Raw genomic sequence first — 72,089 nt, forward strand, 5'->3', positions numbered from 1 at the left:
CCCTCTCTCCATCGTTGAAGTGAGTGCATTCCATCGCGATGCAGAAAGCTGTAATGTGAGCCAGAGGTCCATCTTTCCTTTGTATGATGAGATTTTTTTGGGATGGAATTATTGAAGATGTGATCCGTGAACAGCATTTTATGAGTTTCTTCAGTGACTTTATTGACTTCAGGGGCCGAGTTTGTAGCTCAATGGATCTTCAATTGCATTATCTTGAGGTCGACAGTAATTTGCGGTAGTGTTCATTTAAGGAAGCCAATTTTTTTTTTTTGGGATCATCGTTGTGTTATCTGGGATATGGTTCCAATGGCTGTTACGATCTGCTATTCGTTGAGTTCACTCCTTGTACTATGGCGGGGTTTTGAAGACTCATTGGTGACAGGTAACAAGGGAATTGATATGTGCCTGTTGCTCAGCCAGGAATTGGGAAAGTTCTTGCAAGTGTTGTAGAGCTTGATGTCCCATGGTGTTGTTGTCATGCACATTAAAATAACAAAGAGAAAAGAGTTTGTATGAAAGAAGATGTTACTGATTTTGAAGTTCCATTTAATGCGTGTTCAGCATCAACATGAAGCAACAAGCTGATTTACACACAAGTGTAAGACATTTTGAGGTGGAATATTATGTGTATGTGCAGCTTCATCCTTACATGCAACAATTAGTGTTGATTCGTTCTAATCATATAAAATTGCATGCTCCTAAATACTATGACCTCTACAAGGTCTTGGATAAACATGATTCAGTTCCATACAAACTGGAGCTGCATTCTAGTTCATATGTGCATCCGATTTTTCATGTTTCTCAGTTACAGAAATATGTGGGTTCAGTGTTGACTACAACTCAACTTCCAAAGATTCATTGTGAAACAAGTGATAAGAAACCATAATATTGTTTGGGCAAAGATTGTCCAACATCATAACAAGCCTACTACAGTGGTTCTTGTTAAATGGTTCAATCAGATGGAAAAGAAGTTATGTGGGAATCTTTATGAGTTGTAAAAGATCCAAAATTTTGTGTAAAATATTGCGGTCAAGGTTCTTAAGAAGGAGAGATTTTCCATAGATTAATAGAAGGGTGGCAGCTGGAAAAGTTAGTTAGTCTATTTGGATGTCTGTATGTTGGTTAGGACTCGACGAATAAGAAGAAGACCGTGTAGGTGACAAGCTTGATGAGTCGACTCAATAACTCATTGTCATGAAAAAATAAACATGGAAAAGAGTTCATTAGTTTTCATTCATTCAGAAATTACTACGTAATTCTCTCTTGGGTATTGTAACACTTACGTACTCGTTTTATCCTTATTGTTTGAAGATCTTTCTTCATTACGATCTTCTACATTTAGATTATATTTCATTTTTTCATGAACAGTGAACCGATTGAATAGTGAAATCATTGGATTGTCGCTATTATATACTTTTGATTATGAATAAAAAAGGGGAAAACTGATCATATGTCGTATTTTATAGTAACATAATGGAATTTAGCTCATTTCTATATTTGTCAAGAAAATTAAAATTTCTTTTTTATTAAAATTTTACTCTTTGGTGTTTTTGGTTAGATAAGGAATAAAATATATTAGTTTGTATTTTTATGTTGTTTCAATTTATCTTTTATCTTTGACCCCTTTTTATGTGGATATTATTGCCTCTTACAAGATTCTTAAGATGTTTCAGTACTAACACAGAAATCTACAAGAAATAAAAACGTGGAAGTTTTATTCAAATTCATAACAAAAAATCACGAAATTACCACAATATAAAAGGTGGCTAAAAATAGCTACAATATTGCCACATATATTTCGTGTCAAAATTTCCATGAAATAAAACATGTGGCTAATACACAAAAATATATTTTTACCACGATTTAGTCATGAATTTTTTCACGAAGATTTATAAATTAGGCACATTTTTTTGTGTGGCTATTAAACACTATATACAGTGAAACCTCTATAAATTAATAATGTTGGGACTATACCAAAACTATAATTTTTTATTAATTTATAGAGATATTAATTTATCGATATACTAATTGAACCAAAAATTCAATTTGGGACTATAAAATTATATTATTTTATAAAGATTTTTAGTGTATATTAATTTATAGAGTATTAATTTAAATAGGTTATACTGTATATATCTATTAATATAAAGTAGAGTCCAACTCTCTTCTCCTCTTGCCACCTCAGAAAATAGGGCGAGGAGACGCCAACACTACAACCTCAAATCTTATGCTTAAACTCAAATTTTAATATTTTTACAATTTAGTTTCAAATCTTAAATCTAATACCCTAACCGTAAACTCTAAATGTAAACTATACCCCAAATCATATATCCTAAATCATACTCTAAATCATATACCCTTAACTCATACCTTTGAATTCTGATTTTAAGTACAAAAATCTTATTACTATAGTATGTAAAGTCAATACCCAAACTTAAATATTTAATTTTTTTTAATTTATTTCAAAACCTTAACCTGACTCATAACATAACTTTTAAAATTTACAATTTAAGTCACTAAAATTAAATTATAAATCATAAAAATAAATATAACCAATAATTAGAATATAATTTAAAAGTACTTTAATATGTCATTTACATTAATTATATACAAAATATTTAAAAAAAATTACATATGTACTTTACATAAATGCATTTTCATAAAAATTATAAAACTGAAATCTAGTCACTTTGTTAATGTTATATACCGTTGAATTTATAAATGTAAATGATAACGTACTTTTTATATAATTAAAATTAGTTAAAATATAAAATTGTAATTTCCAAACCAACTATAAAATATAAAGCAGTTTTTGATTGATTAATCTTGTCCGTTGATTGCTTTTAATTCAATGGTTACAAATCATTCTCTTGTTAATCCCCTTCTTTCTTTATCATTAGTCCATTGATTTCTTTTTGATCCAATGACCTAAAACCAATATTTTAATCTATCATATTTTCTGCTTCAAAATAATCAATCATCTCTCACAATTCAAGCCAACAAAGATGGCGAGTGAGCAGGTCCGGCTCTGACTAGAAGCCCATGAAACATGTGCTTCCTGGTCAAAGGATAGATTTTTTTTTTTTATGGTATCAACTAAAACCAAACTATCAAGTAGTTTTACTGGTAACTCTATTATTATGTGTATGTAAACCAAGGTTCAAAACTCTACAACAGCATCTTTTGATGTTTTATGACTTAAAAATTAATAACAATCCAATTTTGTTTTTGGCTTTTGAACCAATATTTTTCAGAACCAACACTGCAAATGACAAACAGAAATTTGAGGAACAAACCGAGATGGCGGAGCAGCACTGGTGGCAAGGCGGAAGACGGAGGAGCTACGTGTAGCAGCGCTATAGGGCAGTGGCAAGGCGGAGCAATGGGGAAGACAAAGAAAGATAACGAGGTAAAGAAAATAAACAATGCGAATCCAAAAACTCAAGATATAGGTGATGGTTGTTTCATTAGCTTTTAGTTTTAGTTTTTGGTTTTTAGATTTTAGTTTTTAGATTTTAGTTTTTGTTTTTGATTTTTAGTTTTTGGTTTTAGCTTTTGATTTTTAGATTTATATTTTGGTTTTGGTTTTCCTCTATTTTTTTGTTTTTCATAAAATATTTAATACATTAGTTTAAAATAATACATCAAAATAGCAATAAAATATTTAGAATTTACCATTTAAATTTATAAAACTATTATAATTATTATTTAAAAAAAAATAAAGTAACATGTTTTTAATTATTGTTTTTATAAAAAAACTTATATTATAGTAAAATATAAATCATAAAATATTATATAAGTTACAAAAAAATAAATATTAAAAAATTGGAAACTATTTAGAAAAAATTCTTTTGTAATTTTTTTTTTTAATTTTTAAAGCTATAGAAATAGTTTTCTGCTTGTGTTGTTAGTTATTAAATCTTCATTGGATGAAAAATGGTTTTAAAAAACTAATAATTAATAAAATATGTGAAAATTATATTTTTACAATTAATGTTTTCAAACTTTATTGTAATATAATAAATAAGAAATAAAAATATGTAGAATTTTATTAAAACATATGATTTTGTTTTATCATGCCGGTTACATATTTGGTCAATTTTAAAATTTTAGTGAACTATTTAGGATTTCGGGTTCAGACTTTATTCTGGGCTTGAATTAGAGCATTATAAAGCCGACAGCGAGCCTATTAAATATAATAAGTCTTCCATAATATAATACTAGTGGGTATAGCCCCTGCGCAAGCGCGGGGTTGATGACGTAATTGAAGCTTTGTATAAATATTTGAAGGTCATGGTGTGTTTTGCTATGGTGTTTGATTTGTCAGTATTTGTGTTTTTTATAGGTGTAGCAGATTAGTCTAGTTTGTGGTGTTAATTTGAAACTACTATTCATTATCCCAAACTTTGTTTATTTTTGTTTTTTCGGTAATTTGTAGTTCTCAATTATTTATGTTTTAAGACAAGTATTTCAAAATAAAATAAAAAATAAACTCTAGTGATAATTACATGCAGGAGTTTTATTTTTATTTTATTTTTAATGGGTTTAAACTGAAGAATTTTTTTTTCCAGAATTACTTAATTGTTTGGGTGGTGGGATCGACGTTGGCTTAATACATCAATTACTCCAGCTAAGTAACATAATCAAACACGGCCAAAGCTGGAAGTTCCAGAGACTCTTTCGAGCTGCACAGAGGTTACAAAAGATGACAAGCATAACTTTTGTCTCCTTACGAAATCTCAAGAAGTGAGCAGCGACCGCATCGATTGCTAGATGAGCCAGCACATATTTCTTCTCCGGTATAGCTTTCATGAAGTAATTGCACACCCACAAACAAAAACACAGTGTAATGAAGAAGGGCACAAGATATAACATATATTAGTAACCCACATATGTACGTGTAAAGTATAGGCTGCATTTACCTTCTTGTGCGAATAAACTCCATCTCCGCCACACACATACCAAGGTGGCACTGCAGTTCATGTACATGAATAATTTTGTTTTAAGTGCTCAATAATTTGGCAAAACTATCGGAAAGACAAAGGTAAGTCCTTGTTACCTTGGTAAATTTTCAGGAATAGAAACTTTTGTATTATGCTCCCTATAATAACAGCTTCAGGGATGGTGCATGACTAACAAAAATATGCAAGTTATTTAGAAAAAAGTCATAAAAGGAAGACAAAAGAAAAGAAAAGAAAAAAAAACAAACCTTAAACAGAGGAAGTAAAATGCCATAGAACAATCCTTTGGGCTTGAAGAGTGCCTTTTTTTAAGATTGGTAGAGACTAAAAATGTAGCTTTTGTGGATTCTGATTTCCTCTCTCACCCTAGGAAGAAGAAAAATCTCATAGAAGCGTTCAACTTTGCTGCTTGAGGCAAACATGTTTGTAGCCTTGTACACTGTATTTGGGGACCAACTCTCTAGCTGAGTCAACTTCAATAAACTTTTCCAATTTTCTTGTCTAGTAAAATGGGTTTATTTACCGTGTGTGTATAGACTCATAAACTCTCCCAGCCTGTAACAGTTTATCAGATACAAAAACTAAAAATGCGGTGCAATTTGTAGAAATGATATTTTTCCAGGAGAAGGGTAAAAAGAGAGGCGTTACTTTCTATAGTAGTCAGTTGCTGAAATACAAGCTGAGCCTAGAACAGGATATTCATCTAGCCAGAGAGTAAGAGTTAAATCACACAGAAGAAAAATCAAAGACTTTCAAAACATGTATACTTATCAAGAAAAACATGTTGCTGCAATATGTTTATCTTCAAGCTTGTTGATAGAAGAAGTAATAGCCTCAGAGAGACGTTTTGCTATTGAAGCCACATCCTTGTGAAAAAATGCATTTAGTAATAACTTCTCTTCTTTCTCGCTTTAGGCCATATCCTTGAAAACAATCTTATCAGAAATAAATGCAATTAATTTAGACACAATCTCAATTACATAACCAGAGCTAATGATCCAACCTTACATGGTAATCAAGTTGGCTCAGGATCTCAATCTCATCGACATCATCAGTAACATCTTCCAACTCATGCATTGATTGCTTGAAGAAGGCGCTCATGGGGATATTCTCGGTGTTTTCTTCAGCCTCGAGTTTCTTTTGTTGCGCACACTTCCTCCATTAGCTGAACAAACAAAACTATTAGAGAAATTCATCAATCAACAAAAGAATCTGAAAATTCTCACCTTCCGGCTTTTGCAACCATCCATCGGTGACGCGGCGGCAGCAACGGAGATTTCCTTAAAGCCCCTCTCGCTCAGACCTAACCGCTCTTGTTCTGCCATTTTACCAATTCACACCACCACTTATCTGTTAGTGCACCTTCCAACTCCAAACCGATCGACTTTTACAATCGAGCCGGCTTTCAAAGATGGAGGGTAGTGATTGGCTCGACCAACGGGTATGAAGCTGTGGATCAGAGAGCTCTTCAGGTTGAAACATATCATATAATTAAACAAATGGTTATGTAAGACAGTTCTAATAGATAAGGGGTGATTGTAAAGAGAAACAGAGAGTTTGGAATTTTCTGTATATCATTGATCAACAACGAGTCTTACATTTATACAACTCAAGCTGAGAGGATCTAGGATTTAGGAGAGAATCTATGCAATTGTACAACAACTCAAACGATCTCCTAAACTATAGCAACAAACATAACCATAGTAGAATATCTCACGTATCTTATCTTATCTGAAGCTTCAGTTACTGTTACTTAGCCAAACTCCAATACCCCCCTCAAGTTGGAGCATACAGATTAAGAATGCCTAACTTGATGCGAAATGAATGAAATCCATCTTTGCCGATTGGTTTAGTCAAGATATCCGCGAGCTGCAGTGTCGTGTTAATATGATGAAGCTTGATGTTGCGTGATAGTACTTCATCCCAAACAAAATGCAGATCAAGCTCTATGTGCTTCGTTCTTTCGTGGAAAACCGGGTTTGTAGCTATGTAAATAGCTGATTTACTGTCACAAAAGACAGCCATTGGTGTCGTGTGCTCGACGCCCAAATTCGCTAACAGTCTCTTCAACCAAATTAACTCATGTGTCACAGCTGCTATGGATCTATATTCAGCCTCAGCTGAAGAACGACTCACGGTAGGTTGTTTTCTTGTTTTCCACGAGATAGGTGATCCTCCTAGCTGTACAAAGTAGCCTGTTACTGATCGTCGTGTTAGTGGACAACTTTCCCAATCAGCGTCACACCATCCAGTGATCTGAAAATCTCCATCTGCTCGTAACAAAATCCCTTGACCCGGATCAGATTTAAGATATCATAGAACCTGTAATGCGGCCTCCCAATGATCAGTTCTCGGATTCTTCATAAATTGAGACAGAACGTGACTGCAAAAGCCAAGTCAGGCCGGGTTACCACTAGATATATTAATCGGCCTAGAAGGCGCCTATATGGTATCGGATCAACCAGTCGAGGTGACTCAGAGGTGGAAAGATGATGATGATGCTCAAGTGGGAAGCTAGTCGGTTTTGCTCCTAGAAGACCAGCCTCATTTAGTATATCCAAGACATACTTCCTTTGACAGAAGTAGATTCCTTTTTTGTTTCTTGCTACCTCAATCCCCAAAAAATATTTCAATGGAACCAAATCTTTCATGTGGAAACATTCAGAAAGGTAGTCTTTGAACGCTTGTGTCGTAGAGTCACAGCTTCCCGTGATGATCAAGTCATCGACATAAATCAATATCTGCAGGCGAACCCCTCCTTTTGTGTATGTGAACAAAGAGCAATCTGTCCTGGACTGTTGAAAACCGTAATCCTTCAAAGCAGTTGAAAGCTTTGCGAACCAGCACCGAGGCGCCTGTTTTAAACCATAAAGAGACTTACGAAGTCGAGATACCTTATTCTTGTCTTTCAATTCAAATCCGGGGGGCAGTTTCATGTAGACTTCTTCTTCCAAGTCTCCATGTAGAAACGCGTTGTGAACATCCATCTGATGCACAACCCAATTCTTTTTCGCTGCCACATCCAAAAATAGACGCACTGTACTCATCTTGGCGACCGGAGCATACGTTTCTGTGTATTCTTCCCCTGCGATTTGCTTATTACCCAAAGCCACCAATCTTGACTTAAATCTTTCAACACTCCCAGCAGAATTAAACTTAACCTTGAAGACCCACTGACACCCGATTGCTTTCTTCCCCGGTGGCAAATCCTCAATGGTCCATGTATAATTCTCTTCCAGAGCCACAACTTCTTTAGAGACTGATTTACGCCACTGTTTGTCTCTCATAGCGGCCTTAAACGATTTCAGTTAGTGAGTGTTAAGAATTGCAGTAACATAATCCCCATGTGTTTCGGAAAACCGATGACAATCATCTTGAGCCGACAAGGGATAGCGTACCTCATTCGTTGTGCTCTCTGCGTCTACAACCATGGCAGCGTTGACAACGTAATTACACAAACTGGCTGGAGCCTTCGTAGTTCATTGTCCTTTTCCCAGTTGTGGTTCCTGAACTTCTTCAAATGCATTCGTTGGAGGAGGTGTCGGCACCAGCGGATTTGTTATCGGTTCCACCGTCGTCTGCGAAGAAGACAATGTAGGCTGATCCAAATTTGATGAGTTTTGAGGCCCAGTAGGTTCTGTTGAAGGCCGAGCTGAACAATTAATTGGATTTTGATATTTGTGGCCCATATCATCTTCAAACACAAGTCCATTCGATATTTTATCCCACAATCCTGTCGTGTTTTCTTTAATCCTCGACGGCGAAGAACACCGGTATGGAAATTGAGTCTCTGAAAACACAACGTTACGTGAAACAAATAACTCCAACTTGTCTAAATCATACAACCTCCATCCCTTCTTGCCGTGTGGATAACCGACGAAAACACATCTCCTGCTTCGTTCAGCAAATTTGTCACCAGCTCGATTCTGGTTGTGAGCAAAACAAAGACTCCCAAGAACTCGGAGATGGTCATACCCTGGTTTTTGCTTGTATACTCGTTCATAGGACGTTTGAAACTCCAAAACTGAGCTAGGTGTACGATTTATCAGATAACCAGTAGTTAATATACACTCACCCCAAAACTCAATGGGAAGATTGGCTTGAAATCGCAGTGCTCTTGCCACATTAAGAACATGTCTATGTTTCCTCTCGACCCTTCCGTTCTGTTGTGGCGTGTTAACATATGACGTCTCATGTATCACGCCTTGCTGTTGGAAGAACTCAGTCAAACCCAAAAACTCGGATCCATTATCACCGCGGATCGTTCTTATTGGCGCCTTCAACTGTTTCTCAGCCAGCGCAAAGATTTTTTTCAAGTGTTTTGAAGCTTCCCTCTTCTCGTTAAGCAGATATAACCATACTCCACGAGAATAGTCATCGACAATCGTTAAATATATCTAGCTCCTGAGTGTGAAGGACTTCGATACGGTCCCCATAGATCGACATGAATCAATTCGAAAATCGCAGTTGTTTTTTTCAAACTTATTGGAAAACAATCTCTTGTTTGTTTGGCGCGGAGAGATACTTCACACGCTTTATTCAAATCCGAGACAGAAACAGAAGATGAAACAACAGGGAGCAACTGAACCACTTTCGCAGAAGCATGACCCATCCTGCAGTGCCATAACTCCAATAACTTCTCCTCTTTTGTTGTGACTGCTGCAACAGACTCCATGCTTCGAAAGTGAAAGGTTCCGCCTACTCGCCTACCCGCTCCAATCACCATCCTCGAAATGCGGTCCTGAACAACAAGAAAGCTATCAGCCATCTGAAGAATACATTTTTTTTCATCCATCAATTGTCCGAGCGAAATCAAATCAGACTTCAACTCTTCCACATAATACACAGATTTCATAACCAGGTTGTTACCCAAACGTATGGACCCTTGTTTCACTAATACATGTTCTCTCCCATCAGCCATTATAAAAAGAACAAGTGCCATTTTTCTAACATCAATCAATGCATCATATCTCCCAGTAAGGTGATGGGAAGCTCCAGTATCCAAAATCCAAGTAAGGGAAGTAGATGTCTTACCAGACAGCTTGTCGACTTCTTTGTCGGTTTTTATGTTGCCATTGTGGATACTCTTGATCGATTTCCACTGCTGCTTCGTAAGTCCGCTAACTCCATCACGATCCTTGTCTGTGAGAACAAAGTTGGCGTGTGCACTGCTCTGTCCATCGGTGCGAGGAACATTGACACAATTTGCATAGGCTTGTCCTCGTCCTCTTCTTCCGTTCGAACTCGAGGAACCTCCATGGTTTATGCCTTGAACAGAACGACTATTTGGCCTATCACCCGACCATTCAGGTAATCCAATTACAGCATAACAGTTCTCGGAAGAGTGGTCACTACGATTGCAGTGTTTGCACAACACGTTACCATCACTTTGATATCTCGGTTTCGTCTGAGTTGCAAACGAAGTCACTTCTGGACGTTCTTCTCCTGCAACATGAAGATCCTCCTCCTGCCTCACGATTTTGTACACTTCCTCAAGAGGTTGAACTGGAGATTGCGCCACCAAACTTGATCAGACTGCTCGGAACTGATCATCAAGACCAAAAAGAAATTGGTGCACCTAATCTTCCTCACGATCAGCTTCCTGTGCAGTTCCCAGATTGCACACATGATATCACTCAAATTACCCTAAGGAGTGATTTATACTCTCTCAAATAAGAGGTCGAGTTGTAGTACTTAGGGATCGAATTCACCGGGAGCTAGGGAACCTAATGGATCTAATATGATTTGTTAAGTAGGAAGTTTATAAGATTTAATATGTAAATTTGCAGTTTTGGTTGAGCAAGTAATTGCTCGATCGATTGGTTGAGGTTTTGGTGTTTAAAAGGAAATAGCTAGACTTAGGGTTTCTATTCAGAAAACTTGGAATTATAATCTTACAGATGCCTAATGAGTTGCATGCATGATAATGTAAAGCTCAACTGTCAATTCAACAAGCCCATCAGCTATCGCATGTTTGAACTCGTCTATTAACTAGATCTAATGACCCAAACAAATGTGTTCGATCAATAGCATTGTCGATCGATAATCCTATAGGGATATCGGTCGATACACCTTTGGATCCGTCGATCGATTATCCAATATGAATATTGATCGACGCGCTCCTAGTTAAGCTTTATGCGCGGGGTGAATGAAGCTTACTAGGCTCACTAGATCAGCTATCGCCTTACTCTTAGCAAGAAACTTAGCTCAGTTAGAATGTTTTCAGGATGAGAATGAAGCTCTCGCTTTTATCTATCAATCCTAGGGCAAGTTCTAGGTAGCTAGTCTAGAAACATACATTAATGAACAATCATAATGACAATTAACACAACTCAACAATCTATAGTTTGGGCTAATCTCTTATAACCTATTTAAACCCTAAATCTAACAGTGGAACTACTCAGACATGGCCAAGCAATTCATGAAAGCAATTAGGTTAGAAAACTTCATAGAATAGTAAAATAGATATTAATGGAGTTCCAATCACAAATTATAACTTTGGATCTTCTCTCCAATCTATCACAATCCTAAAAACTTTTGCTGAAAGTAATTAAACTAAAAACACAGAAAAACACACTTTGCCTCTAACATGGTGGAAAAGCTTATATAATTACGTTAAAACTCGTCAGGGGTAATCTTGTAAATTGGTGAAGACTTGGGCTTCAAATTGGCTGTGACCAAACGGGATTTCTCCGCGCTTCACTGTCGATCGATGTTCAAGTGTGAACATCGATCGATATTCCTCCTCCAATATTGACCGATGGTCGAGCTCGATGGTCATCTCGGGTGCTTGCTCAAAATATCTCCAAAATGCTCCAAAATCATCACTTATCTCCAAATCACTCATGATCTTATAAATATAATAAATAGACTCTATAATATAATAATAGATAGTAAAAACACCTATAAACCATGGATGAAAATGTGTCAAATCCATGGTCTATCAACTCCCCCAGACTTACCCTTTTACTTGTCCTCAAGCAAAACAAACATGCAGTCTCTCTGAAAGAGGTTTGAAAACAGCAGGGACTCACATGATTTAAAACTTAGAATCATCATCTCTACAATATTGCAATCCACATCTAAAAGGTCCTAATCACAAAATCACTTCATACCATATCCTAGCTTAGCAACCAAATTCATCTAGCCAACAACTTAGCAATTCTTGTCTGACATTCCCCTCTACCAACCTCATTTCTTTGCATAAATAAAAGTGTAGGCTTTACCTTGAGAGTTTTGATCACATGATGCAAGGAATTTCAAACAAGTATCTGGACCTGCAAGTAAACATTAGTTTCTATCCTCTCTCTCTACTAATTTCTCTCCTAGTCAAAGTCTGCTTATATTTGCAAGATCATTGACCAATATTGGACAGGCTTCCATGAATCAAGCCTTAATGGTGGTTGCCACCAAGTCCTGTTCACTTCTTTTTGACCTATATCCTAGGATTATTTGTGAAGCAAGCCTTAATGGTTGTAGCCACCAAGTCTTGTTCTAATCCTTGACCTATAGAATTCATATGAAGCAAGCCTTAATGGTTGTAGCCACCAAGTCATGTTTGCATTCCTTCCTAAATAAATCTCTAATATATAAATAATAACATTTTTTTATATATATATCTATATTTTGAAAATAGAGAGAGAGGGTGATAAATCTATCTACACAAGTCTTTACCTTCCAGACTTGTTTGAAGAATCCAATCTCATGTATACCAAGCCCCAAGACAAGTAGTTGTGTCAAGTTTAGTATTGGAGGTCAACTTTGGTTCCTTAAAACAATCTCAGCAAGTGTAACATAGTTGACAGGTTGATCCACTTTAGTATCTTTAGTACTATCTGCAATCAGTAAGTCTAGAATGGTGCTAAAGAATGGTTAGATAACAAGCAAAAATCTAATAAGTTCATTATCCCCTTCTTGACTCAATAAAAACTTTATATTTGAAAATATATTTTTATAATTCATAAATAAACTAATATCAGTAAACCTCCCCCAGACTTAAACTACATTGTCCCCAGTGTAAATTCAGTCGGAGTTATGGTGATAATAAATCATAAGTATTCAATGTAACGAGTTAGAACGATATACCAGACCGGAATGGATGTCGACTGATGTAAGGATGTTGATATCGGTCGATACAGGTGATGTCCTGTCGATCGATGTCGACAGTGTCTCATCGGTCGATACTAAAGGCAATCGTCTACTCGGATCTGTTTTTCTTCTTTTTTTTTTATATGACCTGCAATAAATAAAAGGCAACATAAATAATATATTAGTAAAAACTAAATAATTATTACCTAATAGTGGGTTGTTTCCCACTCAGCGCTTTGTTATAGTCATTTAGCTTGACTTTGGAGGTGATTGGGCTAGTGATGTTGAAAGTTGACACTTGTTGGGAAACAATTCTCCATATCTTCTTTGCGCTTCTTGAACCATGTACCAGTGATTGATGAATATTGGTCGATTTTCTGTTGCGTCTGTCGATCGATGGTGATGCTTCTGGTCGACGGGCAATGTAACTCTGAATCTCCACAAATTCCCCCTGAATAGCTTCTATCTTTGAGGTCAAAGCACTAATGCTAAGATCCATTGGGAAATAGATGTCATCACATCTCCCATCAAGCTTCTCTTCTCTAGATTCCAGAGCTCTGTAGATCCCTTTTACTATCTGATCTATCTCTGCCCTGGTGTAAAAATTTGGTTGAGACTTTATCGAATGTGCGTGTGGTGGGTTGGCGTCGACCGATGCTGGTATGCGGTTGTCGATCGATGTGCGGAGGCGACTGTCGATCGATGTGTGGAAGTGGTTGTCGATCGATGTAAGTCAAGCAACGTCGGTCGCGTTCTGAATTCTGGCTATGTCTTGCTTCATATCTTCCATGCAAGTCATCAGCCAACTGATACTATCATTCAGTGGATAGTAGACACCATCAAGTTTCATCTGGAAAGCTTATTTGTTCTTCTCGTGTTCTCCACAGAATCCATAGAACATCTCATTGATCTCGTCCTTGGTGTAGATCTCTCGTACCAGCTTCGTCTGTGTGAATGAGCTAGCATGTTCAGGAAGACATATGTAGCTTGGCTCATCTCTTGAAGCTCTTTCCAGAAGTCTTCTGATATATCTGTTGTGAACATGAATGGTGTGTCCATCTAGATCTCTGGTGTATCCCTGATCATCTCTGTAGATTCCATACTCATCCTTCTCTTCCCAGTAGAATCTCCTGGTACCCAAAAGATCGAAAGCTCTTCTGCCAAATTCTGGCATTCTGTCGACCGATGTTGGGGCGTCAACGTCGATCGATGGTTGAGTTGGATGGTGAGTCCTCTGTTTGAAGCTTTTGTCTATGCCACCAGCTGTGTTATAGAACTCTTTTGTACCCTTCTGTTTGTGTTCTGGAATGTTGCATTGATGTATGAACAGGTTGTCTGCTCCATTAGCTGTCTGAAGGATGTCTGTGATGTCCTCTCGAGATACGTGCAGTGTACGTCCGTCAATTTCTCTTGCGTAGCCATCTGGGTTCCTGAAAATACCAAATTCGCCTGGAGTTAGATACTGGTTATCATATTTATCTTTTTCGCTTACAGTGGTTTTTGGTTTTGGACGGATGTCGATCGATGTTGTATTGTTGATGTCGATCGATGGACGGCTCTCCATGTCGATCAGATGGATGAAACGTGTTCTTTCCCAAGCAGATGCTGCTTGATTCTGATCTGTTTCATCGCGTCTTTGCATGTTGAGAAGCTCCTCGTATGTGAAATCCTTAATAAGTTCATCATCTCCTTGATCACGGTATGTTGTCTCTACTGCGTAGCTCTCGTGATAGTGATTATATGCCCAACTACCAATTGAGTAATCTCTGTCTCTGGTAGCGTCGATGTTAGTGTTGATCGATGGAAAGTAGGCGTTGTTGGTCGATATCTGATGGTGACTGTCGATCAATATTGCAGTGTGAGTTTCGATCGACGCTGAGTATTCTGTCTCGTACTCGGCTCCACAGTGGCAAGCTGCAATGATTCCTGGATCATTGATTCTTCTGGAGGTCGTCTGTGGCTTCTTGACTGGGATGGGGTCATAGTGAGCATTAGGATCAATGAGTGTTAGACACAACTGGTTGGTTTGCAAGTTGCACACTGCTCCCACTGTTGACAAGAAGGCTCTCCCAAGTAATAGAGAAGAGTTCCAGTTCAGCTTGATCTCCAAGACATGGAAATCTACAAGAACTAGGGCATTACCAATCTGCACCTCTAGGTCTCTCACAATTCCTCCTGAGTTCCTCTGGGAACAATCCACAAAAGTGAATAATTCCTGTGAAGGCTCCACTTGCAGACCCAGATGGTCTGCCATAACCCTAGGTAGGATGCTGACTGATGCTCCTGCGTCGCACAAGGCATGTGAGAATTCAATACCCTTCACCGTGCAAGGTATTGCAAATTGCCCAGGATCACTCTTCTTCTTCAATGTAATCCTCATCCTCATATTTTCTCTAGCTTCACAGAACATTTTCCTAATGTCTTATTCTGTCTCTCTAGTTTCTCTGAAGAACATCCATAATCTGTGGGTATAATAAGCTTCATCGAATGGCTTATCTAGAGGAATCCTGAAGACTCTTTTCCGGAAACTTTCCTTTTCCTTTTCATTAGCCCCCATCTTCAGATGTTTCGCCACTTTTTCCTTTCTTTTCCTTAGGTTCTTCCCTTAGGTACCATATCAACTTCCATAGGATCCACTCCATCATCTGAAGGTGTCCTGACGGTCTCTGATGGGTCTTCTGAAGGTTTGGGTTTGAGCCTGAGTGCATTAAGACGTGCAACATCTATCTTTGGCATCTGCACTCGGTACGTAATAGGTGCCATCAATCGATAGGCGCTTGAGGTTTTCGATCGATGACGGTCTCCTGATGTCGATCGATGTTTACGTAGACAGGACTGGGCGGATGTGGGTGTTTTGCTGCGAACTCCTCGTGAGTCATGATCCTCACGGCTTTGCAAGATGCGGTTGATTCCGTAGGTGTTGTCAAGCGATGTCCAGGAGAGGACATCGATCGATTTTGGATGACCTCTGTCGATCGACGTTCTTGGCTTGGCGTCGATCGACACCAATGTGATCCGCCGAAACTCATCAGACTTTCTACTTCGAAATCTCCTTCTTGCAGCTTCTCTTCCTTCACCACTTGCCAGAAATCATCCCCAATGATGGCATTCACATGGTGTCTCTTCACACCATTTTATACCCCTTTTGTTAAGGCTCCCTGCCTCTTTACAGCTTCTCATGTCTGAACAACCTACATCTCTAGCTTCTTCACATGAGTGCTCAAAGTTTCAAACTTTGTGTTCAGGTTGGTGTAGAGAGAATCAATCTTCCCATTGAAGTCCACCGTCATGCGTTGCTGTCCCTCTAGGACTCTATCATGCTTCTCCTCAATCTTGCTCTCTTGAGTTGGCGGTGGTGGCTTCTGGTAGTAGGAGCTTTCATAACCCATGTTGTTGCTGTAGGGTTTCTGGTGCTGCGAAGTCTGGTTGAAGTTACCCCTATTTCCATAGGAGTTTATGTTTCCTCCCTGGTTCCCCCAAACCTTGGAATTCAGTTCCACTGATGAAGTTCACATCAGCTTCCTCTGCTCTACCCTCTGTGCCTACAACCTCTGCTTCTTCAACCAAGCAGACCTTCTTCCTGAGAAGCCTGTGAACACTATCCAGCTTTGCCTTCACCTCATCCATCTGATCATTCCCAAGGATGGTGGCAGATGTCTTCCTCTCAAAGTTCAGTGTTCTTGGTGCTGCTGCTAGATGCTAGGTTCTCAATAACCTTCACTGCCTCCTCTGGATTCCTGGTGTTGAAGTTTCCATTGCTGGAAGCATCAAGAGCCATCTGGTACTGCACCGCGATTCCTCTGTAGAAAGTACTGAGCAGCTGTACTTCATTGAATCCATGGTGTGGACAGTCTCTCTGATAAGACTTGAATCTAATCCAGGAGCTTTTGAATGACTCTGCAGGCTCCTGAGTGAATGTAGCAATCTTGCTCCTCAAGTCTTCAGCACACGCTTCATCGAAAAAGTTGCATAAGAATGCATTCTTGATGGCGCCCCAGGATGTCAGAGATCCTGGTGGTAACTGCTTAAGCCAATGCGAAGCATCTCCAGCAAGTGAGTACTTGAAGAGCTTACATAGGAGGTAGTCTTCAGAGACTCCCTCGACTTTAATAGCAGATATAAGATCCTCGAACCTCTCCAGATGGTCCATAGGATGCTCGTGAGATAACCCATAGTAGGGTGTCTGTCCCACGAGTGTGTAGTATTGTGGCTTCAACTCGAAATCTCTCTGAATAGTGGGAGGACGAATGGCTGATCAGTTGGTGTAGAGCTGATTTGAACGGTTGTAGTCAGCCAACGTTCTGGTTCGAGCAGCCTTATCTACAGGTAGAGTGGCTCCTGTAGCATCAGTATCGGACTCAGGGATTGCAGCCCCCTGAGAATCTATCCTCTGACCTGCTGCGTTACGCAGATGACCCTCCTGGTCATATAGGTTTCCTCTGTCATCTCGTACAAGTATCAAAGTAGCAACCATGTCTCGCGGGTCAGCATTGATCGATGTTCGGGTTGAAGTATCGATCGATGTCGGATGGAAGATGTCGGTCGACGGAAGATGAGTGTCTTCGGTCGATAGTGGTGAGTGAGTATCGGTCGATGGGACTAGTGTCTGGGTCGACGGTGGTTGACAGAAATCGATCGATGAACAAGTGGTGTTATCGATCGATGAGGAGCGTGCTTCTTTACGGATTGAATGCTCTAAGCTTGCAGGATCTGGTGAGAACAGTAGTTGAGTTTCCTTGTTGCTTCTAGTATTGCTGAACATGTACCTGAAAATCCAAGCAAAAAATTTATGTCAGAAACTTAACAGAAATATTAAATCAATAGGCGATCAAAGCTCCCCGGCAACGGCGCCAAATTTGATATCACTCAAATTACCCTAAGGAGTGATTTATACTCTCTCAAATAAGAGGTCGAGTTGTAGTACTTAGGGATCGAATTCACAGGGAGCTAGGGAACCCAATGGATCTAATATGATTTGTTAAGTAGGAAGTTTTTAAAATTTATAATGTAAATTTGCAGTTTTGGTTGAGCAAGTAATTGCTCGATTCATTGGTTGAGGTTTTGGTGCTTAAAAGGAAATAGCTAGACTTAGGGTTTCTATTCAGGAAACTTGGAATTATAATCCTACAGATGCCTAATGAGTTGCATGCATGATAATGTAAAGCTCAACTGTCAATTCAACAAGCCCATCAGCTATCGCATGTTTGAACTCGTCTATTAACTAGATCTAATAACCCAAATAAATGTGTTCGATCAATAGCAGTGTTGATCGATAATCCTATAGGGATATTGGTCGATACACCTTTGGCTCCGTCGATCGATTATCCAATATGAATATCGATCGACGCGCTTCTAGTTAAGCTTTATGCGCGGGTTGAATGAAGCTTACTAAGCTCACTAGATCAGCTCTCGCCTTACTCCTAGCAAGAAACTTAGCTCAGTTAGAATGTTTTCAGGATGAGAATGAAGCTCTCGCTTTTATCTATCAATCCTAGGGCAAGTTCTAGGTAGCTAATCTAGAAACAAGCATTAATGAACAATCCTAATGACAATTACCACAACTCAGCAATCTATAGTTGGGGCTAATCCCTCATAACCTATTTAAACCCTAAATCTAACAGTGGAACTACTCAGACATGGCCAAGCAATTCATGTAAGCAATTAGGTTAGAAAACTTCATAGAATAGTAAAATAGATATTAATGGAGTTTCAATCACAAATTATAACTTTGAATCTTCTCTCCAATCTATCACAATCCTAAAACCTTTTGCTGAAAGTAATTAAACTAAAAACACAGAAAAGCACACTTTGCCTCTAACATGGTGGCAAAGCTTATATAATTACGTTAAAACTCGTCACGGGTAATCTTGTAAATTGGTGAAGACTTGGGCTTCAAATTGGCTGTGACCAAACGGGCTTTCTCCACGCTTCGCTGTCGATCGATGTTCAAGTGTGAACATCAATCGATATTCCTCCTCCCATATCGACCAATGGTCGAGCTCGATGGTCGAGCTCGATGGTCATCTCTGGTGCTTGCTCCAAATATCTCCAAAATGCTCCAAAATCATCGCTTATCTCCAAATCACTCATGATCTTATAAATATAATAAATAGACTCTATAATATAATAATAGATAGTAAAAACACCTATAAACCATGGACGAAAATGGGTCAAATCCATGGTCTATCAACACTCATTGACCGCACTTGCAAGTTCTCAGCGGTCGATAGGTTGCCAAGCTATCCCAGATTTTGTTCAGTTTCCCATAATATGACTCAATCGCAAGGCCCCTCTGTTTGCAGCAAGCAAGCTCGGCCTTGATCTGCTGGATCTTCGGTCCATTCATGATTGAGAAGCGCCTTTTCAGATGATCCCACAAGTCTTTAGCCACATCTCTATGTGAGACGTTTGAGCGCAGCACAAGATCAATCGTCATCTTGATCCATGACACGAGCAATGCCTGAATAGTCCACCAATCCTCCAAATCTGGAGATCCATCGTTTGGGTTGGGAATAGTCCCATCAATAAAGCCAAATTTCTTTCGCGACGTCAGTGCCGTCTTCATTCTACAGGCCCACTCGTCGTAGTTCGTCCCTTTTAATATCGGATGCGAGATCACTGCACTCGGGTTATCGGCCGAGTGCAAGTCGTAAGGTGAGATTGCCCTCCTCACCTATGTTGTTTCTGCTGCTCCAGCAGCTGTGGTCGGGTTCGTCGTGATCGTTGGGGTCGTCATGATCCGATTCAAAGTTTTTCGAAAAATTAAATTTCACGCTCTGATACCATAAAGAGAAACATAGGGTTTGGGAATTTTCTGTATATCATTGATCAACAACGAGTCTTACATTTATACAACTCAAGCTAAGAGGATCTAGGATCTAGGAGAGAATCTATGCACTTGTACAACAACTCAAACAATCTCCTAAACTCTAGCAACAAACATAACCACAGTAGAATATCTCACGTATCTTATCTTATCCGAAGCTTCAGTTACCGTTACTTAGCCAAACTCCAATAGATTGATCTAATAGATAGGTGGTGATGGATCAAAGATGTCTTTACCTTTTCCTTGCAGAGTGATTCCCATAAATTCACGTTTTCTTGAATCCCCTGTTCAAGGTAAAGTATATATAAAGAGATATTACATAAGGGTTACGATTAGAAACCATTAATGATGAACATAGTAAAGAAGAGGAGATGTAAAGGTAGAGAACACAAAGAGTCAATTTGTGTTTTTCAGATGAGTCGGAACCGATGAAAACTTTATATCCCATTGAAGAGAGAGCTTCTGAACCAAAGAAGAATATTGGGCCTTTTCTTTAATTTATGTTACGAAGCCCATCACATATAAAATAACAAGTTGTTACAAATCAAAAGAAAAAATTGTACGCGAAAAACAAATCAGGGACTTTTTCAGTGGGGCCCACAACATGCTGACGTGGATAGGTTTATGAGAGAATAAAAACTCAATCATTATAATATAGATTCCCACCCTAGTTCAGCTCCTAGGGATGGGCGTTTGGGTACCCATTTGGGTTCTGTTCGGATCTATTCGGGTTTCGGATTTTCAGGGTTAAAGATTTCAGCCTCATTCGGGTATTTCTATATTTTGGTTCGAGTTAGGTTCAGATCTTTGCGGGTTCGGATAACCCATTTAAATAATTTTTAAAATTGTAAAATTCATTATATATTTTAAATTTCTCAAAATATTTAAATAAATAATATATTACATATAAATTTGAATAACATACGTCAAAACACCTAAAATTAACATATAAATTAGTTTGGTTTGAATATTTTGATAGAGAAGATATTTCGAGTATTTTTTGGTGTTTTCAATAAATTTTAGTTATTTTAGACATTTAATTTTGACTATTTTTTTATATGTTCAAATATATTAGACAGCTTAAAAGTATCTTATATATTTTGGATGTTTTTAATATACATTAAATCTAGAAATAATTATTATATTTAGGTATATAAATCTATTTCAGGTATATTCGGGTACCCGAAATACTTCGGTTCGGATCGGACTCGGTTTCGGTTCTCTAAATACCAAAATTTTGAACCCGTTCGAATATTTAATCAATTTCGGTTTGGGTTTGGTACTACTTTTTTGGATTGGGTTCGTTTTGGTTCTTCGGATTCGGTTGTTTTGCCCACCCCTACCAGCTCCATATCATGTCTTGGGTCTTGGCTGTTTGGTAGTGTCAAGTGACGCAACATTAATTGACTTCCAAGTTCGAACTACTTTTGTTGAATTCTTTTCCTTCGTCCTTTGTTAGTCAGCACTTTTGTTGAACTTTAGTAATTGATTTATTTATTTGTTATTGTATATGTTAGATTTGGCATTTGAGTTTACATTGTTGAGTTAAAACCTGCTTTCGAGAAGATAAAGACTTTTCTTTTATTTTTATACCACTCAGGACAATTTCAAACTATGCGTTTGAGTTTACATTGTTGAGTTAAAACCTGCTTTCGAGAAGATAAAGGCTTTTCTTTTATTTATATACCACTCAGGACAATTTCAAACTATTTTAGAAAATGTATTCTACACATATTTGTTTTGCAAAAAATGAAATAAATTGCAATTTATTTAAAAATACTTTCCAAAATTTGATGGATATTAAAATCCATGATCTTAACAACTTCATTATAGATTGATTGATATCAATATGAATAATAATAGAGGCTGATTTTAATGTTATAGAAAATAATAAACCAACAAGAAGACGACCATATATATTTAAAGGAATTATATTTGAAATTTCTCGCGGGTTGGGTTCGTGTTCGGATAACCCGTTTAAATTATTTTAAATTTTTTAAAATTCATATATATATTAAAAATTTTAAAATAAAAAATTAAAATAATATATTATATAAGTTTGAATAATGTATGCCAGAATACCTAAAGTTTACATATAAATTTGTTTGGTATGAATATTTGGATAAAAACAATGATATTTCAAGTATTTTTGGTGTTTTGAGTATTGTTCAGCTAATTTGAACATTTACTTTTGGAAAATTTCAAAATATAATTCATATTGTGGATACTTTTTATATATTAAATTTAAAATAATTAATATATTTAATTATATAAATCTATTTCAGATACATTCGGGTATCTGAAACACTTTGGTTCGGATCGTATTTAGTTTCGGTTCTCTGAATACAAAATTTTTGAACCCATTCGGATATTTAATCTATTTCGGTTTGGTACTACTTTCGGATTGGATTTTGTTTGGTTCTTCATATTTGATTTTTTTGCCCAACCCTAACCAAAATAGTCAAACTTAAACCAAATACAAATTCATAAATAACCAAACGGTTTCTATATCTTGGCTTTAAAAAAACAAAAATTGAACCAGAACCAATTTTTTTTTTTTTTTAATTAAGCCGAAAATACTCCTGCGCTTTTAAAGCGCAGATCAAAATCTAGTATACATTTAAAAAAAATTCTTTAACCGTTTTTATGATTAATTGAGATTTTGCTTTATTTTTCTATTTGCACATATTTAAAAGGTAACACAAACTTAAAAAAAAAAATACAAGAAGTACCACGACGAATTTCGTAATTTGTTTGAACTATAGCAAGGATTGGTTGCTAAATCTCTTCTCCACAACTGCTGAGATTTGAACTTAGCATCTCCAATCTTAGGATAGAAGACTTTATCACTAGAAACAGTAAAAAACATTATAAGATATTATCACCATTTAAATGAATATATATAAAAATATATAAAGTTTAACCGATTAGTATTACACAAATCCATTACCAATATATAAAGTCAAACCGATTGTCTTCATATTTGGCTCAAAGAGTAAATTTGTTCCCTATTCACCACTTATATAAATAATAGGACATGTTTTTGAAATAATTGTCGTTATACAACATATATATATACTCATATATATTGAAATGTAAAGAATTTATCAAAAGAAAATTACGTAAAAATATCAAAATTCTAAAAGTCAATTATCTAACTACTTTATGTAGCTCAACATTCTCGAAGAAGAAACGAAAACAATACACATTCTGGAATAAGCAGTCTGTTTCAAAAACCAAAACTCAGCAAGATATTGGAATAATCAAGCTAAAAGTCCGGTTCAAGAAAATCAACAGGCTAATCTGGTGGAGACATGCAATAAATGTACTTTAGCACTTATTTTCATTAGGTAAAGAAAATTTCAAGGTCAAAAGTAATACAGAGTGTATGTTAATTATCAAACAAAGATCCAGCTAATCTCTAGCGGTATCTTGAATATTGCGTGAAACACTGAAACTATAACCATCATTTGCTTTTCTGCCTATCACCATACTACACAAGTTTCAAATACTTTTTGATTATGATATCAAAAATTAATTTTATAATGTTCAGAACACATTATCTTCACACGTGGCACCTAACTCAACCAATGACGGTGCTTTCACCAACCCCATTCTTCTCACTCCTTTTTTTTTCTTTTGACAACGAAACCCTATCGTCCTCTATCTGTTGTCATAATAATTCCTTCGCCTTTTTGATTTTTATTTTTATTTTGGTTTTATGATTTACACTCAATTTTAGAACGATTGTATAAAGTAACTTTTAGTCCACAAGGCCGCTTCGATAAAAAGGCACGTAAACCACTTCCTCTCATTCACAATTTCAGTTGGTTCCAAATAATTTTACTTCTTAAAAGTGAGGATTTAACATCACTAGTTCAGTTTCAATTTTTTTTGGGAGGAATAATTTACATTTCTGGCACTGTATTATTAACAGTTGATCATAGTTATAAAAAAGGTTAATGACCAATAATTTAAAACTTCTACGATTTATTGCAAAAGAAAATGATGAATAATTTTTGCCATTATTAAAATTTTAACCATAAGATCATAAATCGTTATGCATTGTTTTGATAAGAATTTGTGGGTTTTTGGCATCATTTGTGGTTTATAGTATATGTTATTATAATTAGTTGTTTTATGTAATGTTTGTATTTGGTGCATGAATTATAAGAACAACATTTTCTAGTTCTTTTTTTGACAAAAAAATTCTAGTATTAAGAAAACAATGTGAATTCTTTCGTACATTTTTAATATAATGTATAATCAAATGTCCCTGAAAATAAACTGTAGTATAAATTAATAAAATTTTATTATCTAACTGAAATTCAAATTTGCAAAAACTCGTTCATCGTCTTAATGCTTTTTCTCTTGTTTTTTAAAATGAATTTGATATCTGGTGAAGTTTCATGATAAACTAAATAGCAGTACGTATTCTTTGAAAATTGTATTTAAACTATATAAAAAGGGTTAACATGCTACGAACTCAATTATTTGGTTTTGTTTGTGTTTGTTCTTAAGCTTTTGCAAGTACTACTTTACGGAAATTGAAGACCGCCCCATATAGGATTGTTGATGATTTTTATTTTCTTCAAAATAAATCATAATATGTATTGTAGAAAACTAGAAATTATAATATTGTTGTTCGTACAATTGAAAAAGCCCACAAAGGATAAAATTTATATGTTGCAGAATCGAGTGGTATTGGGACGAGACAATATTTATGCTTTGAATTTGGCTTTGAAAGACCTCAGCTCTAAATTTGACCCAAAAAAAGGACATCAGCTCCAATTTCATAAATATAATATATATATCGTTAAAATTAGTTTCTATATACTTTTAAATTTATATTGTACAAAATTGTGTAAGTCATATATTTAATAATGCTCATTTTAAAATAAATAAAAAAGTTATTGTACGCTAGAATTGTATGCAAGATAATTTAGGTTTAAATTATATCAGACGATCATGCACATCTTAGTGAATATATGAATAAATAAATTTAGTTAAGTTAATTAAAATATTGTTCTCTTGTTTCACGTAATGGTTTTGAGAATATGTAACTTTCGGTTATTAATTTCTTACTCTGGGTAGTACAGGACCAGTAGGTAAAAGATCAAATCTGAAGAAACTGTGTCAGAAAAAGACGAAACTGAACAAAATTGGTTGACAATTGTAAAGAGTGCGCCGTGTGGGACATAAAATCCACCCTTCAACGCCTTTTAGACATAGAAAGTTTGTTTACTTCAGAGATAATTTAGAGATATACCAGACTTATACACCTTTGGATCTATGATCATTTTAATCTATGTTAAACAAATTATCATATGTTTAGGAGTTTGCATGTCTACAGTAAATGAAGACGATCAGTGATTCTTGTTAGTGATGGGCTTAACTCACACCCAAAAACTAGCTCAAGAGTGGAAGATTACCCATACACATATATATTGCCCAAAGATCATTACATTGATCGATGTGGGACTTTAATAGCCCCTCTCGGGATGTGGGTGGAAAACGGTCCATTGAAAACAGCTCAAGCCCAACATCTCGGAAATACCACAGCAAGATAAACCATTTTTACAGGCTACATAAATAGGAAACTGTTTATACGGGAAATCATCTGATGGGCTTAACCTGGCTCTGATACCATATTAGTGATGGACCTAACTCACACCCAAAAACTAGCTCAAGAGTGGAGGATTACCAATACACATATATATTGTCCAAAGATTATTATATTGATTGATGTGGGACTTTAATAATTCTTCGTAACCATTGATATTAACTTTAAAATTATGAAAAAAAAACTTTAAAATTATGATGTAGAGGGTTGGAATACATATACAACATGAAATTTCAAACAAACGACATAATGCATGTAAATGAATGCATGTAGGAAAATCCCAAATTAATCCTTTCTCAAAAAAATCATATTTGTTTTCTATGGAGTTGGGCTAAAGATTATAAATCTTAAAAAGCAAATTTTCAAATGAATTGCTTTAAGACACTATAAAACTGCTGTCTTATATAACTAGAATAAATTTCAATGCTTTTAAGTAACCACAATGAATGTTTACAATCCAATGAAGGTATAAGTTTATATTTTTAATTTTACAACCCAATTCCACACTATATGTTACTAACTTTGGATAACATAACATTTTTTTTAACATAACATTAATTCATTGAAAACATATGATCTCTCCCAAAGAAATCGTATGTTTTGTTTACCTATCATTCATTTAAGAAAAAAAGCAGCTGAAAAATATTTATCTATTTTATAGGCGTCATATCAACCCTCAATAGCTTTACTTACAATGCATACAATAATCCATTAGGTGTACATACATATATACATATATATATACATATATATATATATATATATATATATATATATGTTTCAACCCATATATATATAGGAGCGAGCGAGACACTTCTACCAAACACAAAGATCAAGAGAGAAAAAATGGGAGGGATCAAAAGCGGCGAGAAAACGAGCGTTTTGGTGGTCGGAGCGACGGGTTACTTAGGGAAGAGAATCGTGAGGGCGTGTTTGGCTGAAGGTCACGAAACTTACGTTTTGCAGCGGCCAGAGATTGGTCTCGACATCGAGAAAGTCCAACTCCTTTTTTCATTCAAGAAACTCGGCGCTCGTCTTGTCGAAGCTTCTTTCTCTGACCACCAAAGCCTCATCGGCCGTGAAACTCGTAGACGTCGTTGTCTCCGCCATGTCGGGCGTTCACTTCCGTAGCCATAACATCCTTGTCCAGCTTAAGCTTGTTGAAGCCATCAAAGAGGCTGGTAATGTCAAGGTGAGAATGAGATTAAACGTTAAAATTGGTAGGTTGAGAAAATTTTTTAAAACTGCTGATAATTTGTTGTTTTTAACTTTTTACGTTTCTAAAGGACCCCAATAACATATGCTTATATAGAAAACTTAACCTAATATTTCAAACAAATCAAAAGTGTTTTAATTTGATAAAACATTTTATTGTAGTACTTTGGATGGGTATCTATTATATTTTATTGTTAAATGATAAGATTGATAAAATTAATTGTTTCAGCGGTTTTTACCATCTGAGTTTGGTATGGATCCACCACGTATGGGACATGCTTTACCACCAGGAAGAGAAACGTTCGACCAAAAACTGGAAGTGCGTCATGCTATTGAAGCTGCCGGAATACCTTACACTTACGTTGTTGGCGCTTGCTTTGCCGCATATTTTGCCGGAAACTTATCTCAGATGGAAACTTTACTCCCTCCAAAGAAAAAAGCTAATATATATGGAGATGGAAACGTAAAAGGTAAAAATCATTACTCCCTCCAAAGAAAAAATTTACTCTTCTAAGTGTGGTTATTATTTAGTTGTTAGATTTGAATGATTACCTCATAAGTTTCTAAAGCAGTCAATCTTTAATGGTGTTATCTTCGTAGTGGTGTTCGCCGATGAAGACGATATCGCAAAATACACCGCAAAAACACTAGACGATCCACGAACAGTGAACAAAACCGTGTACATCAGACCTCAGGACAACGTTCTCACGCAAAATGAATTGGTTAAGATTTGGGAAAAGCTAACCGGAAATGATTTGGAGAAAACCAATATTGCGGCAAAAGACTTCCTTGCCAACATTGAACGTAAGTTCACTAATAATGTAACATAGTATATAACTATATATCATTTTCAGCTACACGTGCTTAATAGACTAGGCTTTATGTCCGTTTAAAACATAAAGCCCATTAAATGTTAACTGATTTTGTTATATTAATGTAGACATGGAGATTCCACATCAAGCAGGGATAGGACATTTTTATCATATATTCTATGAAGGATGTCTCACTGATCACAAAGTTGGAGAAGATGAAGAAGCGTCAAGTCTCTATCCGGATGTCAAGTACAGGCGTATGGATGATTATTTAAGAATGTTCCTCTGATTACAATTAGGTAAAATCATATCTATAATAAATATTCATATCATAAGTTTGAAGTTTTTATATTCATGTATTTTCGTGTTACTCAAAGTTGAATGTACTCATTATGCAACAAATATATATGATCTGTTCTTTTCTTAACAACCATACCAGAACAACAACAAAAACTAATTACGTTCAAACGACGAAATGATGAAAACTGAATAACAAATAAATGAGGAACATCCTTTTCTCCAAAAATGAGATGCATTAGAAAAGGGGGAAACACAGATTTCAATACTATAAGGCAACCAATTAATAAAATCCGTACGTAAAGCCCACAAATAACCTTATATATATTAGTGTTTAATTCTGTAATTGCAAGGTGTTACTTTATAGATTCAAAAATTATTAAAAATATATTAATTGAATAGCTGCTTTCCTGCGTCATCCTCTACGTTCTCTTTTTATAGCTGATTGCTTTCCTTATTTTCTCCAAATCTATTCACTAGCCGAGTTCAGTTACCTTGATGGATCTTGTTCCAGGGATGTAATCTATCTCCAACAAGTTGTTGTAACTTTGTTATTGTGTAAGTGTAAATATAGCAAGAGAGGAGACATAAGAAATCAACCTCCATCTTTTCCTCTCTTTTTTTGAGCCGGTGGATGAAGCCAGGGAGGCTGCCATAGCTCCATCTTCGGTCGGGCTCTTGTATTTTTTATCCTCTCTTTTTGTGTCTAGTTTTTGATACATGTAGATGTTTTGATGCAAATGCGTCTTATGTTAGAACTATTCGATTCTTGGTAACTGTGGAGCTTGTGGTCCCATATCTTTTTGATATTTTCAGTGGTTTGTCTCCAATTACCAACTTAAGTTTTTCCGATCAAGATCTGGTGACAAATTTGTCTTTCGCCGGATTCTAATCTTGTGAGATCTAGCGATTCTTCTAGCTTCAATAGTCTATTTCAGTTTGGTTTCCGCCTGGTTCGATCTATCCCCTTCTCATCTCATCAAAATATAGTTATCCTCAATGTGCTTCTATTCATGTATTTTTTGAAAATTCCGCCACATTCGGAAGATTGGTAACTCCTTACCATATTATGAGGTAGGCATAGGGGTTCGACTTTTTGGTTATAAGGATATAACAACTGTTCGATTATTTATGAAATCCATTGATTATTTTGGTTTTCGGTTCCGTTCAGTAACAAGGTTAGGAACTGGATAATATCCCTTAAAATTTCAGTTTCAATTCATTTCTCGTTCATTTCCAGTTTTCCAGGTAACTTAGATAAATTTAAATATTTCGAATAATTTTTTTTTTGGGTAATTCAATTCTTTCAGACAATTTTGATTATTTTAAATATTTTGGATAAAAATAGCCAGGTAAGTTTTTTCTCGGTAGTTCGATTTATAAGTAGTATTTAAAAAGTATTTGGTAATTTTCAAACTAAATATAATTAATATTTTAAAGTATATAAATTGTATTTTAGATATTCTGATACCCATTTGGTTATGGTTTGGTTTCTGTTTTTTTTTTGTTTTATATATGTAGAAACAACTCTTTTATTTGTGAATATCAGTCTAGTTTTGGATTCATTTTTTTTTGTTCGGTTCCAGTTTGGTTTTTGATTCTCGGTTTATATGCACATACTTTTTTATAAAGCATGAGTTTAACACTTTGAAAGGTAGTGTGTGCTTCTATGAAGGAGGACTTCATTTATATATGTTGTTTGGATATCTGCTTCTTCAGTAATTGTTATGTGGAATGCTTTCTACGACCTTTGAAGTATAGTATTCCAAAAACAAAAACAAAATATTGACAATTTTAATGCAGACATGACGATATATAACATTAAAAAAACAGGAAAAATAACTACTAAGGACAAATAGAAAAGAAAACATGTAATCATTAAAACAAGCAAAACAATATATTGTTTCATAACACCCCACACATGACAGCATATATATATATTATATCTCTCAACATATAGTTTCATACAATCAATTTAACAAAACCCTTAAACTCACAAAATAGTCACCCGCTCAAATAATGACAACATTCCCGCGGGAAGAGCGAACCATTAGTATATCATAAAAAGATACCAAATGTTAAAGATTTTATAATGAGAAACTGTACTTACGTACAATATGAATAAAGATACGATCATGAGACTGTTGTAATTTGTAAACGCTGAATATAACTTAAGGAAATATGATGTAATGCGTTGAATATAAATATATATATATATATATATATATTGTAATTTCAAGAAAATGATGTTTGTAAATTAATGCATCCACAGACTCTAGCTAGTGTAGATAGTTTTCTTTTAACAAAAAACATCTAATATACCAAACTCTTTTTGGTTGAAATAAAATATGTTCATATTAGTGTTTTGGGCTGAGAATGAAAAAGAAAGTTGGATAATTTGAATCTTTTCTTTAAGCTAGAAATAGTTATGCCAGAATAAGTTCTTAGATTTTAGTAAAATATGGTAAAATTGGCCATTAATTTTTTGAAAAATTGGCCATTAATTTTTTGAACTTTTAGAGATAAAATATATTTGCATTGCAAACCATTTTTGTAAAATACAGGACAAAAATATATTTTAAAAATATATGTGACACTTTAACAACTATAAGCAATTTTTAATGTTATTCCCTTAAAAATTCAAACAAATGATGGTTATGTAATTGCAAGAATGTAAATTATGTAACCTAATTATATAATATGTCATATAAATCGTTGATATAATTTTAGATGTTTAATAATGCACAGAGTCTAAAGTAGGTTAAATTGTTCAAATAAGTAAAAACAATTATAGCCATTCATATATTTGATCATTTTTTATTCTTCTAAAATTTTTCTTTGGTAAATCCTATCAATAACACTAAAATAAAATTGTCACAGAAATAGCAGATATGAGAAAAAACCCTCAAATAAGCATTCATTAGACAAAAAGACTTTATTACTCTAAAATAAAATTGAACTCTAACCTCTAAAAGCTAAACCATAGTCACGAAAATAAATCAAAAAGTAAAATATATATTTATTGTATAATTATTGTTTACATAATTAAGAAAATAATCTTTGTTAATTTTTAATATATTAAACTAATCATGTAGTTAGAAGTATATACTTCATTTAATGTTTTAATGAATGCTATTTTGGAAAAAAAATTCCTGTTTGTGTAATATTTTTAGAACATAAAATTATTTTAGCACTAATTAGAGGTAAACAACAAAAACTCAACTTTTAAAGTTCAATCATTTTTTTCAGAAAATACAACACAAGAACCAAAAAATTAGGCTATCTATTTGATTTATGGATTAAATTGTCAACCACTGATTAAGTTCTATCAAATTTGGGTAAAATATCTACAAAAACATGGACAAATTAATTTGTATCAATCCATATTATCTAGGGTTGAAAAGGAAATCATAAGAAATATTGAAAATCTTAATTGACCCAAGAAAATAAAATGAATGAAGCTTTATGCATAAGTAACAGAAGCATAGACATTGAACAACATATGATGCAAAACATTCATCACTTCTTTTGTGAAATTAAAAATTTTTGCAATTAAAGAGTTCTTTGGATTATTTTTTTTTGGTAGTTAAGCTTTATTTAAAAATCATAAACTATGCAAACATGAAAGCAGTGGATTAGGTTTAGTATTGCATGTGAAAAGTTGAAGGAAATATAGTAATTTTACCAATAATTGAGAAAACCCTTAAACCATAAATTTATTCATGTGTACACATAATTATAGAATTTAGCATGCAGTATATGATACAAACACTTAATATTTTTTATATATGTTTTTTTTCTCACATCCATGAGATAACATATATAAATATGTATAATTTCACAATATAGTGCGAGTATAGTTTTTTTGGGTCTAAAGTGCGAGTATGAATGCAAACATATTTTAAAATAGATTCCACACTAGTTAATTGGTACCAAACTTTAACTGAAACTTGAAACTTGTCGATGTTTGGTTGTACGCCTGCTTGAGAATTCTTATTTCTCAACACACAAACTTATCCATGATATTGCATCCTCTACAACATATCGACATAAAAACGTACAAAAAAACATATCGATACAACCATACTTTGGTATAAAAATTATTTACATAATTATGTCCATATAGTGATATTTTCACACAAACATTACTATAAGTTAAACAATTATTTGTATTTTGATTTTTATAACTTTGAGACGTACTCTAAACATTATGTTTTTTTTTCAATTGATGCTATTTGTTTCCACAAACATGTACGTCTACAATAAATTTTTAATATGATCTTTTAAATGTAAACATGTTTTTCCAATAATAAACATGGATTCATTGCTAAATAAACACACACGAGCCTCTCTCACACATTTTGTTGAACAATATAGTGGCATTTTTTTTTGTTATTTTGTCTTTTATTAGAACAATGTGGTGGTTATAGCGTTTGAATGATGGCGTCTAAAAGGATTGTTGTATTGGTTTGTTTACATGCATCCTAATTTTCTAACAACATTTAACACACGCGTTTAAATGTCTTAAATTAACATGTAATTCATATATAAAATACATAGTTTAGTGCCGGAATGCTGACAGTCTTAGATAGACCGTAAATATGACACAAAAAGGTAGCAATTTCATTCCTTTAACCATCTCCAATGGTTTACTCTATTTTAGAGTAGTTTTCGCTATAAACTAGAGTAGAGTTTCTCTCCAATAATTTAGTCTTTAAAAATGAATATTTAAAATATATTATTTTGTATTTTATGACTAATACCTTTTATTTACAAAATTTTATAAATTAATCCTTATATTTTATTTTTTTCACAAATGTTTTATACAATATGATGTTTCATAAAAAAAAATATTGTATTAAAAGTTACATTACATTATATGAAAAATATTTTAACTTAAACATCACCATTAGTGTATATTTCCCATAAATGATGAATTAACGAATTTTGAAGAACGAAATAAGCTTCTTTATCTTTGATTTCCCTAAATCGACCAAGAAACTCTTCAAACCGAATATTATCATTCTCTGGTGTTTGAACCACTGGTGGTGGAGCTTCTCTTCATACTTCAATTGGTGCGTTAAGATCATGCTCATCCTCAATTATCATATTGTGTAGAATTATTCTTGTAGTCATAATGTCATTAACACATTTTTTTCCCTCAAAACAAACTGGTCCTTTCATAATAGCAAAACAAGATTGGAGAACTCTGAATGCGCGTTCTACATCTTTTCTACAAGCTTCTTATTGTGTTGCAAAAAAAAAAAAAATCGACCTATTGGCTGGTGAATAGTTTGTATTATGGTTGACCATTTTGGATATATCCATCAGCCAAGTAATATCCCATATCATATTCTTGAATGATATAATGAATAGGATGAGCAATACCTTGAGCGAGATTGGAGAATAGGTGAGAAGACTCCATAACATTGATATCACTGTTTCTGTTTGGCATTCCAAAATACGCATGTCATATCCAAAGATCGTAATCTGACACGCCTTCAAGAATAATAGTAGGTGATCCACTCCGATCAGCAAATTTTCCAGTCCAAGTGGTAGAACAGTTCTTCCGCTTCCAATGCATGCAACCTAAGGTACTGAGCATTCCTGGAAAACCTCATTTTTCACCAATGTAAAGAAGCCTGGAAACATCACTAGGTGTTGGTGAACATAGTTATTTCTCTGAAAATATATCCACTAAGGCTCGACAATTTTTTTTCATGCTTTCGATTGCTGTTGATTTGCCTATCCTTAAGTAATCGTTTGTGGCATCTGCAGAAAGACCATATGCTAACATCCAAAATGTCTATTCGCATGAGTCTATCACCTGTACATGCTGAACGTGAAGCTTTGATATGGGCGATGCAGTGCATGAAGACCCTACAGATCTCAGAAGTGGTGTTTGCAACTGATTGCTCTCAATTGGTGAAGATGGTGTCTACACCAACAGAATGGCCGGCGTTCACTACACAGATGGAGGAGTTTCGGCGATGTAAGGAATTTTTTCATCCATTTACTATTCAACATATTCTAAGAGCACAAAACACAATGGCAGACAAGCTGGCACGAGGTGATAGAAACCAGCCTTCTGCTATGGTTTATGTTGACTCAATTCCCCCGAGGTGGCTCTTGGATCAGGAATCAGCTTAGTTTCGTTTCGCCTTTTGTTGTAAAAAAAAAGTGCGGCCGTTATTTTTTGCAGAGACAAAAAAAGCAACCCTATCGGCTGCATCCTTTCTTTTTTGAAATAGTTGTCATAACTTTCAATGGCACCGATTATATGAAGGAATAAAGGACAAGACATACGATATTTCCTACGAAACATAACATCACTGTAAACTGAAGTCTCTGAAAAGTGATATTTGAAATAAAACAGGTGAACATATATATATATGTATGCATATATACATAAATATATATGTATGTATATATATGTATATATATATGTATATATATATATATGTATATATATATATAAATGTATATATATATATATAAATAATAACTATTTTTACCAACATAGAAATAATAATTGTTTAAAAAGAGTACAAACTAATAATTCTAATATTGTCTCTTAAATAGGAAAAATTATTTAAATGTCATGAAAAAAATAACTGAAATTTGTTCAAGAAATGGTTGGAGCTAAATATCATGTAAAAATTGTAAGAAAAAACTATAAAAATGGAGACACAATTGTAACCAATATTTATTCTGATAAAAATATAACTGGAACATTAAATTTTCTGTAAATATATAATTTAAAACTTTGTAAATCATATTTTAATCAACGAGATTAAATTTCATTATTTTTATAATTTGATCATTTATTATTATTATTTTTTTGAATTGAAATTTGATAATTTATTAGGTATTGAGTGGAGTTGGTTCTTGATGATGGTTCATATAAATCATCCTTTATAATGTTAACCTTGATGTTTCAAAGATCATAAATAAATTAGTTCAACATATTGTAAGTTATTCTGAATACATAAAATGATAATTCAGTTTTCAAAGATGATTATCTTATTAAATAAAATATACATGAAAATAACATTGACGATGAGGCTGAGGACAATGTCCTAATGTCACTTTTGAGCGAAACTTTTGTTGTTCAAGATGTAAAAATAAATTCACATAATTTTGGTTCTAGGTCTAACTGAGTAACAATTTGATTAGTTAATAGTTGAGGTTTGGTTGATTGAGTTGATAGCATGCTTAGTTATTTCTTGAGAACCGTAGTAGCATGGTAATGGTTAGGTTGATTGGTTAGTTAGCAAATGCTGAATGCTTAGATGATATCTCCAAGTTGTGGATAGTTAGGTATTATGGAATTAGTCTTTATGCTAGATTCTGGAATGTGTTTGATTGGGTTGTGATTACTACTTGAAACCTTGTGTTATTTTACCGGGTTTAGTATTAGTCATGTATTGGCCATATAGCATTTGTGTAACCCACAATGCTAGGCATGTTTGAGGTGGATTAGTGTTTCCTCGACCTCGTACCCAGCGGGTTTAAGGAAACCCCTTATTCGCTGGATCGAGAACACTAAGAGAGACGGGTTCATGGCCTATGGCTGAGTGGTTGCACGACGGGGTAGTGACCGGTAGTGACCCGAACGTACTGTGGGCCGCAATCGTCGTGTGACAACCGGCAGTGGCCAGAACGTACTGGGTCTGTCGCGCGGTGACCCGAACGTACTGTGGACCGCGTTCGGTTGAAAGTTCCTTCTTCTGGCCTTTGTGGTTGGGAGATAGGATATTGCCGAGGATAGAGGAGGAACACTAAGTCAAAAAGGGCCCTAGATATAGTGTAGAGGGTTGTTGAACCCTAGATTGAGTTGAGTTTGAGTTTAAGTGGTTAGCTAGTTATTAGCGGTTATGATTTTTTATCGTTAATTATCTAGCTATTATTATCTGCTGCGTATTTATGATATTGCTTATCTATTGAATTGGATTGATTTATTATTAGGTGAACCTCTCGCTTTAGATTGTTTGGGGTGGGATAGCGAGGGGTTGTATTTGTTACTTGGGGATCATAATTCACTGAGTAACATTAGGTTACTCATCCAACTCCGTTGTCCTTTTTGCATGTAGCTTTAGTAAGGATGATCGGATAGCTGGGTGCTGGACGTTAGGACCGCCGGTGTAGATTTTCATTCTTTTTGTTAACGGTATTGTGGATTTGTGTTTAGTTGACTCGATTTGGCATTAGGACGGGATCGGTCTCGAATTATATCAATGCATGGATATTTCTTGAATCAATAAAGAATTTGTTTTTATATGCGCTTCATAAGTACTCTGATATTTGACTAGTCCGGTCTAACACAACTTTAGGTCGTAGTACGGGTTGAAAAGCCTTAGGCCTCGATCTAACAGAAAACGCTAACTCTAGGTATGAGTTGCAAAGCCTTGTGCCTTGACGCAGCGGGAGGATTTAGAGGATAGACTGGTCTAGGTCGTGGAGTAAATTTTGTGACTCTGACGTCCCTAACCTGTCACGTAGCGCTTCCGGACCTTGGTGTTGGGTTGGACGGTCAGTCATGTTCTTGTTTGATTGTTGGATGGTCGGCTGGCTCATTCATCTCCAACCCTAGGTGTTGGACGGTCGATCGGTTATGTTCTTGTTTGATTGTTGGTCGGTTGATCGACCATATGTCTAGGATGATTCGGGGGTGTTACACTACCCCACCCCTCAACTCTAAACCTCGATCGACAAGGATTCTCTTACACCGCTCGACAAGGCACCTTCACCATCGATCGACAGACGATACGAATGTGGACGTCGCGCTTATGACATCTATGGAGCCAGAAAGTTTAGATGGGAACAGAAGGACGAATATGGTGTCTACAGAGATGAGTCTGGATATGCAAGGAGCGTAGCTGGTGAGATGATCCCTGTTACCAAGGACAACATCAGAAAAATTATGGAGAGAGCATCCCTATTTGAGGAGAGTCACATATGTCTTCCAGAACATGCCACTTCTTTCACACCTACAAAACTGACACCAGAGATCTACACCAAGGATGAGATTAATGAGATGGTGACTGGTATTTGTGGAGCTCAGGAAAATCTAGGAGATGAACTCAAGACATTGGTAGATGACACTTATCAACCTTTGGACAGAGGTTACAATGAGCTTTTCAGAAGTATGGCAGAGATAAGGATAGAGATTGAGAGTATGCAGCACATTCTTGTGAAAGAAGCTACGACATCACCATCGATCGACGCCAACAAAGCAACATCGATCGACGTCAAGCCATAAACATCCCAGATTCCTGCAGAATCGGAAAGTTTGGCAGAGAAGAAGGATGAATGGGAGATCGCATATATCAACACGAAGATTAACGACGTATACAACCATCTCAACAACAACGTGGAATGGTTAAGCACGAGAATTAATCTGCTACAGCAAGATTTGGACACCGTTCGCAAGAAGGACCAACAACCAGCCACATCGATCGATATCTGCACCATCACATCGATCGACAGCAAGTTCGCAGCCATGGAAGATAGGTTACAAACATACGAGGATATGCACGACCGTTTCACCTCACCTATCATGCAATACTTGGACACCTTGTCTACACAGATGATGAATGTCCAGAGGGACATTGGCACACTTAATGATCAACATGATTTTCAGGAAGAATGTTCAACATCGATCGATAGGTTCCGCAGGGCATCGCTCGACGTCAAGAAACCTACAGAACATCTTCCCTACACAGAAGCATAAGTTGACCAGATCACATCAAAGCTTAACACAGCTATAGACACCATGGAGGACCGGTTTGAGAAGCGGTGTGATGACATCTACTTTCCATTCGACGTCAGACTCAGTGGACTGGATAGCCATGCAGAGTGGTTACAGAAGGAAGTCAAAGCCATTCAGAGGCAATTCGCATCTCAACACCAGATATCAGCATCGATCGACAGAGAACGCTCCAAATCGATCGACAATAAGGCACCAGCATCGACCGATAAACATTTGGTCGCATCGATCGATACCACGTCTACAGCAGACGCCGAGCAGCTGATACAAAACAAAATGGAGTCAATGCATGAGGAACCGAACGAGCTATCAGCATATGCCTACGACAAGATATGATGGCATCAGTTCAGCATTGAAAACACCCAAGAAAGGCTACAGAACATCTCAAATGCAATACATAAGATGGATGAGAGATGGACCAAAAATGATGAGGCCACAAGAAGTTTCATTGCAGCTTGGTCCAGAATGTGCCGAGATGAGGTGGATGCTTGTTTCCCAACAAGTATCTGTCTTTCCACCAACTAGCCACACACCTCCACAGTCAAGCTAAATGATTATAACAAAGCGCTGAGTGGGAGGCAACCCACTATTAGGTAATTTTAATTGGTTTTCTTAGTTACTAGTATTTACTTTCGTTTTCATTCTTTCAGATTTATTGCAAGGCCCAAGTAGGATGATCACCATATCGACCGTGGACGAGACGTCGACATCGATCGACTTACAATCACATACGACGATCGATGAATACCGATGCACATCGATCGATTCCCACTCCGGTCAGGTTTATCTTCCTAACTTGTTACATTGAGTACTTATGATTTAGTTTCCACCATAACTCCGACTGTGTTACATTGGGACAGTGTAATTTAAGTCTGGGGGGAGGTTTACTGATATAATTTATTCTGATTCTTATAAAAATATTTTTAATAAATTATGCTTAGATATGTGAAAGGGCAATGAAAATGGTGCTTTTAACATTACAATTTAAAAATACTATATCTGAAAAAATAAAATCAATGAATTTTGACCTTTGTCAAGTTAGGTTACACAAAATATCTTTGTATGATAAAACCACTAAAGTTTTTTTTCAAAAGTTAGATACAAAAAGTACATAAATAGTTTGGATTTTTAACGTTAAAACCTTCAACTAAGTTTGTTTTGGGTAAAAAAACCCACCTAAGTATTTAACGAAAAACTCATCAAAATAACTTTATTTAATGAATTAAACCCTAAAAGGTCATGATTACCATTACTACTGGTAAATCTTTAGTTTAGGGGTTTCCACATTAAGTAAACATAGTTGAGGGGTTTTACCATTAAAAATTAAAAAAAATCAAAAAAATTCAAAATTTATAATATTATCTAAAAATTAGTAACTTAAATTTTCAAAATTAGCATTTTAATATATTATTTGTAAATATATGAGTTTAATGTGTTTTTAACATCATTATATATATATATATATAAATTAAAAATGTAAAAACACAGAAAATATAATAAAAATTATTTAAATATTTACCTGTAATAAAATTAATAAAAAATTTTAAATGTAAAAAACAAGAAAATATAATAAAAACTATATCTTATCTAATAAAAATGTAATAATAAATCTTTAGATAATTTATATTATATTTTATGGGTTTTTATATTTTAATTTATACATATATAATGTTGATGTTAAAAACACATCAAACTCATATATTTACAAAAAATGCTAATTTTGAAAATTAAGTTACTAATTTTTAGATAATATTACAAAATTTTGATTTTTTTTTTTGAATTTTTAGATTTTTAATGGTAAAACCTCTCAACTATGTTTACTTAATGTAGAAACCCCTAAACTAAAGATTTACCGATAGTAATGGTAATTATGACCTGATAGGGTTTAATTCATTAAATAAAATTAGTTTGAGGTTTTTTTCGTTAAATACTTAGTTTGGAGGGTTTTACCAAAAAAACAAACTTAGTTGAGGGGTTTTAACATTAAAAATCTATATAGTTTTTAATGTATGTAGTATGTATGTACCTCTCCAAAAACTACTGGCGCTATTTTAGATTTTCACCAGTTCTTTTGCATGTCTCATATACAGTTTACAAAAAGAATAATTTAGGAGTTACGACAAATATATACAAACAAGTCAATGAGTCTCGAGTAGAAAGACATTATAACTAACTACATTTCAATTGTTTTGAAGAATTATTGATGTGTTGTGATTTTGCATAGTTTTAGCTTTGTTATTTCATATATATTCATGCATTAACCTTACATTTATTTGCATTTAGAGTCTATTGCATGTACATTTGCATCTTGTAGGTGTTGGATGAATTGTTTGGAGTTTTGGAGGTGATTAGAGCACAAAAGGAGCTTTCGAGGAGTCTTGAACCGAACGTGTGAAAGACAGGCATGGATGAAGGTCTTAAAGATATCTTTTGAAACTTGTCTTTTGGGAAGACATGGTAAATTGAGTTAGCTTTACAATGGAGGTGGTTTCAAGTCGTTTGGAGCTGTATTGAGGGATTTATGATCAAAATACTACATACATATCAGTATGACGTTCCTAGCGGCCACCCTAGCAACATCAACAATAGCCTTCGAATTTTAAGCCTTTAGACTCATTTTTATTCACTTAGAACCTATAAAACTCATTACTATTCATTATTCTTCTTATTTTTGGTATTCTAAAGGTGTGTGCAACATGGAGAAAGTGGAGAAAACTTTAATGAGTGAGTTTTATCTCTTTAAAGCTTGCAACATGGGGGATGGGTTGTCTATCATGAGTTTGGTGGCTCTTTTGGCCTAACTTTCTCTACCTTTTCTGAAGTGGCAAGACTACTTTGGCCATATGAAGGGGCAAAAGGTGTTCTATAATGGAAGAAAGTGGAGAATAACTTTTATGAGTGTGTTTTATGCTTTATGCTTTCACATGATGGATGTGTTGTCATCCTCCTTTACTTAGGCTATAAAAGAGACTGCAAGGGGAAGGAGGAAGACACACAATACACAGAGTACAATACAACAAAGAGTAGAGAGTGAAAGTTTTATAGTTTCATATTTTGTATTTTGAGAGTTTGAGAGAAAACATTTGTTCTTGAGCTGTTCTTCATTGTTCATCATCTATTCTTGAGTTTTAATTTCGTTTTGCTTGTTTAATCCTTGTTTATCTTTATTCTCTGTTGTATCTACTTGAATATGCTTCAATCTATTATGAGATTAAGTGTTTTCATGGAGATTAGTGAGTAGTTTCCTTAAGAATTCATGGGTTAGGGAGATTAGAGTAACTTAGTGAAGATCTATGGTGTTATTGTATTAGATCCTTGTATGAACTTGCTTGTTGAGTATTTTTAATGCTTGTTTAGTCTTGATCACTCTAAACCTGATTTCTAAACACTTCTCATCAGACATGATTAGATGAAGTGTTTGAATCAACTCAACTCTCTAGTGAGATTAGCCAAGGACACTTGATGTTAAAATTGCTAGATAGTTATTAAACTTGAACTTAAAGATTGCTTGATTGAATTAAGCCAAAGACATTTGATGTTTAATGATTTCTAAGCAAATGGACATTTACCTAGACATAGGACTTGTCTAAAATTGTGTTTAGACTTAAGAGATTACTTTGATTGAAAGCTTGTCACCTAGATTGGATCTTAGTTACTTGAAGTCAATTCCCAATACCCATGGATTCACTTGTCTAAATTGATTAAAACCTTGTTGTATTGCTCTGTTTGCTATTGTTACTTGTCACACACTCACCACTATTGAATCTGCTTAGCTTAAGAAATGACTTGTACTCTCACTGATTCACATCACTAGGACTGGTTCGACATTCACCCCACTATACTACAACATTTGCAATAGGCAGAAAAACCTATTATCAATTATTAATTTCAAAGGTGAAAGAAGTCGGAATCTATAAATAATCTGAGAAAAAAAACGAAATGAGTTGGTGACTGTTCATTGGCTAGAAAGAAAACTCAACATCTGTCTCCTCCTACGCATAACCATTAAAAAGTTGTATCTCTTAAAATAAACAACCACTGAATTGATTTATTTTCCTATAACAATGGAGCAAGCACGGAAATCAAAGAAAAAAAAATTGCAGAGACATTTCTCAATAAAAATGATAATTGTGTATGAGGGGATAAGGAATTTGAAAATTATATATATATATATATATATATTTATTAGATGTAAGTGAGATGTTAACCCAAAAGAGTGTCTCCTAAAGATGTAAAATCAGAACCAAATGCGATATCGTTACATGGAACACACGTAACTCAGAAGTTTTCTCCATTAGCGAATGTACGTGTTATAGTCAGCTTTATCACTCGAATGGTAAAAATACAAAGGCAAAATGGTGTGAGAGGAGAGTGTCACTCGCTCACGAATCACAAAAATACAAAGGCGAAATGATGTGAGAGGAGAGTGTTCACTCGCTCACGAATCACAGCACTCCAAATCTATTATTATTAATATTCTGCGTTAATTAGGTTGTCTACAGTTCCCAGTTATTATCAAAATGATAAGGACAATTATTTTAAAAGACACCAAAATTGTTTTTTAATTAAGAGATAGTACAAAAAAAAATACAACCAAAACAGATTTCTTTGAAGATGTAAAAGATATGTATACCTTTATTTTACAGATATATAAATAAAAATAACTATTTCAATAAATAATAAAATAAAATTATTATTTTAAAATAATATGTTTACATTTTGCATTTTTTTTCTTCTTTCAGTATTTAATCTTAACATCCAATTTTTTGAAACTATTTTCAAAAAATTATTTTAAATACTTATTTATTTAAATTCTAAACTAAATCTTAAATTTTAATTAGTCAATCCTAAAGATATAAGTGTTTATTTAGTTCTTTAATAAAATATTTTAGTTATCTTGACCCCTGCATATTATATACATGATAAAAAAAAAGTTTAGTATCATGCTAGAAAAAAATTTCAAAAGATAATGGTGATTTCTGGTTTACCCCAACTGATTAATTTGAACATTGACTTGGATGCAGTGGTGAATCCAGGATTCTTTTATATGGGGTCATAAAAAGATTTTATATCTAGTTTTATGGGATCAATATGTCTTTTTCACCATTTTATTGTTAGAAATCAGTGCATTTTTAAGTAAAAAATTGGAAATTGTCAAAAATACCATTTTCAAAGTACCATTTTTCGTGTTTACACTAAACACTTTTACCATTTTCTTTAATGAAAGGTAAAAGACATTTATAACCTTTTGATTACCTTTCACAAAAAAAATACATATGGTTAACTAATCTAAACTTAAAACATCAACTCTAAACCCTAAATCATCGACTCTAAACCCTAAACCATGAAACATCAACTCTAAACCCTAAACCCCGAAACATCAACTCTAAACCCTAAACCCTAAAACTTCAAATCTAAACTCTAAAACATCAACTCTAAACCCTAAACTAAACCTTAAAACTTCAAATCTAAACCCAAAAACATCAACTATAAACCCTAAACGTAAACCCTAAACCCTAAATCTAAACTTAAAACATTAACTTTAAACCCTAAATCATCAACTCTAAACCCTAAACCATGAAACATCAACTCTAAACCCTACACCCTGAAACATCAACTCTAAACCCTAAATCTTCAAATCAAAACCCTAAAACATCAACTCTAAACTCTAAGCGTAAATCCTAAACCCTAAACCTTATATTTTCTGAAATTTGAACCCTAAACCCTAAACCTTCAAATCTAAACCCTAAAACATTAACTCTAAACCCTAAACGTAAACCCTAAACCCTAAATCTTCAAATCTAAACCGTAAAACATCAACTTTAGGGTTTAAGGGTTTAGGGTTTAGGGTTTAGGGTTTAGAGTTGAAGGTTTAGGGTTTAGGGTTTAGAGTTGATGTTTTAGGGCTTAGGGTTAATTTTTTAGGGTTTAGGGTTTAGAGTTTACTTTTTAGGATTTAGGGTTTAGTGTTGATAGTTTAGGGTTTAGTGTTGATGGTTTAGGGTTTAGAGTTGAAATTTAGGGTTTAGGGTTTAGAGTTGATGTGTTTAGGGTTTAGAGTTGAAGGTTTAGGGTTTAGGGTTTAGGGTTTAGAGTTGATGTTTTAGGGTTTATGGTTAATTATTTAGGGTTTAGGGTTTAGAGTTTACTTTTTAGGGTTTAGGGTTTAGTGTTGATAGTTTAGGGTTTAGTGTTGATGGTTTTGGGTTTAGAGTTGAAGGTTTAGGGTTTAGGGTTTAGTGTTTAGAGTTGATGCTTTAGGGTTTAGAGTTGAAGGTTTAGGGTTTAGGGTTTAGAGTTGATGCTTCGGGGTTTAGAGTTTAGAGTTGATGTTTCAGGGTTTATTTAAAAAAAAATAGGGTTAGGATTGATGGTTTAGGGTTTAGGGTTCGTATTTCAGAAAAAATAGGGTTTATGATTGATTGTTTAGGGTTTAGAGTTGAGTTTTAGGGTTTAGGGTTTGAATTTCGAAATAGTATAATTCAGAAAAAAATTTAAAAAAATTATTTTTTATTTATTTAGATTTTTATTTATTTAAATATTTATTTATTATATATATAAAGAACATGGGCATAAGAGTCTTTTGCCAATTAGTGAAGAAGGTATTTTTGAAAATTTCTCTTTATTGGTGGTATAAATGAAAAGTGATAGCATGAAAGTGGTAAATATGTAATTTCCTCTAAAAAATACAATTTCTTTTAAGTTTATGATGGGTCAGTCATTTGACCAAGCGGGTCCGCCACAGTTTGGACAACTCATGTACGCATCAGTGGCAATCTGCTTGCATGCAATATAACTATAGTTTCATGTTTCCCATCTCTTGAAAAATATTTCTTCAACATTTACATGCAATAAAACTATAGTTTCGACTATAAGGAAGATCATCACTCATTCTGTTATTCATCGGATATGGCGTCAGCGAATAAGCTGGTGTATAATCAAATTAATCTTCATCCCACGGAACATTGTGTTCAGGTTAATTGACTGAGAGGTGCGGAGTATAATCCTTGGGCCAAAGAACCGAAGGAAGTCCCAAAATCTTCTGTCTCATTGGCTAGTTTAGTAAATCTCTTTCTGTAAGGTAATTCTACATTATTTGCTTGTTTTTACCTTTTTTGCCTTGGAAGTATGTTCTTAGGACTACTATTCTTGTAAGCTCTTTTTCCATTTATATGATATTAACATACATAGCAAAAAAAATATTTGAATTAATAAAAGATAGATGGTAAGTCGGCAAGAACAAAACAGACATCTACACAGTGAAATAAAGAAAAAAATGCTCTTGAAAAGCTCAATAAAAGGTTATTGAAATCTAAAAGCCATTCCTTATTTCAGTGCAGATCTTTCTCTGAGGGAAGTATCGAATATAGACCTTGCCTAGATAACTTTGATCAACTGTAAAGGAAGAGATAAATTGTTTATATTTTTTCATCAAAATAGTTGATATATTGTTATAAAAATCCCCTCTTATCCTGCCTCGAAGAAGTCTCCTCCCTTCTAGTTCTTCTCTAATACCTCTCCAAAACTCATATTGCTAATATCAGAGGTTTCACCTTAATTAATGCAGGTCCCAATTACATAGAAGTGGTTACAACGTTTCATAGGAACCATTGCTCTTGAATGGTCAATTACAACAGGTACGTCTCAGTTGGTAAATTTAGTGAATGCTCAGAAGGATAATATAAAGTAGCAGAAGTAGAAAAAATTACCGGTTCACAAGAAGCAAATCAGAGAAAAGTTGCTACAAAAATGTGTGTAGACACATACAAAACTTTTAATTAATTATTTGCTTTCCATGTTCTTGGTTCATGTTTCTGGACTCCTTTGTCAACCTGATTTTCTGTTCTGATTAGCCAGGGAGCCTACGGGTGATGAAGCTAATGACAGCGATGAGGAGCTAAAGAAATCAATGTAGATGGTGTTATATCCCTTGGCTATTTTGTCTCTCTTTTGGAACAAGCAACCGTTGAGCCTTGCTTGCCCAAGAAATTAAGAGAAGTCTTACTTTTGTTTAATCGCTTGATGTGATGGTTTCCCTATTGCGTGGTCACTGCAGCAGGAGACAGGGCAAGTGTAACCGAGTGGAAGGGATAGAGGAAGAGGGCGTGGAAGGGACTTGGACGATGTGCAAAAACACAAGACGGTTTCACTATACACAGAACATGTTAGAGTCGTCAAAACATCATATAGATGAAACAACGGTAATAAATTTTTATTTAATTACCACATGCTCAAACACTTTCTGAAGCTGTGAGTAAGTTCAAGTTTAGATCTTACAAATTATCCAAAAAGATCATATATCTTGAAAACCAGAGCTGATCGGGAACCAAACTAAAACCAAATCAAGAACCGAATCACTACCAAAATTTCTATAATATAATTTATACACTTATAAATATTAACTATATTTATTTTAAAAATAATAAAATAATTGAAAAATACTTTTTATAAGCTGGAATACTCAAAAAATTGAATAACCATAATACTTTTTGTCAGAATTTTTAAAAAATATTCGAATTATCTAAACTTTTATCCAAAAATACAAAAAATCTGATATTTAATCAAAAAACTTAAATTTCTAACTTTTTACTTGAATTAACTAAAAAACCGGAACGAACAAGAACTTAATAGGATCCAAATTATTTTGGATATTAGTTGGCTCCTAACTTTGTTACCTAAAACGAACCGAGAACCGAAACCAAACTGAATTTTCTAAATATCCAAACCGATGCTAAACTTTTAAACCAAAGAACCAAATCAGAACAGCAACAGATTTTTTTATTTCATTTATAGTACTTCTAAATATTAGAAATTTAAAAGATAATGAGCCAATTAATAAAGAATTGTTGATATCCTATCAAGAAATTTTCAGGACACTTTTACAATAAAGAGAGTGTTGCAAACTAAACATGTTTGTAAATGATGAAAATTTGTTTCAGGATAGCTCCCAGGAACCAAACATGATATTAGATACCTGTATCATCAGAAACAGCTAGTATACTCTAATAACACTACAAGAAATATAAGTATTGATAGCACATCACGGTAGCACGAATTCACAAACTGCTACTAAAAATGGGTAGTTTGGATGTTTAACTCTATTATAGCATTAAATCAACGCTACTTAGTATTTTGCAGGATTTTTACGAAGCGGGAAGACAAAAATCCAATTTTTATACTTGTAAAATTCATTGGTGCCAAATACTTAGTGAAAATATCACTTTTGCCACCAAAATATTTTGTTTTAGTAGAACTATTTTTTTTTCTCTAGGTCTTTTCATTTTTTTTTCTTCAGAAGAAAAAAAACCTCCATTCTCTATTTTATCTTCTTCTCCATTCGTGACAAAAAAGAATAAACTTCTCTCCATTGCTTCAATCGAGCTTCTTCATCATCCATCTTCATCTATTATGGGTCATCTGTTTCTCTAAGTTTCCCTTTAATCGATTTACTGAAATCGAATCAGTGAAACTAAATCTAGGGATTGAAGAGTATTAACGGAGGAGGAGACGGAGCCACGGCGGAGATGCTGACGGAGTTTCAGTGACGGTAACATCGGCTGCCTTTCTGCAAGCCTGGTAACATCTCTTTTATGTTTATAAGCTAAAGCTTGAATCTTTGAGGCTTTCCATAGTTTTTCTCCCTTAGATTTGGTCTCACATTTTCTTTTAGCTACTCTGTTTCTTTTGTAGAAGAATCAGACATTTCTGGTGCTTCTGGTTCCAAGGAGATTTTCTAGGGTTTGTGATTTCTGATCTTTGTTTCCAGAGCAACCCGAGTTTGAAGATGGTTTTGACGATGAGATTAAGGAAATTGTTGTGAAGTTTAATTTCGGGTAACCTGTTGCTTCTGAGCTAAGACTCTTTTCTTTTGGCTCTTGTGTTGAAGATGGCTTAAAAAATCGAGTGTTGACCCTCTAAGCATGAACACAGTCTCAGGCTTATGATGTTTGTATCTGAGTGGAATTTGGATTTGTTTGCAAGAGGTAGATGGATAACTGGTTTTGGGCTATGTAGATATATGAATCCAGCGTATCATCTCAAAAGGCCGAAGCATTTGGCATTGCTTTTCATTGTGTTCGTCTCTGTTTCTATGGATGTTTGGGATCGTATATATCTTGCCCAAGAAAATGAGTTATGTTTTGTATGAATATCTCTGTCTAAGAAACAGTTTTAGTATCATTGTAAGCATTAGTTTATGCTGATTTTTTATGTTAGGGAGCGTGAGCGTAAAGCTGTTCGGTTTATTGATGATGGCCAAAGTTCGTTCCTTTAGTTTAGAACAATTTTAAAGCTCATGTCTGAACAAATTTTAAAGCTTATGTTTCTCTTAATTATCAGGTATGCATGTTTATTTCTTCTTTCTTCGAGAGTGCATTCTCATACACAAGACCTGTTGCTGTTTGGTGAGTTACTTGCATCTGAGGAGCTTGTCTTGTGTCTGAATCGCCTTTTGCTGTGACTGGACTGTATTGAAACTGCAGTTTGATAGCTTGTGGTGAGATCTTATTTGTCTTTCTCTGAATCTGATCGTAGCTCTTATTACTGAGTTTAAGTTTCATATTTGTTTCAGATGACTGAACCCATCTTAAAGGCTGCTAGGTATTGATTCAGTTGGAATGGTGTAGAGCCTGATGAGTGACGAAGCTTCAAGGGTTGCGAGTGCCAGAGTACAGAGTGACGAAGCTTCAAGGGTTGCGAGTGCCAGAGTACAGAAAATGGAATCCTTGCTCCAGAGCATCTTCACTGCCGGGTCTCGGTGTCGGGCTGAGATTGTGAAGGCTGCGACCGTGCATTCGGATTCTTATCGTCATCCTCTCGGTTTGTCCTGACTTCAAATGTACTTGAGAAGAAGAACACGTTGGGGATTGTATGATCACTTTCTTCTTTGTGCTTGCTTCTAGTGTTGTTGTATTGGCAGTGCGTTAGTCTCAAAGCAACTTTCCATGAGAGGAAGACCACAAAGACTTGCATTCACTTCAAAGAATGATTTAGGTTTCTTTGATTTTAATTTTGATATGTTAAAGCTTGTTGAGACATTGGTTCGTAGATGAAGTTCCTAGACTTAGCAAATGAAATAATTTATGTTTTGAAAAATTAATGAAATATAATTTCTTATATATATATCAAATTGCAATGTTTTGATTTACATTTTGCACTACAATTTATGTGACAATTAACATTTCAACAATAATAAATTTGAAAAAAAAAAGAATTTTTTATTTCAAATTCTATACCCTAAACATGCCCTAAATCCTAAATTGTGAATATTTCATCATAAAATCCTAAGATAGCACAACTAGTAATATGATAAAAAGAAAATCTAATACTGATAATAAATTAGAAAAAAAAAAATCACCTCATCTAAACCCTAAACATGCCTTAAATTTCAACATCCAACACTTATAGTAGATTTCAAAATGAACATTTGTAATTATCAAACTTTAAAAAATTATAACTTTATAACTTTATAATTTATTTTTTTAATCTTCATTATAAAATTTAACTCCAAAACACTAAGTATGTTTTAACCCCTAAACTCAAAACATAACTAAAACTCTAATTTGTGTTACAAAAAAAAATAATAATTAAAACTCTATTTTTTTCAGACCATAACCTATAATATTAAAATTAAACTTAAAATTTAGTGTTTTATTGTTAAGTTATAACTTACAAACATAAACCTTAAATCTTCAATCAAACTCCATACCCTAAACCCTAAGTCCTAATATAAACCATATTTCCACTTAATAAAAACCTGAAATCTAAATTTTAATTCTTTAAAAGAAAAAACTTTATACAAGTGTGTTATAGTAAAAAAAAGAAATGTTATATAAACTAAAAAGTTAAATAAATAAATAACAAAACACAATTGACAAAAAAAAAATAACAAAACACAAACAACAGAAATGTTTTTTTGGTTAATAAACACACAAAGAGACTGAAAATATGAACCACTAATACAAAAGTGCGCGGATCACCATCTTAACCGTTGATATACTTTAATCCAATGGTCAGATTTAACCCTTTTGTGTTTATTCTCTTGTCCCTCTCTCTCCTCTGTCGTAACTTTTTCTCCTCTATCTACCAGTTTTTTTTATTCTTCCTCTGTCAACCTCTACCACCGATTTTCCTGATTTCTTCCATCTTCATCCTCTTATCTCACTGATTTCTCTTTTCCATCTCTCTCCCCTGTCGAACTCATGAATTTTGTGGCTTTTGTTTAGGGGTTTCACTAAGCTTAACAAAGCAGACTTTACTAAGTTGAGGCAAGAGAAGCGTGTTGCTCCTACGTCCATCTTCTCCGACTCCCTCTTTCCCTCTCCCACGGTTCCATGTCTCTCCATCTCACAAACTGGCTATGTCAATGGTAATGAATCCCCTCCTCCTTTTTAGAGCTACAAATAACTACTATCTCATCATCTCTCTTATGTGTGGTTTTAATTTTGGTGAAGGTAGAAGAATTGAACGTGTGAAGAAGAACCAGAGGAGGTATGCGACTGACGTAAGCGAATAGAGGTTGTGGAGGCTGGAGTAAGAGAACAAAGGCTTGAGGCGGATGCTCTAGAGGCTGGAGGCGCTGCATGCGGAGGCTGGAGGCGGACGCTCTGGTAGCGACGGCTTATGTTTAGGTTAAGCTTAATTATGTTTTGGTTAGTTAATTAGTTTTAAACCCGGTTTGTATGTAAACTGGTTTAATTTATAAACTGAAAACATTTGTAATCTTCTGGTTTAATTTGTAAACCGAAATCAGGTGTAAACCAAATTTTTAATATCAACCGAAATCATTTGCAAACCGGTTTAATTTATATATCGAAATCAGTTGTAAACCAAAATTTAATATTTAATAATAATAATAATAATCAATTTTATTTTTTTAAATTTTCAGCAAACGATTTTAATTTTCATAGCATTGAAAATATGTCAATATAAATTATGCCATGGCAAAATAAAAACGCGATAGAAAATAATGTCCTAGCTAAAACAAGGTGCTATTAAAATAGTTTAATATAGTACTGGGTAAACGCTATAGCATCTTTATTTTTTATAGCACACGAAAATACGCTACGATAGAGGAAGGATCTACCATAGCTGCGGCTGTCACGGCGTTCTTCGAAACGCTACGAAAACGATATGGTTGCACATTCTCGACGCTATTAACGCCGATATTTCTTGTAGTGTAACAATATCTTACTTTAATATGAAATCCAAATTTTATCTCAAATTCTTGCGTTCGTGAATGGCACGCTATTGCAATTGTATAATGAATAGTAAAATAGAGATATTGGATGGAAATATTAAAATTAACTATATTCAATATATATGTGAAAAGAGTTCATACCACTGTACATGCTTGCACTCCACATATCAATTCAACAGTATTAAAGATGATATAACTATGATACAAACATGTTGATAGAGTGATGTGAAATAATAAGTTTGTGTTCTGAAAATACTTATTATTTATTCATAAAACATACATTTGTAAGCAGACCCAGCACTGGGCTAAAGCCCGTAAAGCATGAACTTTGGGCGTCAGAGAACATACTTATACAAGAGGCACCAAATTTTCTCAAAGTCTGTTTTAGTCTGATGGTTAGTGTTCTTAACCTTCTGTCTTTGAAGAACCGTGTCCGAAGGTCACATCCCTCTATCTTAATTTTTAATAACAATTTTCCTTTTCTAATTATAAATATGATTCTCTTTCACGAAGGAGTTTGGTAACATCATTTATGAGCCCTTTCATTTTTATTTTTTTTGTAATTCTCTTTCCACAAAGGTCGACAAAAAACTCTCTTTTCTATTCTCTATGCCCCCATATTTGTTAAAAAATGATGTTACCAAAATTAACTCTAATCCCTCGGCCAAAACAATTATTCTTTCAATTATTCTTTTTATCTTTTTGGTAATTTCTTGTCATATTATATAAACTTTTGAAATTCAAAAAACTAAAAAGGTGAAATTGATATATACATGATTTTATCATATGTTTTTTCTACTATATAGTTAATAACTTTTGGATTTTTAAAAAAATACTACTGAAATTAGGAAATTATTTTCTAGAAAAATCTAGAATTATTTTTTTTCAAAAATAATATTTTGATGTTTTTTATTTTATTTATTTGAAAATAATATAATTTTAATAATATTTTTAATAATTTAACTATATAAATTTGTTTTTATAATTAGGGGCATCCTTTTTTTTGGTACGCTTTAGGCACCACATTAGTCCGGACCGGCACTATATGTAAGATGAATACTTTTCTTTATTGTCAACAGGTTACAGGGTTCAGACATTTTTTATAGACGAAGAGTTGAGCTACGTTATATAAGTTTTTAAGATAATATAAAAGTATAGGAAAATAGAGAATATCACTTTACATTATCAAGTTGTATGATATAAAACCTCCAAGTCTTATCAGGTTTTATATTATAAAGCATGAATAGAGAATATCACTTTACATTATCAAGGAGAGATAGATAAGCACATAGTATTAGTGAAGTTCCTTTCAAAATCACCGATGTAACAGAGAAACAATGTCTTGAGGAAGCTAGTGCACAATCTGTAATTTACCACTTGTAGAAACAGAGAAACAATGTCTTGCACAACCGCATTGTCTTGCCTCCAGATTCTATCTACCGGCTTATATATAGACAAAGAGATGCGCAATACTATCACTGCAGACGAGAGAGGAAGCACTTCGTAAGTCTCGCGTCGAAGTGGATGCGTTGATCAACCTATTATCACTATGTTTTTTATTCTTTTTTTGCCATGGTGTAACATACTCAAGATTCTATTTTATGTAAATCTCTTTTCATATCTATGAAATTTACCTTTTAGCAACAAAAAAAAAGAGAGTTAGTAGCCTCTCTGTAGCGAAGGTCAATGATAAGATCACATACCAATTTGTCTATTATGCGGAAATGAAAAAAAGGAGGTAGTTTCCTCGATGGTGCCGTCTCCCGTTCTATTATCTCCACACATGATAAATCATTGTTTGGAACGTTAGTATAAACCGAGTCAGGGACATAGAACTCAGTTAGGCCTCTCAGTTAGACAGTGAAATAAAGAAAAAAAATGCTCTTGAAAAGCTCATTAAAAGGTTATTGAAATCTAAAAGCCATTTCTTATTTCAGTGCAGATCTTTCTCTTTCTCTGAGGGAAGTATCGAATATAGACCTTGCCTAGATAACTTTGATCAACTGTAAAGGAAGAGATATTGTTTATATTTTTCATCAAAATAGTTGATATATTTTTACAAATATCCCCTCTTATCCTGCCTCGAAGAAGTCTCCTTCTCCCTTCTAGTTCTTCTCTAATAACTCTCCAAAACTCATATTGCTAACATCAGAGGTTTCACCTTAATTAATGCTTGTCCCAATTACAGAAGTGGTTACAACGTTTCATAGGAACCATTGCTCTTGAATGGTCAATTACAACATGTACGTCTCAGTTGGTAAATTTAGTGAATGCTTCAGAAGGATAATAAAGTAGCAGAAGTAAAAAAAATTACCGGTTCACAAAAAGCAAATCAGAGAAAAGTTGCTACAGAAAAGTGTGTATTTGATATCTTGTGAATTTACATGTTTTTAACTTCTTATTCTTGCATGGTTTGGTCATTTAGAGCATCATTTAGGCACATTTAGGTTGCATATCATTGCATTTGTACATATCAGGTGTTGGAGAGCACCATGGATGAGTTAGAGGACCATTGGTGGGATTTTCAGAGGCATTTGGAGCTCAAAAAGGAGTGTTTAGAGTGGTCATTGGGCGAGCAAGGCATGGGAGCGACCAGTCCGGAGCGACACCACCAAGTCGCTCTGATCACCCTACTGGAGCGACCTTACTAGAGCGACAGGGAAGAGTCGCTCGCGTATTGATCACCCGGAGACAACGAATCCGGAGCGACCTCTCACAGCGACACAGCGAGGTCGCTCCCGAATCCGGAGAGTGAAAGATGAACACGGATGAAAGCCTTAAAAATCTCTTCTGAAGCTCAAAATTTGTGGAGACACTGGAAATTGAGTTAGCTTTCCAATGGAAGTGGTTTCAAGTCATTTGAAGCTGTATTGGACAAGTTATGATCGATTTACTATAGGTGTATCAATCCTTGCCGGGGACCACTTGAAAGTTGATGGGATCAACCAACTTCCCACTATCTTCCACCCACCTTTCCTTTGCACGATTTTTCCTACTTTTCTGTATAATATTTGCTTTCTTATTATCAAAAGAGTGGGCAAGAAACATAGAATCTAACTTTGTAATAATTTAACTTGTCAAAACTCTCTCTCTTTGAAATACCATTGTTCTTGGTGTTCTTGAGTGTTCTTCATTGTTCATCATCTGTTCTTGAGTTTTAATTTCGTTTTGCTTGTTTAAATCCTTGTTTATCTTTATTCTCTGTTGTATCTACTTGAATATGCTTCAATCTATTATGAGATTAAGTGTTTTCATGGAGATTAGTGAGTAGTTTCCTTAAGAATTCATGGGTTAGGGAGATTAGAGTAACTTAGTGAAGATCTATGGTGTTATTGTATTAGATCCTTGTATGAACTTGCTTGTTGAGTATTCTTAATGCTTGTTTAGTCTTGATCACTCTAAACCTGATTTCTAAACACTTCTCATCAGACATGATTAGATGAAGTGTTTGAATCAACTCAACTAAGCTCTAGTGAGATTAGCCAAGGACACTTGATGTTAAAATTGCTAGATAGTTATTGAACTTGAAATTAAAGATTGCTTGATTGAATTAAGCCAAAGACATTTGATGTTTAATGATTTCTAAGCAAATGGGCATTTACCTAGACATAGGACTTGTCTAGAATTGTGTTTAGACTTAAGAGATTACTTTGATTGAAAGCTTGTCACCTAGATTGGATCTTAGTTACTTGAAATCAATTCCCTTAGCCCATGGATTCACTTGTTTATATTTCTAGGATATTAGTTTGTTACAAATCATCTATCTTCTTGTTTGCTTAGATTAGGAAGGTTTGTGTATTCTTGGTGTTATAAGTCTCTAGTTCTCTGTGGATTCGATCCTAAAATGCTACAATGACATACCATTCGATTGTGGTATTGTTGGCACATTAGGTTAATTGGTGTGTGCTTAAACGCGTAATCAGTATTATGGACGAGAAAATCATAGAAATTTCCTCTAACTGACTACAGCCAACATCTGTTGAAGTAGGATCTAGGCCCTGCTCTAAGGAAAAGAGGTCACGGTCTCAAAAACACGCATCAAATGGGATCCTCGAATGCTCATTCTGTCATGCTCTGGTTTGGGTAAAAGAAAAGAAAGGGACAAGAGGTCCAAACAGGACACCACTATTCTCAATATGCTGTCAACAAGATCGAGTGAAACTCCCACCAAAAACAGAAGCTCCTCCTGCGTTGGAATCACTGCTCTTCACCTCTACCCATTTCCAACATGATATTTGGACTTATAACTCCATCATCGCATTCACCTCTATGGGCGCCCAGATTGATCACTCTGTAATGCACAAGACGGGGCCTTTTACTCTCAAAATCCATGGTCAAAACGCACACATGATCGGCTCTTTGGTTCTTGAACCAGGACAACGTCCACAATTCAGTCAGCTCTACATTGTTGATATGGCTAATGAGGTTGAGAATAGAATTTCAACTGTCAAGCGCACAGCCAAAGCAGGTCAACTGGATCCTAGTATTGTGAAATTGCTGATAGAAACAATGGATGCCCACAACTGCCTTACTAAGATTTTCAGAAAAGCAACGGACATACATGAAACTGATAGCTGCCAAGATTTCAGTAATAGGCCAGTCAAAACGTAACCGTCAGTATGATATGCCTAAAGCAGATGAGATCGTAGGCCTTATCGTTGGTGACTTTACACAAGATATGGGCGAGAGAGATGTAGTTGTCCAACACAAATCATCAGGACTGCAGCATATAACTGATATGCACCCACTCTTTATGACTTTGCAATATCCAATTCTGTTCCCGTACGGACAGATTGGCTTCAACGAGAACATATCGGTCACAAATACTGATGGAAACACAAGGAGAAGGGAATACATCACAAAGAGAGAATATTTTGTTTACCAGCTGCAAACTCGCTTGGCAGAAGGCATGGTTATTGCGAGATCCAAAAGGTTACTCCACCAGTATATCGTTGACGCATATACATCCATAGAGCAGGAGAGATTGCGGTGGTTTAGATTGAACTAGAAGAGCAGACCTATACAACAACGTACAAGATGCTGTCATGAAAGGTGATACAGACGCAAAATCAATAGGAAAGCGAGTCATATTACCCTCAAGTTTTACAGGGAGCCCACGTTATATGGCTGAAAAGTATCATGATGCGATAGCAATATGCCGGTGGTATGGGAATCCAGACTTATTTATAACCATTACAACCAATCCTAAATGGGATGAGATATATGATGACCTAAAAATGTACGGCTCTGATGATCCCAATGACTGCCCAGACTTAGAGGCTAGAGTGTTCAAGATGAAGCTTGATGAGTTGATTTCAGATTTCAACAAAGGCATCTTCTTCCCCCTTCCCAAAGCATGTATCATTCTGCAAATGCATTTGTTTTTTTTTATTACACCAAACCATTTCAATCAACTTATGGTTTCACTATACAAAGAAACCATTTCTGACCTGTTATTTTTTAACACCCAGTTCTCTACATAATTGAGTTTCAGAAGAGAGGGCTGCCACATGCTCACATACTTCTATGGCTTGAAGGTGACTTCAGAAATCCAACAGCAACAGAAATTGACACAATCATCTCAGCAGAACTCCCAGACAAAGAGAAAGATCCTGAAGCTTATGGTCTGGTGGAGCAACACATGATGCACGGCCCTTGTGGGGAAGACAGAAAAGTATCTCCGTGCATGGAGGATGGTGTTTGTAGTAAAAAATTCCCCCGCAGCTACGTTTCACCCACCCAAGTTAATGACTCCGGCTACATCATGTACAAGCAACGGTAGACAGAATAGTTTGTTTACAAGGGAAACATCAAGCTTGATAATCAATTTGTTGTTACCCACAATCTCCATATCCTGAAAAAATACAAGGCACATGTCAATGTCGAATGGTGCAACATATCAAGCGCAACCAAATACCTGTTCAAGTACATTACAAAGGGTGTAGACAGAGCGACATTTAAGTTCCAAAAAAAAACACAGAGCAGTCTACTCAGTCCGAGACAAAAAAAAAGCCGACGAATGAGATAGATGATTATGTCGACGGGAGGTACCTTTCAGCATGTGAATCAATGGGGAGAATATTTGTGTTTGATATTCACCACAACACCCCATCGGTTCAGAAATTGCCAGTTCACCTCCCTGGGGAACAGACGGCTATATTTGAAGAAGATGAGGACCTTGGGAATGTCGAGAACCGGTACCTACATGGCAGGACTATGTTAATAAAGTGGTTCGAAATGAACAGACTCTACGAAGAAGTCAGGAAATTAAAATACATTGAGATGCTACTTATGTTTGTCTGGGATAATTCAAACAAGATTACACAAAAAGAAAGCAGAAAGGGAGCATTAGACAGATTGTCAACATAAACCCAGCAACTGGTGACAAATATTACCTGCGCATTTTGGTCAGTGTAATACGAGGCCCGACGATTTATATACAGTGGGTGACATCGAATACAATACCTTTCAAGAAGCCTGCTATGCAAGAGGCTTCCTCGTGACAGACAAGGACTGGCATGATTTAATGTCAGAAGAATCTCAATTCTCGTTGCCAAGATCTCTTTGCTACATGTTCGTACTAATTCTCATCTTCTGTCAAATCTAAAAACCAAAAAACTTTGGGACCATTCTTGGCAAGACATGGCAGAAGATGTCCTCATGCAGCAGCGATGTATACTTTGTTTCACAGACCTCCAGCTATCCCCAAATGAACTACAACAGTACACACTGATCGAAATAGAGTGCCTGCTACAAAAATTTGAGAAGTCATTAACTGAGTTTACGGGGATGCCACTTCCAAGCAAATCTGTTATGGACAAAATCAAACATAAAGCTTTGGGGAGGAACAACCAGTTTGACAAAGCTGAGGAGACCATTATCCATGAGAAACTTTTTGACAAACTCAACCATCAACAACGGGCAGTATATGTGCAGTAATCAAGTCCGTCTTTGGGAAGGACAGCAGGTTATTATTCCTCTATGGAGTAGGAGGTACATGGAAGACATTCTTATACCAAGCCATCATAGCAGCTTTGCGACCAAGCAGCTTTGCGACCAAGCAGCAAAAAAACCATACCAGTCGCATCCTCAGCAATTTCCGTTCTTCTCCTACCTGGTGGTCGCACAACACATTCAAGATTCAGTATTCCACTCAAGCTTTATGAAGATACTTACTGCAAAGTGAAAGCTGGGACAATCCTCGCCAACTTCCTCAGCGGATCAGACCTCATCATCTGGGACGAAGCTCCTATGGCACATCGCCACACGTTTGAAGCTGTTGATCATACTCTAAGAGACATTTTAGCCGTCTCAGATAAAACAACATTGACAAAACCTTTTGGTGGCAAAATAGTGCTTCTGGGAGGTTATTTCCGCCAGATTTCACCAGTTATTCCACAAGGTACAATTCTCAAGCACGTGATAGAGGTCTTGAGATGAAGAAGGACATACGATGTCCCATGCTGTCATCGATTAACTACACCGTATGGTCGATGCGAATGAAAGTGATGCTTTGTTTATATGAAGTTTGGGATACGATTGATCCAGGGAGTGATGACGCAAAGAAGAACAATATGGCGATTGCTCTTATTTTTCAATCAGTTCCAGAAGCGCTAATACTTCAGATAGAAGAACATGATACATCAAAGAAGATTTGGGAAGCTATCAAATCTCGTAACCTAGGTGATGATCGCGTGAGAGAAGTGAGGTTACAGACTTTAATGTCTAAGTTCGACAAAATGAAGATGGCAGACATAAACACGGTGGATGACTACGCAGGAAAACTATCAGGTTTAGCATCGAGAGCAGCCGCGTTAGGAGAGATAATTGAAGAATCGAAGATGGTAAAGAATTTTTTGAAGGGACTTCCAAGAACAAAGTTCATTCACATCGTAGCTTCGTTAGAACAAGTGTTGGATCTAAATTCAACGGGATTCGACACATTGCTGGGAGATTGAAGGCTTTCGAAGAACACATAAAGGAAGAAACCCAAGATCAAGATCAATCGAAGCTAATGTTTGTAAAGAATGATACGCAAGGTCGTGGAAGCCATAACAACTCGCGAGGAAGAGGCAGAGGTTATGGTGGAAGAGGAAGAGGACGAGGAAGGTCTAATGGTTCTGATGGTCATAACAAAGAAGGAGAAGCTTCAGACAAGACAAGAGTGTTTGCTAAAAGATTTGACGAGTGTGATGGAAATACGAGTATATGGTATCTTGACAATGGTGTAAGTAACTATATGACAGGCAAGAGAGATTTCTTCTCAAAACTTGACGAAAGTGTGAGAGGTAAAGTCAAATTTGGTGATGGATCAAACGTTGGGATTGTTGGGAAAGGTTGGATCACGTTCATCGGAAAAACAAGAGAGAGAATAGCACTCAAAGATATCTACTACATCCCAAGTATTAAACACAATATCATAAGTCTTGGACAAGCAACTGAGATGGGTTGTGAGGTTAATATGAGAGAAGACTTACTGATGCTGAAAGATGCCCGTGGAAGGCTATTGGTACAAGTCTCAAGGTCACCAAACCGATTGTACAAGACGCCAATGGAGGTTGAATATCTGAATATGTTACATGGACGTGGCATGCGCGGCTAGGACATGTGAACTTTGGATTCATGAAGATTATGGTAGACTAGGAGATGGTAGTAAGGATGCCTTAGGTGATACACGAGAAAGATGTGTGCAGTGCTTGCTTAGTTGGGAAGCAAACTCGGAAGTCTTTCCCACCTAAAGCAAAGTATCGAGCATCACACGCCCTGGAGCTGGTATATGGTGACTTGTGCGGTCCGATATCACCACCAACACCAGCAAACAATAGATATGTATTCGTCATAATTGATGATTACTCAAGATATATGTGGACGATAATGATAAGAGAGAAGATTGAAGCGTTCGATTGGTTCAAAAAGTTCAAGGAGTACATGGAGAATCAAACAAAGCTAAAACTCAAGAATTTTCGCACCGATAGAGGAGGACAGCTCACATCTTCTGAGTTCATTCGTTTTTGTGAAGAAAACGGGGTAATTAGACATCTCACTGCACCGTATACACCGCAACAAAACGGTGTGGTCGAGAGAAGAAATAAAACACTAATGGAGGTGACTAGAGGTTTGATGAAAGCTATGAAGATATCGAATCAGCTATGGGGAGAAGCAGTATGTCATTCAACGTATCTCATAAACCGCATTGATACAAAGGCTTTGGAAAACAAGACTCCATACGAAGGCTTGTATGTTAAGAAACCGAACATTGAGCATCTAAGGGTCTTTGGATGTGTAGCTTTCGCAAAAATCAACGGTCCTCATCTTAAGAAGCTGGATGATCGATCAAGGATGGTGATCAACCTAGGAACAGAGCTCGGCTCAAAAGCTTACAGGCTCTATGATCCGGTCGCGAAGAAGGTAGTTCTTACTAGAGATGTAATCTTTGATGAGAAGAAAAGTTGGGATGGGTCTACACTATCAACAAACATGGACGAAAAACGATGATCATTCAAGCTTCCTCATATCAATGTTACAGAAGAAGGAGATGGTGATGAGCATCAAGATCACCAACACCACAAAGAGCAAAACAATAACGAAGAAGAAGTTGTAGACGCAGGTGAACAAGAGCAAGTAGCAGAGAACAACGATGCAAACCAAGACCAGCATGTAACATCAAGATATGGCAGTAACATAAGAAAACCAAAGCGGTTCGATGATTACATTCTGCTTGCTGAAGTTGAAGGTGGTAGACTCTTGCTCACCATTGATGGTGAACCAGAAAGTTACATCGAAGCTGCAGCGATACAAGCTTTGATCGATGCAATGAAGACAGACTATCATAAAAAAGCAAGACCTGGAAGCTCGTCAATAAGCCGGCAGGTGTGAAACCGATAGGTTTAAAGTGGGTCTATAAGATCAAGAGGAATGCAGATGGAACAGTGATCAAATACAAAGCAAGACTAGTCGCAAAAGGTTATGTGCAACAACAAGGCATAGACATCGACGAAGTATTTGCACCAGTCGCTCGGATAGAGACCATACGACTACTCTTAGCTTTGGAAGCGACCAATGGATGGTAGATCCATCACTTAGATGTGAAAATTGCGTTCCTAAACGGAGACTTAAACGAGGATGTATACGTAACTCAGCTAGAAGGTTTCAAAGAGAAAGGTAAAGAGAACCACATATACAAACTCAGCAAAGCTCAAAACGGTTTACGTCAAGGTCCGAGAGCTTGGAACATCAAACTCGACTGTGTCCTCAAGGAGATGGAGTTCACAAAGTGCACCAAGGAACATGCAGTATATCAAAAGAAAGAGAAGGGGGAGCTTCTGATCATAGCTATATACGTCGATGACTTTTTTGTAACAGGGACTTCGCTCAACGTTATCAAGCAATTCAAAGATGATATGTCAAGAAGATTTGAGATGTCAGATCTCAGGAAACTTACATACTATCTTGGTATAGAAGTAACGCAAGGAGCTGATGGAATTCTAATCAAGAAAGGAGGATACGCACAAGGTATACTTGTCAAGACGAAGATGGAGTCATGTAACTATACTCACGTCCCGATGCACACGAGTTCAAAAGTATCAAAGGCAGAGGAGGAGCCTGAGATTGATGCAACATCGTATCGAAGCACCATAGGATGCTTAAGGTATTTTCTTCATACTCAACCGGACTTGGTATTCTCGGTCGGTGTATTGAGTAGATATATGCAAAGTTCAAGAGAGAGCCATGGACAATCCGTGAAGCATCTGTTGCGATATATAAAGGGCACCACTGAGTCTGGTCTCTTCTTCAAACGGAATGGAGCAACAGAGATAACATGTTACAGTGACAACATCCATAACATAGACGTTGATGATGGAAGAAGCACAACAGGGTTTATGTTCTACATAAGAACATCGCCGATCACGTTGACATCGTGCAAGCAACCCACAGTGGCACTCTCTTCATGTGAGGCGTAGTTCATGACAGATATGGAAGCCGCAAAACAAGCAATATGGTTAAAGGAGTTAATGGTCGAGATAATAAACAAAGAAGATAAGAAGGTCGTGTTGAAGATTGACAACAAGTCAGCAATTTTCCTCACCAAGAACCCGGTGTTTCACGGTAGGAGCAAACACATACTCTCGAAGTACCACTTCATTCGAGAATCGTGGAGTTCGACTTGATCGAAGTTAAACACATACCTGGAGTGGAGCAGAATGCAGACATACTCACTAAACCATTGGCGAAGATCAATGATCTCACTCAAATTACCCTAAGGAGTGAATTACTCTCTCAAATAAGAGGTTCAGTTGTAGTACTTAGGGATCGAATTCACAGGGAGCTACGGAACCTAATAAATCTAACCAGGGTGATTAAGCTAGGTTAATTATGATTAAATGTAAATAGCAGGTTTGTGAGCAAGACAATTGCTCGATTGATTTGATTGGGGTTTGAAAACAGCAGGGACTCATAGATTTAAAACTTAGAATCAACACGGTTATTGGTTGTTGTATTTTAATGAATTTGAAAATCTGAACTAAATCTAGTGTTATTGGTTCTATGATTTTCAAATCTGTATTAAAATCAAGTGCTATTGGTTTAATGATTCATAAATTCTGTATCAAATCAAGTGTTATTCAATCGTACGGATTTACTAATATATTTGATTTTATAATGGATTTGAATAAATTTGTTTGGATTTTTAGTTAAAAATACAAAGACTCAAATCCGAGAGGAAACCTCCGGATTTGCATATTTTACTTGGATTTATAAATACTATATGGATTTCTAAATCAATCAAAATATATAAACCAATAACACCTTCGAAAGTCATAATCTCAGAAGCACACTATACCATATCCTAGTCTAGCAACCAAGTTCATTGATATCTCTTGATTTTGATGAGTTTTAGAATTATCTAAAACATTATTATGATCATTTTAGGTTGCATTTAGGTGTATATATTGTATTTGCATGCATAATTGCATATTACAGGGTCAAAATTGCACAAATAGAAGTTTGGGGGAAAAATCAAGGGTAAATCTGCACCTTTCAATACTTTGGAGCCAAACTGAAAAGAATAAAGAGCCAACAGACCATTCTCCAAATACACGGAGGGCCAGATTGTAACATTAAAAGTATTGGGTTGATTCGGGAGGATGTTTCTGCACATTTGAAAGTTCAGGGGTCAAAGTAAAAACAATCGAACATTTGTGGACCAGAAGTGAAATAACCGAAGAGATCTCCATTGATGGAGAGCACGAGCTCGATTCAGGTGATGACGACCACGACTACGTTGAGCATGACAACGACGACGGAGCTGAGCGACGGTGGAGGGGCTTGCCGCAAGACCTTGGCGGAGACTTGACGCCATGGAGGAAGAGCTCGGTGGAGAGTGACGCCCACAAGATTAATCTGGGCCACGACAGAGGAGCAACCGCGGTGGCTATGTGAGCACGAAGAACCAGAGCCGCGACGAGCCACCATCTTAGACGTCGAGGAAGAAGATGCGCAGCGGGTCCATTGTAGCGAGGAGGAGTAACCGCTGGCAAAGCGAGTTTGGTAACGGCTTGATGAAGCGGGTAAGAGTCACCGCGCGGGATAGGGCGAGGTTTGCAGCGGTCAAGTGGAGCGGCCATTGAAGCCCGCAGTGGAGAAGAAGCTGAAACGCAGTCGCGGCGAACGCGATTTTGGCGACTGCGTTCAGAAAAATTGGGTTTGCGATCAGGAAAATTGCGGTTGGCGATTTAAAATATGATTTTTACATGGTTTAATCTGGGTTTGTCCAGTTAACCCGGTTTAATTTTGAGAGCCTATAAATAGGCATTTAAGGGCAAGAAAAACCCTAGACTACCTGCTATAGTTTTATAATTCTTTTTGTTCTAAACTTGAATCTCGCTTTATTTAAGGATTTATTTTGTTAACCTTTGTTTATCTATCAATGAATTTGTTTGGTTTCATGGAGATTATTGAGTAGAATCTTTAGAGTTCTTGGGTTTAGTAGATTAGGGTGATTAGTGCTTTAATCTATGATGCTATGTGTTTAATTTAGATATCTTTACTTGATTGATGTTCTTAATTCTAGATATAGGTCGAGAGATCATATCTTGATCATAAGTTATTTCATGCCCGGAAGCTGTTCGATAAAATGCTTGAAATATCAATCAATGTGCTTTACTTGCTTAGCCAACGACGGTTGATGCTAGGATGTTTAGTGGCTATTAGGACTTGATTTAAATGCATGTTTGATGGTAATTAACCAAAGACATTTGATGTTAAAAATTTGATTAGCATATGAGTTATTGCCACGATAGTGGATTAGCATAAATTAGTGATCTTAGGCTTAAAGATTAACAATTGTTGATTGTTTGAGCATCTTGCGATAGTATTTTATCACTCTAATCAACAATTTAACCCAAGAGCTTGTATTTAGGAGTCTTTCTATTTCACTAGTTTAGATCATAAACCTCTTTCTATTTGCTTAGATTAAGAAAACTTGTGTATTTTTGGTGTTATAAGCCTCTAGTTCTCTGTGGATTCGATCATAAAATGCTACAATAACATACCATTAGATTGTGGTATTGTTGGCACATTAGGTTAATTGGTGTTTGCTTAAACGCAGTACTCAATTTGGTGCTGTTGCCGGGGAACTAAGTAGATTTATCATTAGGATTTCAAACTTTCTTGAGAGTAAGCTTTATTTTTTATGATTTGTTTTGCTTTGTTTTGTTACTAATTTCCTTTCAAGTGGTTGTTCTTTTGCGAAGTACATTCACAAGAGAGGAAGATCATGTCTTTTGACTTAGAATCAATGTTGAAGACTACTATGGAGAGTCAAGAAATGATGATACCTAGAAGCTCAACATCTTTTGAAAGAGCTTATGAGTCAACCACCTCATTGGAATATCAACCATATGGAGACCGTGGTCAAGGAAACCAATATAGATATGGTGAGAAACACCAACCTTGGGACTTAGAGTATGAAGAACAAGAAGCTAACTTTCCTCAAGTCTCAAATGAAGAAAAGATCACCAACATGCTTGAGAAATTGTTGGAGAATCAAGAAAGGAGAATGATTGAGATGGAAAGGCAATTTGATTCTCTTTACCAAGATATATGCTAATGGCAAAGCTCTTAGCACAAGGTTGGATGGAGTTATAGCACATGTGAAATCTTTCAAAAACAACATCTCTCACATGATTGAAGATCAAGAAGAAAGCATCATTCCTCTTTACAACATCAACACTTATGAAGAACATACTATGGATATGGAAATTGATGTTGAAGAAGATGTTCAAATCAAGGATGGATTTCAACAAGAAGCTGAAGACTTTATACATGAGCTTGAAGTACTCCTTGGATGCATGGTAGATGAGAAACTTGTGATAAGATATGAAGAGCAAGTTGAACCAATTGCATTCATGGGTTATCAACAAGGAGCAATGATGAAGAAGTAGGCTTGGTTGAAAGAACACTTGTAGATCTTTGTGGTGATGGTTTGATTGTTGAGTGCATGAAGAAGACAAGAGAGATCTCATTGGTTATGGATGAGTTCTCAACCAAGGAGGAAATGCATGTGAAGCTTACTTCTAAGAAAAGAACAAGGGGTGAAGAGTCTAAGGAGAATCAAGTGATTCACATTGAAGACTATCCCAAAGAGGTGCAAGAAGAAGACTTTCCTATGGACAACCCCTTTGACAAGCATCTTGGTATTCTCTCCACCAAGAAACTCATTGTTGATGATCCAAGAAAGATACCCTTTGAGGATATTAGGATGAATGAGTTTAGGGGTTGGTTCAAAGATGAGTATGATCCCGGTGATCCGGTTTGGCAAGAAAGTCTTCACTACATGGGTTAAGAGCTAAGACACATTCAGCCTTCACTTCTCCGCCTCATCCCGCCTCTCCCGGTTGAACAAATCCGAGGCCAAGGGTCCTCTACCACCCAATTCAGCCAATAACTCCAAGTAAGTGCATCCCCAACTTTGTAAATACTTAGATTTCATCTTCTCTCTTTTGATCTCTTTTTCGAGTTTACTCTCACACAAGGGACTGTGTGAAGTAAGTTTGGGGGAGAGTTTACCATCTCACCTTGTGTTTTGTTTTGTTTTCTTGTCATCTTGAGTCTCATGAATTCCATTGTGAATATTTATTGCATAGAAAATTTCAAAAAATTGAAAATTTTGGAAAATCACAAAGTGAAACATTTAGTTGCATCTTTAGGATTGAGTCTAGAAGCATTTAGATTACAATCATGCATTGGGATAAGCCTAGTACAAAAGCACATGTCTAGAACTCAATTTGACATCCTAGCTAAACATATCAAGTAGCTTAAACATCTCTTGAAAGTCTTGCACGCTTTGAGCCTTGAAAGCTCTTCTCGAAACTTGTTTGCTTGCTTGAAATTGACATTGTTCTTGAAACCAACTCCAAAATGAACTAGAGCTTAATGAACTTAATCTCTCTTGCATATGGGCACTTGAATACTTGGTCATGGATCTCATACACAACTGGGTTATCTTATTCCATTGTACCACTCTTTGTTAACCCAAATGGCACTCCATGCCTATTAACCCTTGTTGGACCGAGATTTGGTACAAATCTCTTCCATTAGTATTGGGCATTGATTACTATTCTAGATTGGATCAAATATGTTAGTTGTCGACCTCCTAGAATCTCGGTCTCATTCAACGCGATAATAGGTCAAAGCTGAAGATGAGGGGCATGTGTAACAACAAAAGAATATGTAGAGAAAGTCCTATAAAAGGACAAGAAAGTTATCTTCACAAGGATCTCACTTTTGGGGCTCACGAGGGCTCACGACCATGAATACAATTGTTCACGATCTTCCTATTTAATTAAAGAGGATTATGGCTTATTGAGGGATAGAGCGTCATCCACCTGAGACCATATCATTCTTCACTGCCATCCCGATGATGTCTACATAATGCTCACAACGTCGAATTATCTCCACCACAATGAACAAGACACGAGTCCTTGTTCACCGATATTGAACCCTGAGTTCCTAAAGACTTTCCGACCAAACTCAAACGACCTCTCGTCCAAGATGGTAAGAGATAAACCGACATCTCTCTCGAGAACCGAAGAAGCCGATGTCACGCTCGAGACCAGTGAAACCGACATCTCTTTCGAGATGATGATAACCGAACTACGTTTAGACTTGATCCCTTGACCGGTACATAGGCAGCTCGATCCCGAGTTCAGTCACGATCCTTCCTTCTCATGATATCTCTATGATATTCGACCTACGAATATAGTCCATTTTCGACGACTCAGACCTCATTATATCGTTGTGTTCTGAGGATATCGTTTCCCACGTTATTTCTTCCCTAGATTGATCTCCCGATCACTATCAAATTCTTAGTGTATATTTTAGGATCTACATTTTGGCGCCGACTGTGGGGAAGAGAAACGAAAAACATCCTTGCTAGGAACCCGATCTAAGGCTTGTAAGCACGAAAGTGGATCCATCTCATATGGTGTCCATTATCGCGACAAACGAACCATCCCATCACGACGACACCGATCTTACTCGATCGTAACTAGAAACGAAACTTGAGATTCAATTCCGACTTCAGCCAAATCGAATCTCTGTTAATGATAAAAATAATTCATCTCGCCGAATTTCACCGATAATGCCCTCAAACCGCAGGAGACAGACGATGAGTTCTGATAGCCCGACCTCCCGAGTTCGGGTCCAGTCAAATGATCGCCCAACACGAGAAAGGTTACTAACCGAACAGATTCATCAAAGCGATTATCAACAAAAGAGGGTCTTAGAGCAAAGCGAAGAAAAAGACCTTACTACGAATGGAGCAGGTATCCTCAATCAATAGATGATCAAAAGCAAGGAAGAATCTCAAGAGGCCGAAACGCAATACCTCGAGCACGTTTCGGAATGTGTACAAAAAACTAAGTACGACAGACCCTCGAGAGCTCGATATTTGTATTGAAGAGACGTCTAGAGATCGGAGTTCTCCACTTTCCGAAGAAGAAGAGTACGGGATCTTAAAGACCACTAATGTGCTCGTTATTTTCTTCACGACACGGTCACGTATTTGACCAGACCAGAATCTTTCCTCCAGCAAATCAGCTCAACGAGACTTCCCATTGAAGGATGGAGAAAATCGTAAACAAACAGAAATAAATTATTATGATCTCATGATAATGAGGATCTTCTTCCACCAAAAAAAATGATAGTCCTATATGCCCTGTGAATTGGTTTTGACTTCCTCTTTTTATGACGATTACACCATATCTCTCTTGGAGCAAAACACCGACAAGGAAACAAGGAATATCCTCACCACCGTTTGATGAAAAGGTGACAAACGAGAATTCGTGGACCTCAATGAGCCAAAACCGTAGACATCTTTCACTATGAAGACTTCTCCACTTCCCAAAGAAGAAACAGAAGCCCCTAGAGACTTCTTTGGTTCAACGAGAGAAACAACACCGAAGGTAACACGTGTCTCTCATTTGATTATAAAATAAAGAAATAGCCTATTCCACCACGTGATTGGTTGGACGAGAAGGAGAAATTTTATATCAAGCCTTCAGTACGAACACATTTCCGTAGAAGGTTAACGTTTATCAACAAAACTCAAGGAAGGAATATAGCTGTTTCATGTCGATCGGTCTCGCTCGAGACCAATGAAACCAACGTCTTGTCTGGGGAGATAATTGAAGAAACCGGGAGACTGATGAAGCCAACGTCTCGCTCGAGACAACGAAACTGATAAGGCCGACATCTTGCTCGAGACCGATGAAGGGAAACGCTTCGCTCGAGACTAAACTAATGTCTCCCTCAAGACTGACGAAATCATCCTCCCGACCTGGTGCGATCGATCATTCATTAAACCATGTCTGCCTAGACGTGATTATTAACAACAAAACGATTCAGACTATTTGAGGAGGGAAGACACTCGATTCTATGCATAATGCACAAAGTAAAAAACGGATCCATACTATAACGAGAAACGAATCATATTTTCATTATAACAATGAACGAAGACACGAACTTCTCAAAGAACAAGAGCCCGAGTCTTAAAGACCATTAGCATGTTCACCATTCGCTTCACGAGTCAAATACGGTAACGTATTTGGCCAGAATATAATCCTTCATCCGACAAAGCAGCTCGACAAAACCAAGAATGGAGAGAAATATTAGCAGAACGATATTACTACCTTGAGAATAAGAATCTTCTTCCACCCTCTTGCCAGACAAGAGCACGAGCTCTCATAAGAAAAGGAAGAACAAGTAAAAAACCGTCATATTTCTATCACAATGAGATGGGATCACCACTACAATAAGTTTGACGAGAGACTTCCCGCAAACGACATCCCAAGGCTGAAGAGCTCGTGAGTTAAAGAGAATTCCCCTCGCTCAGCAAGAGCAGCGACTTTGATGATTACTTCATTCCCACGTAACTGAAACATTATGTTTTTATAATGGTTAAACGCTTCCCCCACAACTCGATTATTCAATGAAAAGAAAACGAGATGCATTTCTTTACTACTCTTCAAAAAGAATACGTTCTTCTCTATTCGCTGAAGATAAGAAAGTTAGGAAAACGAACCTGCTCATACTGATGAATGAGGGTAAGAGCTCGTTTTCATATGATGATATTTACATGAACTCGATGTCTTGCTCGAGACCAATGAACCTAATATCTTACTCGAGATCGATGAAGAAAGCTTCCAACTCAAGGCGACAAAATCGATGTCTCAATCGAGATGATTATAAATCGAATCATAAGAGACTTGAACCAGGGTTGCTACCCACGCGACATCCATGAACGAAAGCTCACAAGTTGGGCAACCGCGACTACAAGCACCCCTCTCTCACCTTCCAGCGAAGAAGAGTTCTCACCGCTCAAGAGAAAACATTAAAAAGATCACCATACTCCTATCATCATGTGATTGTTGGCGTTAAATGATTCTAATTGTTTATAGAAGAAAGATATTCAATAATTGATATTCTCCGCACGAAAAGCAAACAAGAAGTGGATGTGCGTTATAAATAGACGACCAGGAAACTCTCGTTAGCTAAAGAGAGCCAAATACAGTCATGTGTTCGATGGAAGCGGTTCTCTCCCATTACGAACATAGTCCAACAAGATCTCAAGTTGATGACACACCATTTCGTTACGATCTTCCTACAACATAAGAAAATCTCTGTATTCATTATAATAAGAGCCGAGATCATATTATAACTATGATAGACGAACAAGGGTACAAGCTCTTCTATCACGATCACGATGTCGAACTCGGTAACCAAAACCGACGTACCATTCAAAACCGACGAAGCCGATGGCTTGCTTAGGAGCAATGAGGAAAACTTCTCATTAAAGAAAAGGGAGCTCGGAGTCATGATTAAAGGCTTCTCCGTTCTACAACCTCATCACCTCACTTGAAGAACTGGGGGGACAACATCCCGCCAAAGGATAAAAAAAACGGTTATCATCAACCCTTCAACCGTTGGTTTGTTCAAAAGGAAAGAAAAGAGTCGAGAGACTTTTCCAACAAACAGAGGTCGTGAATTAAGACAAAAGGACCCACTACGAAGACCAAAGATCAAAGAGATACACTATTTACAGTCATATCATCTCGACGACTTGTCTTATTTTAGCGCCACCGACGTAACACGATCGAGCCACAGAGAATCTCTAGGTGCTCCCGAATTTTCCATTTTATGATCCGTACATTTCTAGACCGTAGAAGCATCTCGAAAGCACCACGATCCAAATCAAACCACCACAGCCTAAGTCTCAATAGACTGGGCAAAGAATGGATCAGCTAGCTCGAACGCGAAAGCCTACCAGTTCGCGCTCCAATCAATTTGACCGACCAAAGGCAACGCAAAAATCCCTCGAGCTATCGAGCTCCCGAAACCCTAATGACGCATATACGAACTGTATGAAACCCATATGCACTATCATTAAGAAAATACTGATCTTGCATCCGATTTAAAAATAAGACACACTCGACCTCTAAAGAGCTCGTGAAACACGAAGGATCGACAAGTCGCCCTCCTCCAATAATGGCATCGAGTTCAATCTCTGATGCAGAAGCTTGAGGAGCCGAAACTGGATCTTGCTCCACGAAAACAATGAGCCATATGTCCAAGGAACCTTAGCAGCTCAGTGGCCGAGTTCGACTCTTCAAGAATATCAACCAACACAACTCCCAAAGAGCTGAAGTCAAGGAGCCAATGAAACTTAACACTCTCAGATCGATAGTGAGCTTTTGAACAAGCTCTTATCGTGCCTCCAGAAATATATTGAGCATGATATCAAGCAGATCGAAACAAAAATACCGGAGAGGCGCGAAGAAAGCTCAAGCCTTGCATTCTACACTCCTTAAGTGACAAATCCATCCACTTCATTATGAAAAGAGCCATTGAACGCCTAACTTCAAACAATCTCGAACTACTTAAGGGGCCAGTATATCCCTTTCCATAGAAGAAGAAAATAGATTTTATCTATAACGAATCGTGGAAAATCACGAACAAAATCCAAAGCATCACTAAAAGGCCCCGACCAGGAAATCATTTCCTGTTAAGGAAAACGATAAATCTGGACAAACCACACAGAAATATTCTAAGATCACATGTTGTCTAAACGATATTTCCAAACAAAAGCAAAGCCGCAAGAGGCAGTAAGCGCGACATGGTCCACGACGGCGTACTATGAGTTGTGCACATATCAAGTTAATAATTCACAGCCGCATCAACTTCTCATCAACTACACAAGGAAAAACCGATCAACATCCAACACCATTTCTTCTCCGCTAGATCGCAGTCGTTAAAACCAGAACACGCCCATGTTGGTAAACAATTATCTTTAACCTATTTACACATAAATACATTGCATCAGATAATAGATTCTCGCATTACTTTTACAACCTATATATTATCAAATTCAAATCACTATTTCGAATCACTATTTCGAATCACAAGTTTCATAAATAAACTTATATAACCGCAAAATGTTTTATACATTATTCTCACGCTACCAGTAGCTCGAACTACTATTTGGATTCACTTTTCGGTCTCAATTGGCTCGAAATATCCTTAAACTCTATTTTCAACTTTAAACAAGCTCAAACTCTTAGCGAGTTTTACCACACGGTCTCAAACGACCCAAACTCTCATCTTTCGTATCAAAAAACAGCATCGATAAACCACGTCCTTAGGCCACCACCGGCCCGCGAGTTAGATTCCTGATCAGCTTCTATCTCGCAAAAAATCCCGAGGTCGAGCGATACAAATCGCTCCTATAGTCGAACCAAAATAAAC

At 36.0% G+C, this 72,089-nt stretch overlaps 1 long non-coding RNA gene and 1 pseudogene across 2 annotated transcripts; both read left to right on the forward strand.

Moving 5' to 3' along the window:
* Positions 1-26,304: 26,304 nt before the first annotated feature.
* On the forward strand, positions 26,305-27,952 carry LOC106362498 (annotated as a pseudogene).
* Positions 27,953-44,051: 16,099 nt separating this feature from the next.
* Positions 44,052-50,384, forward strand: LOC125587990. Of its 2 annotated transcripts, XR_007324385.1 has the most exons (7): positions 44,052-45,228; positions 45,445-45,502; positions 45,648-47,167; positions 47,358-47,424; positions 47,930-48,086; positions 48,162-49,958; positions 50,044-50,384. It is a non-coding gene; the product is annotated as an uncharacterized LOC125587990 (long non-coding RNA). The 2 variants fall into 2 exon arrangements; XR_007324384.1 differs by having other exon boundaries at positions 45,445-47,167.
* The last annotated feature ends 21,705 nt before the right edge of the window (positions 50,385-72,089 follow it).

The sequence above is a fragment of the Brassica napus genome, chromosome C5, assembly GCF_020379485.1.
Source record: "Brassica napus cultivar Da-Ae chromosome C5, Da-Ae, whole genome shotgun sequence".
Taxonomy (NCBI): Eukaryota; Viridiplantae; Streptophyta; class Magnoliopsida; order Brassicales; family Brassicaceae; genus Brassica; species Brassica napus.